The 72,089-nt window shown below is 36.3% G+C and overlaps 4 protein-coding genes and 1 pseudogene across 4 annotated transcripts; 2 read left to right on the top strand and 3 right to left on the bottom strand.

Moving 5' to 3' along the window:
- The first annotated feature begins 3,640 nt into the window (after positions 1-3,640).
- Positions 3,641-5,082, top strand: LOC145794940 (CST complex subunit TEN1-like). The gene is made up of 3 exons (XM_082877337.1): positions 3,641-3,783; positions 4,476-4,626; positions 4,822-5,082. The coding sequence occupies exons 1-3, from the start codon at positions 3,680-3,682 to the stop codon at positions 4,939-4,941; spliced, it is 375 nt and encodes a 124-aa protein (XP_082733463.1). The 5' UTR covers positions 3,641-3,679; the 3' UTR covers positions 4,942-5,082.
- Positions 5,083-28,683: 23,601 nt separating this feature from the next.
- LOC114306568 (putative protein phosphatase 2C 34) lies at positions 28,684-31,053 on the top strand (annotated as a pseudogene).
- Positions 31,054-33,224: 2,171 nt separating this feature from the next.
- LOC114306600 (pumilio homolog 24) lies at positions 33,225-40,789 on the bottom strand. Its single transcript, XM_082877336.1, has 17 exons — positions 40,289-40,789; positions 39,690-39,743; positions 38,844-38,905; positions 38,671-38,752; positions 38,459-38,582; positions 38,291-38,374; positions 37,911-38,025; positions 37,178-37,328; positions 36,926-37,039; positions 36,721-36,792; positions 36,255-36,305; positions 36,104-36,154; positions 35,638-35,745; positions 35,329-35,535; positions 35,087-35,161; positions 34,085-34,332; positions 33,225-33,598 (listed from the first exon to the last, which is right to left on the bottom strand). The coding sequence occupies exons 1-17, from the start codon at positions 40,694-40,696 to the stop codon at positions 33,475-33,477; spliced, it is 2,130 nt and encodes a 709-aa protein (XP_082733462.1). The 5' UTR covers positions 40,697-40,789; the 3' UTR covers positions 33,225-33,474.
- A 22,597-nt stretch (positions 40,790-63,386) lies between these two features.
- Positions 63,387-66,164, bottom strand: LOC145795574 (uncharacterized). The gene is made up of 2 exons (XM_082880396.1): positions 64,834-66,164; positions 63,387-63,963 (listed from the first exon to the last, which is right to left on the bottom strand). The coding sequence occupies exons 1-2, from the start codon at positions 66,162-66,164 to the stop codon at positions 63,387-63,389; spliced, it is 1,908 nt and encodes a 635-aa protein (XP_082736522.1).
- Positions 66,165-66,182: 18 nt separating this feature from the next.
- LOC145795573 (uncharacterized) lies at positions 66,183-66,776 on the bottom strand. The gene has a single exon (XM_082880395.1). The coding sequence runs from the start codon at positions 66,774-66,776 to the stop codon at positions 66,183-66,185; it is 594 nt and encodes a 197-aa protein (XP_082736521.1).
- Positions 66,777-72,089: the final 5,313 nt, after the last annotated feature.

The following is a 72,089-nucleotide window of genomic DNA, read 5'->3' as shown; positions in this document are numbered from 1 at the left end:
TCACATTCAACAGAAATCTGATTTCACATTCAACAGATTTCACAATTATAAACAGATTTCACATTTCTAAACAGATTTCACAAATTTTTAAACAGATTTCACAATTCAAAACCCTAATTTCTCAAACCGTAATCGTTATTTATGATTTCACAATTATAAACCCTAACCCTAATTTATTATTTCTGATTTCACAACATTTTCACATTCATGAACCCTATTCTACCAACATTATACCCACATTCACATTTTCACAAACACAAAAAACACATTAAAGTAGATCAACAGAGAGAGATAGAAGCCATACCAACGAGAAAGAGCACAGAGAGCGATAGTACTGAAGCAGAGGGAGCTCGAGCACAGCGACAGAGAGAGAGCAGTGAGAGTGAGAGAGAGTAGTAAGAGCGAGAGAGAGAGAGAGTAGTAAGAGTGAGAGAGAGCGAGCAGGGAGCGAGAGAGAGAGCAGGCAGCGAGAGTGAATGTAACAAGCGTGATTGCAAAACACAGGGCTGGGGAGGTTTTATATAAGTTTTAAAAGCGTGGTTACAAACCATGCTTTCACTTAAAGAAAAAAAAATCCTATTAAAAAGCGTGGTTCACAAACACGCTTTCAGAACAAAAAATTTTTTGCCAAAAAACGTGGTTCATAACCACGTTTTCAGAAGAAAAAAAAATTTAAGCTAAAAGCGTGGTTCATAACCACGATTTCAGAAGAAATTTTTTTTGCTTAAAAGCGTGATTCACAACCACGCTTTCAGAACAAAAAAAATGTAAGTTAAAAGCGTGGTTCAGAACAGCGATTTCAGAAGAAAAAAAATTAATTAAAAGCGCCTTTTGTAACCGCGCTTTATTAATTAAAAGCGCATTTTGTAACCACGCTTTTAAGACTTCCCAATTCTCATGCGGGACAGGCGCACAGACGTGAAAGCGTGGTTCTGAACCACATTTTAGCCTATTTTGGAAAATCTTTCAAAACTAGGCCTAGTTTGGGGATTGAATTGATAATTTGGCTTATTTAGGGAAATGGCCCCCGAAACAAGCCTTCATCGTAAGCTCTCTCTCTCTCTGATTAGTGAGCTCTAAATTCCAAGCATGTATGTAGTAATTTCTGTGTGTTTGTGAAAAGATTTGTGTTTGAATGTGATTTATAAGTAGTTTAACATGCTTAGATTGGGATAGTTTCTTCAATTATTCAGTTTTTGAAGTAAACCCTAATTACTCTGAATGTTGGTGTGCTTATCTGAGAACTCTAACATACTATGCCTACTAAATTTAAATTCATTTGGGACCAATTCTTGATCTTATAGCGATCCTGGGTTTACCCTTGTTGTATAGTGATCCGGACATGTGTCTGTGGATGTTGGTAGTTGATTATTATCTTGTTTACATCCTTTTTACTTCGTATTTGAGTTATAGGATGTGTTGGGCAGGTTTGTTACAGGTTGGTTGAGTTTAGAAACCAAAACTAGTTGCCCAGATTTTGACCTGTCCGCTCGAGCGGGGGTTTTGGCGCTCGAGCGGGAATTGCACCCATCCAGTATTTTCTGTGCAGTGTTGGACGCTCGAGCGGGGTATTGGCCGCTCGAGCGGGGTTGTGTGAGTGCCGCTCGAGCGGGGAGTTGGAAGCTCGAGCGAAGACCTGGTTCTGTAAAAGTTCTGGGAGTGTGTATCCGCCGCTCGAGCGGGATTGTTGACGCTCTAGCGGGAGTCTGTGAGTGACGCTCGAGCGGGGTGTTTGACGCTCGAGCGGGGCGAGTGGGTTTAAGTTCCGTGTTTTGACCTTTCAAATCACTTTTCACTTTCTCTTCTCTCTCTTACTTTTCCAAAAACACCATTGTTGAGCCTCTCACTCTAGAACTCTACCTTCTCTCTAGGTTTTGATCTAGTAGGAGTGATTTGCTCATCTTTGGCCTTTACAAAAAAGTTGTTGATCGTCGAGGGCTACATTTTAATCTGAAAATTTCGAGATTTGGAGCACGTTGGGTTTTGTCATCTTCTCCTTTGGGGCTCCGAATTTGAGGTAGGGATATCCTACTCCTCTCTATGGATTTTGTCTTTAAATTTTGGTATTTTGAGATGTTGGGGTTGGTTTGGTAATCTTGTGAAGATTTGGGGCTTTTGTGTTATTTTACAAAGGTTGGGGTTTTATTTATAATAAACCTAGATACATGTTTGGTATAGAGAAATGGAAATAAATGTTGAATCATTGATGAAAATGGGACCCAAGGGTTGTAATGGTAATTATGGAAAATGACCTAATTACATTGTTTGATTAATTGAGATAATTAATTGTGAGAAATGAGGAAATGAAATGGAATTGTTGAGATTGGGAATGTATAGGGAAAAAGGGTGTAGTTGAATTATTTATTACTCACCGACTTGAAATGTTGATTGAATATCCATTTGTGCATTTATTTTCTGTTTAGAAATAATTGCTTTGGGCTATCGGTGGAGGATAGTCGTGATTGTTGTAGACAATGCATGATGATTAGGCAAACGAAAACTAATCAATGGAATGTGTCATGGAATTTGACGGTTGATAGAATACATTAACTATATGTATTGAGTGATTGTATATAGAACCAATGTGTTTGCATACGTTATGTGTAGAGGAGGAGATGGGGGATGTACTCCGTGGTTTAGGGGAAGATAGGGGATGTACCTCTAAACCGGATAGTGTTGGGAGAAGATAGGGGATGAACTCCGTAGATACAGCTCATATGTTTATCTAGAGAAGTGAAGATAGAGCACATATGCTTATCTTTGTGAAGTGTGGATACAGCTTATATGCTTATCTGTGAATGTGGGATATAGTTTTTATACATATCTGTTGAGATGATGATAGAGCTAACATGCTTATCGGTTGAAAAAGAGAAAATGAAAGGTAACTTGGACTCATAAGTCGTATGACATAAACATGTGAATTATGTGAATGTATCAGTGTTGGCCATCTATCAATTGCTAATCTTTTAGTCATTGTTCATGGTTGGTTTAGTGTATTTCTACTGGGCTGTGGCTCACCCTATATGGGAATATCATTTTCAGGTACAGGTAGCATGTCACCTCCAAGGACATAGCTTGGGAGGCTAGAGGCGGACATACTTTTGTTGTTTTATTTTTGATGTATTACATGTAAATTCAAGCCAAGGGCTTAATGTGTAAATGAGTTAGCACTCTTTTGTTGTAACCAAGTGTTAACTTGGAAAGCTGTAAGCCCATAGGGCATTTGCTTTTGTTGTTAACATGTAGTACTTTTGTAATGAAACTCTGATGAATGTAAGGTTGTGGGACTTTTATATATCAATGAATGTCTTATTTGACGGGTGTAATGTTATTATTTTGAGGGCGTTACACAAATTACCCCTTTTCAAAACTGCTTTGTCTATTATCAACTTGTGTGGCAAAGTCTGATTTTTTATGAACTTCAAATCCATGTACCAATGTAGCATTTCAGCCCATGAAATGAATTTGGGTATTATGGTTAGTCTTACATTTTCTCTGTGATGGTTTTTTTTTTTTTTTTTTTTGGCAATATTCCCCCAGTTCACTTTCTTGAATAAGATGGAATGCAGGTTCTTTTTCAAAAACTTTCATATTGTTTTTTTGATGCATTTGATTGTGTGGTTTGTTATTTGCAGGAGAGTTACTGGATTCGTCTTCTTTGTGCCTCACTGGTGCTTCAATGGCATCATCTGCAATAAATGCTGGTGCCCTGGTGACTTTACAAGAGCTAAACTCTGCTTCTCCACACGTCGAGCAAGGGGCCTCACTTCGTGTTACTGGAAAGTGAGTAATATATTGCTACACCACTTAATGTCAGCCATTGTTCCATCTTGTGCATGTTTCTTGTCTCTTTATTTAAAATTTCCAAGGCATTCTTTAGTGACAATTAGGGTTGTAAACAAGTCGAGCCGAGCCTTGGAGTGTTTAAGATCCGCTCGCTACAAATTAGCCAAGACAGCTCGGCTCCTTTGCTGCCCTAGTAACAATAATTTAAAATATGATAACCAATCCTTACTGTAGAGCTCCTACCTTAGGTTCCATTTATCGTAGTGAATGGAAAATTTTTCATTTCTTTTTCAAGTAAAAAAGAAAAAAGAATGGGTTTAAGGCTATCTGATGGCATATAAACTAGTTTACTAGAAACTGGCTAGTTAATTTATCAAACACTTGGGGGTTGTTTAGATTTACTACATAAGGTGAATAGGTTTGCAATGATTTACTAAAAACTTGCACTCAGAGATTAAATTGCTATGGGACATCACCCTAACTACCAGAAGAAGCTAATATTAAGGAAATTCAATCTGCTTGTTTAAATGCTATTTATAAGAAGGAAAAAGAAAGTAGAAGAAAATAACGCCTCATTTGAAATGCTATGTAGAATGCAATGAATGGGTTCCATATCTGAGTTGATAGAGATTGCATTGCCCAATTCTATTGCAATTTGAAAATGTTTACTCATCTTATGTTCCCATTAGGCTGCAAGATTATTCTGTAGAGACTGCACTTGCTGTAATCATCGATGGAAATGCCTCCCCCAAAATTGACACCCAACATTTAAATGTCAATCTTCGAGTTGGATCTATCTACCAGTTCATCGGAGAACTCATCATTCAACCCACTAATGAGGTAAGAGATGTCCAAAGTACAATCTACAAGAGTGCTAGCCTACATTAGAGGAAATGTTGGCAGCTAATATGCACAATTTGTCCCTTACATTCCTCAACTGCACCATCGATCTGAAAATTTGATTATGACTTGAGGGTGTGCTTCTGTTTGTGTTTCGCAACATAGTTATGGTTACTCTCAACTGTGCTGTTTCAGGCAATTTTGAAGGCACGAGTGGGTAGGAATGTAGATGGTATTAACCTCAACCTCTATCACCAGTCTCTGAAGCTCTTAAAAGAGTTTATATCGGATCAAATGAGTAATCATTCACCATAGAGTTGTGTGTGTGTGAATGTTTTAGTTGAGGCGAAAATGATAATTCAAAAACAGATTTTACTTCCTATGCAAAAGATTTGCGATATTGTGGTGAACTGACCTTTTTGTGAGATTGGAGTACGTGGCACCCTAATTTTACTGCTACAATCATGATGGTTCTTCAAGATGTGGAAATATGGTGTTCAGCAAGAGTTGATTGAGTTACTAAGTTGTTTGTGAATGAGAATTTGGTACCATCCTCCTTTTTTTCCCCTTTTTATTTTATTTTCTTTTTTTACTATCGGTTGTATTCATGTCTCCTACTTTAATTTTACCAGAATGGATTAAGCTTGTCTGTAGTGAGATTATTCTAATGATGTTCAGTGACAATTAGATGCTGCTGGTGTTGGAAATTTTGGTTTTATAAGGCTTATTTTAGGCCAATTTTGAGTCCAAAATTGAGTGGGCCCCAAACGTCTTTTGGGGTGGGTCCGAAGAGGTGATGCGTTTCTTGCCACATGGCAAGTCACACAGTGAAGACGGTTCGTCAAAACTATTTATGATTGAATGGGAAGTTTTCGTCATTTTCGGGTTCGTGAAATGGAGTAATTAAAGAAGTAAATGTGAGTTTCCTTGAAATGGGATGTCCCACATTGAAACTTTAAGAGAGTTTTTGTGGGTATATAAGTTCTTGGTATACTAACTTGAGTTGGGGCCCAAGGGGCACCCCAAGTTTATAAAAGGGAAGAGTTATGGACAAAATAAACCTTAACACAAACCACCACGTGCGCGCGCCGCCGCCATCAGATTGAGCCGTGCCAGACGTAGGTGTGGGTCAGGTCGGTTCTTATATTAATTTTTTGGAGAAAATTCGTTTGAATTTTTTTCAAAATTCTTATCGAAATTAATTCATTTTTTAATTTAATTTTTTTTGTCCATTTGTTACTTCTTCAGTCCAATTTTTCAAACAGATTAACTGTCCAAATAGTATCTGTTGCACCCAGATAGATCTGTTTTTCCCAAACATATTTAAATCTGCCTAGGCAGATTTGAACAGATTTAAATTGGGTTTCAACAGACCTGAGTTTGAATTGCACCTATTCATTTGATTCCACAACAGATTTATTTTTGAATAGATTTAAACTGTTTTTGACAGTTATTAAACTGCTAGAAATTGCTACAGTTACACAGATACAAACTGCACAATTCAAACAGATCAATCTATCCAGCAAATCTGTTGAATTTTGGACTGCATCTGTTCATTCAAAATTTGCACCTGTTCAGTTCAAAATTGAACCTATTCGGGTAGATCATTTTGCTATAAATACCAGCATTGTTCCAGCAGTCTAGACATCCAAAAACAGTATTCCTTTTTACTATCCAAACTTTGCTCTGTTACATATATTCTTCATATCTTTTTAGGAAAAATTTAGAGAGTATAGAACACAAGTTCTAGTTTGTCGTACAAATTGTTTGGAGTACTACTATAATTTGTGAAGATCATTGTATCTTGGGAGATAGATGCCATTAGTCCGTAAGCACCGTAGCGGGGCGAATCTGTCTTAAGGACAGAGTATCACACACTCGACTTGATCTTTTTATTATTCTTCGGTTAAGTTTAATAATTACAGTACGTTATTTATTTTATTTTTCTGATTTAGTTTCAATTTTATTTATTGTACACAGAAGATTGTTCCAACAATCTTAAGACAGATTCAAATTATTCTGTTTATACAGAATTTTTCGTTTGTTTCATTTTCTCCTTCTTTACAAAAATTATTTTCTGTGGTTTTACAAAATAATATTCTGGTTGGAAAAACAAATAGTGGTAGTATACTGTTTGACAGATAGTAGTAATATACTATCACTATAAGAAAAGGGGTCAAACAACACAGAAGCAATAGCGACGGCGCGCCTCCCGTCGCAAAAAATGGTTTTTTGCGACGGCAACTTATACCGTCGCAAATAAAGGATTTAGCGACGGCGTTTGTCCCATCGGTAATAAAACCACGCGGGTAGTTAGTAAATGCCGAATTATTAGCGACGGCATTTTTTACCGTCGCAAAAAAAAATTAGTTTTGAGACGGCATATGTTTGCTGTCGCAAACAGTGGCCATTTGCGACGGCAAACTTCCGTCGCAAAAAGGGGTTTATTAAAACGGCGCCGTTTTATGATGTAATTAGTAACCATCGGCGACGGTGTAAAACGAACCGTCGCAAAAAGTTAAAAAAAAAAAAACTACCCCCGCCCTTCCCTTTCATCTTCCCGCTCGATGATTTCTGCCAAATCCCTAATCTTCGAAACATTTTTTTTCCCCCAAATTCCTCAAACGAGCTACAAAGGCGAACGGATCTCTCTACCGGTGGTGCGGTGGTGCGGCGGCGCGGCGGCGACGACAACGACTCTGGTTGGTTCGGCGACGACGACAATGGCTCTCTCTGCGTATGCTCTCTCTCTCTCTCTTTCTCTCTCTCTCTCTCTCTCTGTATATATATACATATATAGATGAATGTATATTCGACAACGGCTCTCTCTCTCTCTCTCTCTCATAATGTGTGGATTTCTTCAGTTTACATGTTGCAGGCCTCATAAGAATTCATTACTCAGTGTTGTGTTAATTTCTTCTGGTATGAAAATTTGAAAAAGACTTGATACGGCTAACAATCATAGGTTGAGACCTAAATGAGGTTATACATTATTTTCTTTGGGCTAAGAGTAATGGTAACTTAAGTACTAATGAGATGAAGTTATGTATATTCGGCAATCTATACATTGTGTAAATCAGTAATATTGCAAAAAATTATAAATTAGTGATTAGAAGATTTTATTTATAAATTTTGTTGGTGATAAGTAGATTTTATAGTGATGTTTGTCTATTTATCTGGTTTAACTGAAAAATAATTTACTTTGCGCTAAAGTTATATAGACTGTTATGGAAAATTAGTGAGAAAATAAAAACAAAACATGAAAAATCTATTAACAGCTAATAAAGAATTCAAAGTTTTTCTCTTTAAATTTGAAGTTTTCAAATCTGGGGAAAGAATTTGAAACTTGGAATCTTATGACAGGTTGGGTGAGCCTCTGTTGGATTCAAATATTCTTCTTTTTCTCCCAACTTGTAATATGCCAGTTTCTATTCATATTATTTTGATTCATGCTAACAGAATATATATCTATATATTTTCAACTTTTTGTTGAAGATCAGTATTGGGTTTACTTGATTGTGGTCATTAGGTAAGGATCTAGTGTTTGATACTTGTCATGTGGAGTTGGATTTGTGATGTAGCTCCTGAACCTTGAAATACTTTGTTTAGTATATGGTTGTTCAAGTTCAAGTTCAAGTTCAAGTTCAACTTTTTGATTTTCTAGATAAAAAATAGCATCTTGATGAAATGGTTAGAAGCACAATCTTGTTCCTTGCAGTTTTGTGCTTGTATTTTAGGATTGAATAGAAGTGCATTAAAACTAATATTTGCATATAGTTTGTAAATTGTAGCTACTACATGGTATGCAGTTATGCCCTACTGATGTTCTCCCATCAAATCGGTAAATAACTAACTGGGATAAGACCACCTACCTATTTGAGAGAAATTAGACGGATAGGTATCATGGTACATGAATACGTAGGTATTATATTTAGAGTTACTTTGATGAGATATTTTTGTGCATGTGTACAGATGATGGATAAGAGTTGGATTGATTTGCCGAATAGGATGTCGAGCGAATACATTAATGGGATTGATGAATTCCTTGTGTTTGCCTACACCAATACGGTTGAAGGTTCGATGATCAGTTGTCCGTGTAGGAAGTGTGAGAATCGATACTATTTTGTACGAGAGGGTGTACGGGAGCATCTAATTTTGAATGGTTTTTTAAAAAAATACAAACATTGGATTAATCATAGGGAATTTTACGTATCTCTGCATAGTAATCGAGATAATAAAACATTAACTAATTTAGACATTGGGGATGATATGATTGGAATGATACAAGGGGCTATGGGAAATCCACATGACGGTACAAGTGTTGAGGGTGATGAACCACAGGGGCCTGATCCCTATGCCGGTACAAGTGTTGAGGGTGATGAACCACAGGGGCCTGATCCCCATGCATCTGAACCCCAGCTCGGTCTAAATGCAGAGACTGCAAAGTATTTCAAACTTCTTCAAGATGCACAAAGTGAATTGTATCCGGGTTGTCAGAAGTTCACATCTTTGTCATTCATTGTTCGACTTCTACATTTGAAAGTGCTTAATCAGTGGACAGACAAGTCTGTTGACATGTTGCTTGAGTTATTGAATGAGGCGTTCCCGTTGGGTGTGAAACTCCCGGACTCATATTATAAAGCTCAAAAGGTCACAACAGATTTGGGCTTCACGTATGAGACGTGGGATGCATGTCCGAACAATTGCATGTTGTTTCGAAACGAGGACGCCAATCTTGATAAATGTGTCATATGCAACAGTTCTAGATGGAAATCAAATGGTGATGGTGGTTCAAATGGTCCTAACAAAGGTGGCAAACAAATAGCTGCAAAATAGATGAGGTATTTTCCTTTAAAGCCAAGGTTGCAGAGGTTGTTTATGTTATCCAAGACGGCCAAGTTCATGAGATGGCATGCAGAGGAACGAACCGATGATGGTGTCTTCATGCATCCTGCTGACTCCCTTGCATGGAAAGATTTTGACCATCGGAATATTGACTTTAGTAATGATTGCCGAAGTGTAAGGCTTGGCTTAGCATCTGATGGTTTTAACCCATTCAGGACGATGAACATAGTTCATAGCACTTGGCCTGTTGTGCTCATTCCATACAACTTGCCGCCATGGATGTGCATAAAGCAACCATTTCTAATTTTATCCGTGCTTATTGACGGCCCGAAAGGACCTGGTGACAAGATTGATGTGTATATGCAACCGTTGATTGAGGAGTTGAAAGAACTATGGAATGAGGGTGTGTCAACATTTGATGCATCAACAAATCAAATGTTTCAAATGCATGCAGCTTTACTGTGGACAATTAGTGATTTTCCTGCATATGCAAACTTGTCAGGATGGAGCACTAAAGGCGAATATGCATGTCCTTGTTGCAATAAGCAAACTACATCGTGTTGGTTGAAGCATAGTAGGAAACAATCATACTTGGGTCATCGCAGATTTTTACATACTGGCCATAAATTTCAGAAGGATAAAGTATCATTTGATGGTAGTCGGGAAGTTAGACTCAAACCAAAATTGTTGTCTGGAACTGAGATGTTGCTACAATTAGAATCTGAGGGTATTTTAACCCAATACAAGAGGGATGACCTTAAGGAGAGGCATAGGAGACAGGTAGAGAAGGAGAAAGCTGGACATCGCACCCATAGTTGGAAGAAAAAGAGTATCTTTTATGAATTTCCATATTGGGAGCACAATCTAATAAGACACAACCTCGATGTGATGCATATAGAGAAGAATGTTTGTGACAATGTGTTGTGGACAATATTAGGGGTTGCAGGAAAATCGAAGGATGGTGTTAATGCTCGACGTGATTTACAAGATATGAATATTAGAAAACCCCTACATTTACAGTTAAGAGGGTCGAATAAAGCCTATTTACCACCAGCACAATTCACGATGACCAAGGATGAGAAAGATTTGTTCTTGAAAGTGTTGAAGGAAGTAAGAGTTCCTGACGGGTATTCATCCAATATATCACGTCGTGTGCGCTTACATGATAGAAGCATTGGGGGTCTTAAGAGCCATGATAGTCATATTCTGATGCAACAACTTATTCCATTGGCTATTCGAAGATCGTTACCGAAGAATGTAATTGAACCCTTGATTGAATTGAGCAATTTCTTTAGACAATTGTGTTCGAAAGTGAATCGTGCGACGGATTTCCAATATATTCAAGATCGTATCGCTATAACACTTTCTCATCTAGAGAAAATATTTCCTCTGAGTTTTTTTGATATAATGGAGCACTTGCCTATACATCTAGCTAATGAAGCCTTATTGGGTGGATCGATTCAGTTTCGATGGATGTATCCAATTGAGAGGTATCTTCTTACTTTGAAGCAATACGTGCGTAATAGAGCTCATCCTGAAGAATCAATTGCTAAAGGATATCTTATGGAAGAATGCATGAATTTTTGTGCACAATATCTCAATGATGTGGAAACCAAATCTAGTCGACCTGTGAGGAACTATAGTGGTGCTGATAATTTGGGTCATGCTATTGGTGAAAACACAAGCTTTTATCTTGATAATACTTCTTGGGTACAAGCTCATCGGTACATCTTATTCAATACAAGCGCGGTTCAACCATTCATAAAGTAGGTTAAGTCACTCACTAAATATTTTATTATGTTTTATTGAATTTTCAACTAAATTTTTTGTATTGCTAAAATTTCAATCTACACAGCAAACACCTTGAAGTACTTAAGCTCAAAATACCTCGTGTCGACGATCATCAACTTCGGCGTGAACATTTTGAAACTTTTCACATTTGGTTCAAGGAACATATATGTATTTAACTCTATAGATTCTAGTTACTTAAGTCGATCTACATTTCAAATTTCACATTTTCGTGTTAAATAGGTCCAAACTTTGCGAAGGACTACTGATGTCATATTTTCTGAAGAGATTATTCTATTGGCAAATGGTCCTCATAACCTGGCAAGGAGGTTCAACGGGTATATACTGAATGGGTTTCGGTATCGAGTAAAGGCCATGGATGATCGTCGAGCCACACAAAATTGTGGTGTAGCTTTGAAGGCAGATACCATAAGTTATGCTAGTCGAAAAGACAAGAATCCTCGTGTGGGGTCTGTGTACTATTATGGACAATTGACAGATATTGTTGAGATTCGATATTCCAATGAGAAGAAACATGTGTTGTTTAAGTGTGATTGGATTGACAACATTCACGGAAAGAAAGAAGATGTCTTCAATTTCACGTTGGTGAACTTCAATCATTTGTTGTACCGAGATGATCGAATTACCAATGAACCTTTCATCTTGGCGTCCCAAGCAGAGCAAGTTTGGTATGTTGCAGACCCGTTACAACCAGACTGGCAAGTCGTGGTGAAGATGTCTCAACGAGGTTTATTTGACATGAGTTCGACTGATCCACAAATCGAGCCATACATGAGCCAACAATTGGAAGAAAATATAATGCTTCGTGATGAAGAAGTTGGTTGGGTGAGGGAAGCCGCAGAAGGGGAAACAGTTGATGTTCAAATAGGCTGATATTTAATCAACATTAGTAATTCAATTAAGGCCAAGGTTGTAGTTAATCATCAATTTCTTAATTTATTTTGTCTTTGTAATTGTATTAGTTCAATTAATGTCATATTATAGTTGATGACAAACCATTGTCTATGTTTCTAATGTCAATTAATGTTATATTGCTTGCAGATTATTATGGGAAGGAAGAGGAAGCCTGATCATCCTCGGCGCATGATGTCTGATGTGCTACATAACAGGACATCAGTAGCACCACCATCAGAGGAGGCATCACATCGGCCACCATTGGAGGGGCCATTAGTGCCACCACCATCTGACGGGCCATTAGTACCACCATATCGACCACCATCAGTGGCATCACAGTAGCTACCTTGTACTCAGCCTCCGCGCCTACCATCGGTGCGTCCACCATCAGTGGCACCACAGCAGCTATCATCATCAGCTTATGAGCCATCTGCAGGTATATTAATTTGCTTTGATTTGTATGAAAATTATTTACACATACATTTATTTATGCTCATTATATATAACTTGTTTATTCTCATTGTATTTTGCAGACCCCTCGACTTCTTCACAGCCCACCTCAGGGGAGTTAGAGCCGGATTTCACTTTAGGTAAACTACTTCCTTAAGAAACTTGAATTCGAGGTGTTAACGCCCCAAAATCACCAAACGGCGTCGGTTTAGCATGAAACTTGGCACACACGACCTCCTAGGCATGAGAGACTTGTGGGAGAAGACGGGGCTTGAATCGGGTTCCCGGTTTGGGAGTTAGAGCCGGATTTTACTTTAGGCAAACTAGTTCTTTAAGAAAATTGAATTCGAGGCGTTAATGCTCCAAAATCACCAAACGACGTCGGTTTAGCACGAAACTTGGCACACGCGACCGCCTAGGCACGAGAGACTTGTGGGAGAAGACGGGGCTCGAATCGGGTTCCCGGTTTGGGAGTTAGAGCCGGATTTCACTTTAGGTAAACTACTTCCTTAAGAAACTTGAATTCGAGGTGTTAACGCCCCAAAATCACCAAACGGCGTTGGTTTAGCACGAAACTTGGCACACACGACCTCCTAGGCACGAGAGACTTGTGGGAGAAGACGGGGCTCGAATTGGGTTCCCGGTTTGGGAGTTAGAGCCGGATTTCACTTTAGGCAAACTAGTTCCTTAAGAAACTTGAATTCGAGGCGTTAATGCTCCAAAATCACCAAACGACGTCGATTTAGCACGAAACTTGTCACACGCGACCGCCTAGGCATGAGAGACTTGTGGGAGAAGACGGGGCTCGAATCGGGTTCCCGGTTTGGGAGTTAGAGTCGGATTTCACTTTAGGTAAACTACTTCCTTAAGAAACTTGAATTCGAGGTGTTAACGCCCCAAAATCACCAAACGGCGTCGGTTTAGCACGAAACTTGGCACACACGACCTCCTAGGCACGAGAGACTTGTGGGAGAAGACGGGGCTCGAATCGGGTTCCCGGTTTGGGAGTTAGAACCGGATTTCACTTTAGGTAAACTACTTCTTTAAGAAACTTGAATTCGAGGTGTTAACGCCCCAAAATCACCAAACGGCGTCGGTTTAGAACGAAACTTGGCACACACGACCGCCTAGGCACGAGAGACTTGTGGGAGAAGACGAAGCTCGAATCGGGTTCCCGGTTTGGGAGTTAGAGCCGAATTTCACTTTAGGGAAACTACTTCCTTAAGAAACTTGAATTCGAGGTGTTAACGCCCCAAAATCACCAAACGGCGTCGGTTTAGCACGAAACTTGGCACACACGACCTCCTAGGCACGAGAGACTTGTGGGAGAAGACGGGGCTCGAATCGGGTTCCCGGTTTGGGAGTTAGAGCCAGATTTCACTTTAGGCAAACTAGTTCCTTAAGAAACTTGAATTCGAGGCGTTAATGCTCCAAAATCACCAAACGACGTCGGTTTAGCATGAAACTTGGCACACATGACCGTCTAGGCACGAGAGACTTGTGGGAGAAGACGGGGCTCGAATCGGGTTCCCGATTTGGGAGTTAAAGTCAGATTTCGGTCTAGTCAAAATTATTTACTAAACTATCTTTCTAATTATATAGTAGTCAATTCTTTTTTATATTTTTCTGTAATTAAAATATTAACACCATTATATGGTTATTAATTATTTTTATCTTGTTTTTTTCAGATATTTCCTGAGTAGCAGTTTGATTCTTGTGGAATGCGGGCGTATAAAGATTATGACCAACTTTTGTTTTTGTAACCCACGAAAGAATCAAGACGAAAACTTTTGGTTTTGATTTTGATTTATGTTATTTAAATTTGTGAACAACATTATGTATGTAGTGGCATAATTTTTATTGTTATGAATTTTTATTTATGTATTGTTATGAATGGAACAACATTATGAATTTTCATTATTTGTCAACTTTTGTTTATGTATGTATTTATATTATTATGTAATTTTTGGATTTTTTTATAGTTATTTTTTATTTAATACAGGTTATTTTAATTTTTTTAATAATTTCCCAACAGGTTTTTTTTTTTTTTTTTGAGACGGCATAACAACCCGTCGCAAAAAAAAATTCTACGAGGCTTTTGCGACGGCAGCCATACTGTCGCGAAAGCCATGGAATGTAATTGAAAATAAAACCTTTAGCGACGGCTCAGGTTGCCGTCGGCAATAGTTATCAGCTACGACACTTTTAGCGACGGCATTATTGCCGTCTCAAAAAACCCATTTTAGCGATGGAAATACTGTACCGTCGCAAAAACTCAGATTTTCTTCCATTATTGGCGACAGAACATTGCCATCGCAAAAAAGGCAGTCTCCCGTCGCAAAAAACAATGGCGACGGCACTTACCGTCGCTAAAGCCCTTTTGCAACCCCCTTTGTCGCGACCCCCACGTGCCGTCGCAAAAAGCCAAATTACCGTCGCAAAAAGTATTAGAGACGCCGTATGGACCATTTGCGACGGCGTTTTGCCGTCGCAAAAGACACTTTTTTTTGTAGTGTATCTATTTTGTTAGACAACTAGTAGTAATATACTAAAGTCATTAACAATTCAGAATATTCATTTATGAAGTTGGTCAGAAATTAATTTTGGTTTTCTAAAATTATTTCTGAGTGTTCATTAATTAAAATTCTGTTTTTGTATTTTAATTTTTGAAGTGTTACAGAAATTTAATTTTCTGTGTAGAATTAATTTGGTTAAATAAATTTTATTTTATTTTCAAATTAATTGGAAATAAAAGTTACATCTCTTTTTTTTTATATAGAATTTAATTTTCTGTGTGGAATTAATTTGTTTTAAATAAAATTTTATTTTATTTTCAAATTAATTGAAAATAAAAGTTACAATTCTTATTTCTTTTATTTTTACAGAATTTAATTTTGTAAGTTTGGTTTAATTTTCTGTATAGTATAAAAATTCTAATTATAATTTTGTTTTATAATTTAAAATTCATGGCTATAGAAACTGGTCAAACTAATGTTCGAACCAATATTAGCATGGTGGCTGCAATTGCACCAACCCCTCCTCGTGTTGTGACTATACCAGTGAATCGTGGTAAAAAGTCTGAGAAGTTCTTAAGAATTGATTTTTGCAAAGGCAAAGGAAGATCAAGCAAGAAGGCTACTAAAGCCAATATAACCGAAATGGAAAAAAATTTCAATGGTGTAGATGTTATAAATTTTTCTGTAGCTGTTTCCGAGGCAAATTTTGTAAAAAATCCTAAAGAATGGTGGATGGACACTGGTTCTACTCGCCATATGTGTGTAAACAAAAATATGTTTACATCTTATTATACAGTGGAAAACAGTGAACAACTTTTTATGGGCAACTCCTCGACTTTCTAAAGTTGAAGGATAAGGAAATATTATTCTGAATATGACATCTGGAAATGAACTCACTCTCAACAATGTGCTGCATGTATCGGACATTGGCAAGAACCTTGTTTCCGGATCTTTGTTGAGTAAAAATAAGTTTAGGCTAGTTTTGAAAGTGACAAATTTGTACGTATCAAAAACGGGATGTATATAGGAAAATGTTACATGTCTGATGGCCTTTTCAAAATGAATGTAATGATTGTTGTACCTTCAGTTATTAATAAAAATACATCTTCTTCTTACTTGCTTGAGTCTTCAAATTTATGACATGGTATAGTTGGACATGTTAATTATGGATCTTTGCATAGATTAATTAATATGAAATGTTTACCTAAATTTGACATTAATTCAAGTCATAAATGTGAAATTTGCTTTGAGACAAAATTATCCAAAACTCTTTTTCATTCAATTGAAAGAAGTACGGAACCACTTGAATTAATTCATAGTGACATTTGTGATTTTAAATCAATTCAAACTAGAAGTGGAAAAAAGTATTTTATCACTTTTATAGATGACTATACTAGATATAATTATGTTTATTTAATTCGAACCAAAGATGAAACTTTGGAAACTTTCATTCAATAAAAGAATGAAGTTGAAAATCAACTTGGTAAGAAAATTAAGAAACTTAGAAGTGATAGAGGTGGTGAATATGAATCACCTTTTGGTGAATATTGTAAATAACATGGAATAATTCATCAAACCACCGCTCTTTACTCACCTTAGCAAAATGAAATTGCTTAAAGGAAAAATATGATTTTAAAAGAAATAATGAATGTCATGTTAATAAATTCTGGATTACCTCAAAACTTGTGGGGGGAAGCAATACTTTCTGCTAATTATATTTTAAATAAAGTACTCCGAAAGACAGTAAATCAAACACCTTATGAATTGTGGCATAGAAGAGAACCATCCTACAAATACTTAAAAGTGTGGAGGTGTTTGGCTAAAGTGGTTATTCCTAGTCCTAAAAATACTAAGATAGGTCCTAAAACCATTGATTGCATTTTCATTGGTTATGCCAAGAATAGTAGTGCATATCAATTTTTGATTCATAAATCAGAACATTTCGAAATGCATGTAAATTCTATTATTGAATTTCGAAATGCATCTTTCTTTGAACATGAGTTTCTGAATAAAACTGGACAAGAGACTTGGACTAACAAAAGATCTTTTGATGCTATTACTAGTAATGATCAAGAACAAGATCAAGAGCAAGAGATAGATCAAAATGAGGAAGAGGAACTTAGGCGTAGTAAACGTGCTAGAACATCAAAATCTTTTGGTCTAGATTTTCTAACATATTTGTTAGAAAATGAGCCTTTAACTTCTGAAGAAGTTATGTCCAATCCTGAAACTCCTTTATGGAAAGAAGTTGTCAATAGTGAAGTTGAATTCATTTTGCAAAATCACACTTGGAAATTAGTGGATTTGCCACCAGGTTGTAAACCTCTTGGATATAAGTGGATTTTCAAAAGGAAAATGAAAGCAGATGAATCAATTGACAAATACAAGACAAGACTTGTGGTCAAAGGTTTTAGACAAAAAGAAGGTCTTAATTACTTTGACACATACTCACCGGTTAGTAGAATAATATCCATTAAAATGCTAATGGATGTTGAATCGTTGTACAATCTAGAAATTCTTCAAATGGATATAAAAATTGCTTTCTTAAATGGTGAATTAGATGAAGAAATTTACATAGAACAAGCAGAAGGTTTTTTTGTTCCAGGAAAAAGAAAAGAAAAGAAAAGAAAGTGTGTAAATTGATTAAATCATTATATGGTTTAAAACAAGCACCAAAACATTGGTATGAAAATTTTGACAAAGCAATGATGTCAAATGGATTTAAAATTAATGAGTGTGACAAATGTGTTTATATTAAAAACACAGACAAAGGTTATATCATTGTATGTCTTTATGTGGATGATATGCTCATCATAGGTAGTAATAATGATATAATTAAAACTACCAAGAAAATGTTGAATAAACATTTTGACATGAAAGACATGGGTATTGCTGATGTAATTCTTAGTATGAAAATTACCAAAACATCATAAGGACATGCTTTGTCACAATCTCATTACATTGAGAAAATACTTGACAAATTCAGCAAAGATGATAATCATCTTGCTAGAACACCTATGGATGTTAACTTGTTTCTTTCTAAGAATGTACAAAAAAGTATTTCTCAATTAGAGTATGCCCAAATTATTTGAAGCTTAATGTACTTGATGAACTGCACTCGCTCAGATATAGCTTATGCAGTAAGTAAATTAAGTAGATATATGAGTAATCTGGGAATAGAACACTAGAAAGCAGTTATAAGAATTCTAAGATATCTCCGATTTGCTCGTAACATTGGGTTAAATTATACTAGATATCCAGCAGTACTTAAAGGATACTGTGATGCAAACTGGATATCGAATACTAAAGACTCAAAGTCCATTAGTGGGTATGTCTTTACTCTTGGAAGTGCGGTTGTATGTTGGAAATCTTCCAAACAGACTTGCATAGCTAGGTCTACTATGAAATCAGAATTCATAGCTTTAGATAAAGCTGGGAAGAAACATAATGGCTTCATCACTTCCTTGAAGATATTCTAATATGGCCAAAATCAATGCCTGCTATATGCATACATTGCGATAGTCAATCAACAATAGGTAGAGCACAGAGTCGTATGTATAACGTTAAGTCATGACACATTCGTCGTCGGCATAATACCGTAAGACAACTACTCTCTAATGGAATTATTTTCGTTGAATATGTGAAGTCTAAAGACAACATAGCGGATCCACTAACCAAAGGGTTAGCAAGAGAGTTAGTTGAGAATTCATCGAGGGGAATGGGGCTTAAGCCTATTAAATAAGAGTTACCACAACGGCAACCCAACCTAGTTGACTGGAGATCCCAATATTTAGGTTCAAAGAGACAACCGAGTTATGTATGACTTAAAAAGATCACTGGGGAGTCAAACTTCTATCCATTTCTAGGATGAAACAGTGATGCCTACAGCGGTTTAGGTTAAGTAAAATTTTAATGATTCTTATATCTAGATAAACCTAGTGGAATATGAGAGGATACTTTTCATAAGAATCACCTATGTGAATGTGAACTAAGTCGATTCTATGAGATTTGTGAAGAACTACAAGTCTTTAGAGCATTTATGAAAGACCAAGTTGTTCAGGACCAAAATGAACACAATAGCGAAAACTAAACTGTGTCTGGGGATATACTGTGTGAGTTCTATTGTCTTAGTTTACACAAACGGCTAAACAGTTCAAGACATCATGTTCAATAGTAGGGCTGGGCAACAAACCCACCCGCCCGCACAAACCGCTCGACCCTACCCTACCCGCAGTGCTTTGGGCGGTTTCAATGTAGGTAGGCGGGCGGGTACGGGTCAAGAAATTGGCAAAAGATCGGGTTCGGGTTGAACCCGACCCGCCCGCAACCCGCATTTTTTTTTTTAAAGAAAAAATAACTAGTTATTATTATTATTTTTTGCATTTTGGATGGATGGAGATAACTAATTATTATTTTTATTTTTATATTTTGGATGAAAGTAAAATTTATTATATGGGCACTTATATACATTATCATGATCTAATGATATTTAAATTAGTGTTACTATTTTGACTTTTATTTATATATATATAAAAAAAATCATTATATTCCATTAATCTAGTAGACACAGTTAAATATGATATTTTGAATTGTCATTCTATTATCACATTATTGCATATTAAAAACTAAACAGTGAAGATTAATCCACTATTAAAATTAGTGTTACTAGTTTGACTTTTAAGGGTTTGTTTTTGCATATTTAAATTAGTGTTACTAGTTTGACTTTTAAGGGTTTGTTTTTGCAAGCTAAGGAGGAAGATTAATTACTATCCTCACGCATGGTTCCATATCATCTTATCTAACATGTTTGTATATCTTGTAATTTAATTTATAACTCTTCTAAAAAAAAAAAAAGTGTTTAGAAAGTAACAAAAAATGTCAAATTTGCTTAAGTAAAAAAAAAAAAACTAAACCGCAAACCGAACCGCACCCGCCCGCACAAACCGCGAACCGCATCGCGGGCGGTTGCGGGTCCATTTTTCCCCAACCGCATAAGTGCGGGTCGGGTCGGGTTTGACCCGCACCCGGCCAAAACTGACCCACGAGCAGCCCTATTCAATAGTTAGCTAGTAAATCCGATAGTGTCTCGCAAGGGAAGGTTCAAAACCAAAAGCTATCTATCCTTTGAAAAATATTTCCAATTTCTGTACTCTTTGTAATTAGATCATGTTGTTGCATTTTCTTTCCGTCAAATTCCATTCATGTGGGGAATTATTGGAAATTTTGGTTTTATAAGGCTTATTTTAGGTCAACTTTAAGCCCAAAATTGAGTGGGCCCCAAACTTCTTTTAGGGTAGGTCCGAAGAGATGACGTGTTCCTTGTGCATGGCAAGTCACACGGTGAAGACGATTCGTCAAAACCATTTATGAGTGAATGAGAAGTTGACGTCATTTTCAGGTTCGTGAAACGGATAATTAAAGAAGTAAATGTGGGTTTCCTTGAAATGGGTTGTCCCACATTAAAACTTTAAGAGAGCTTTTATGGGTATATAAGTTCTTGGTGTACTAACTTAGGTTGGGCCCCAAGGGACACCTCAAGTTTGTAGAAGGGAGAAGTTATGAATAAAGTAAACCTTAGCCAAAACCACCACATACGGGCGCGCCGCCGCCACCATCCGTCCTATCGAGAGCGGAGCCGCGCCGAACGCAGGTGTGGGTTGGGTCAGTTTTTATATTAATTTTTTAGAGAAAATTCATTTGAATTTTTTCCAAAATTCTTATCGAAATTAATTTATTTTTGAATTTAATTTTTTCTGTCCATTTGTTACTTCTCCAATCCAATTTTTCAAACAGATTAATTGTCCAAACAGTATCTATTGCACCCGAATAGATCTATTTTTCCCAAACAGATTTAAATCTACCCAGGCATATTTGAACAGATTTAAATTAGGTTTTAACAGATCTGAGTTTGAATTGCACCTATTAATTTGATTCCACAACAAATTTATTTTTGAACAGATTTAAATTATTTTTGACAGTTATTAAACTGCTAGAAACTACTACAATTACACAAATACAAACTGCACAGTTCAAACAGATCAATCTGTCCAACAGATCTGTTGAATTTTGGACTGCATCTGTTCATTCAAAATTTGCACCTATTCGGTTCAAAATTCAACCTATGCGGGTAAATCATTTTGCCTATAAATACCAGCATTGTTCCAGCAGTCTGAACATCCAAAAATAATCTGAAAAAATTCATTTTGGTTGTCCAATCTTTGCTCTATTACATATATTCTTCATATATTTTTAGGAAAAAATTAGAGAGTATAGAACACAGGTTCTAGTTCGCCGTACAAATTGTTTGGAGTGCTACTACAATTTGTGAAGATCATTGTATCCTAGGAGATAAACGCCATTAGTCCGTAAGCACTGTAACGGAAATAATCTGTCTTAAGAACAGAGTGTCACACACTCGACTTGATCTTTTTATTATTCTTCGGTTAAGTAAAATAATTACGGTACGTTATTTATTTTATTTGCCAGATTTAGTTTCAATTTTATTTATTGTACATAGAAAATTGTTCCAAAAACTGGTGCAGACATGTTTTTGTTATGATTCAATAGATTGTTTTTGGTCACTGGAAATTATTCCAATTCAATAGTAGATGGCTTTAGTTGGAGGCTTCAACCTGTTTGTTATGGTTTTCCTTTTCTATTTTCTATTTTCATTTTGCAGAAAACACACCAAGCAACTATAATTTTTGTGATACTTCCTGTTTGCATTTGTTTGGGATTTAGAGGGTTGGTTTCATTAATGAGTTATTTTGGTGCATATAAGGCTACAAATGAAGCGAGTTGTTCATGAACAAGCTCAGCTTGGCTCGGTTCGTTTAGTCAATGAGCCGAACTCGAGCTCGAATATTAGGCTCGTTTAGTAAACGAGCCAAATTCGAGCTTACATAAACTCGGCTCATTTATCTTTGTTAGGTTTTATTTCTTGGCAATCCCGTTTGACAAAACTCCTTTGAGTTGTAATTTTATTCGCACTTTTATTTCAGTAAGGCTATGAGCGTTTAGATGTGAATCCAACCCGAATTGTGCTTTTCAGAGAAGTTTGTGATGCTAAATATTTTCAAGATTGCCACTTCGCTAATTATTACGGCGGTCAGCTCGCGGCCCGAAGCAAAATGCAAAAATGCATTCAAAGTTGCCTGTCCGATCATGTTATATTTTTCCAGTTTTTCCAGTTTTGGCCTTCCCGCTCGAGCCGGGAAAGGGACGCTCGAGCGGGGATTGGAAGCTCTCAGCATCTCTGCAATCGCCTGAAAAAGTACTGGATGGTGTGATTCGACGCTCGAGCGTCAAAACCGCCGCTCGAGCGTGGAGCCTATATGAAATCACAGAATTTGAAGTCTCCGCTCGAGCGGGAAAACTCACGCTCGAGCGGATCGCGCGATCCCAGATTTCCAGATTTGTTAAGGAGTTGGTTTTCTTCTGAAACTAGGATTGCTTTGGTTTTCTATAAATAGTTGGTTTTCTCCCAACACTAAAGGAACTGCTCCAGATCTTCTTTTTGGTTTCTAGGGTTTATATCTGGGGATACTTTGGGAGTTTTCTTTGATGTTTTTTATTGAGTATTCAACTCATGAACTAAAGAGAGTACATCAAAGGTTTGTTTGTTATACACAAAAGAGAGAGTTATTCTTCAGTTGTGGATTCTGAAGAATTCGAGCCTGAAGCTTTGGTGGAATCCGGAGTGGCTCATCAGAAAGACAATTCCGTGGTGAAGATGGGGTTGGAAGAGGCACATAAAGGTTGGTTCAATTAGGCGTTGTGGATTCGCTAGGTAATTGAGAGTATACCTGTGTAATTCCTTTAAATCTTCTTAGTGGATTGTTCTTGTGGCTGTTGCCCGTGGTTTTTTATCACAGTTGGAGGTGTCCAATTGTGGTTTTTTTCCACGTTAAAATTGTTGTGTCTCTTTGTCTTGATTGTTTGATTGTTTGATTGGGATTGTTATATTCTGCTTTAAATTGATACATAATCACAAATCAACATCTAGGGGATTTCTAGATTTTTCAATCTTTATTTAAATTATATAATAAATAATAGTATAAATACATTATTTATATATTAAATAATTTAAATAATATTTTTTATCTAAATAATATAAATAATTTTTTTAAAAAAATTTATCGAGCCGAGCCGAGTTCGAGTCCAATTTCTTATCAAGCCGAGATCGAGCTCAATAAATGAGCTTGATAAGTAAATAAGTCAAGTTCGAGCTTAGCAAAACTTGGCTCGACTCGATTCATGTGCAACCCTAGGGGCATACAATTTGCCTTTGAAGCTCATATGCAATGCAAGTAAGAAATGTCTAAAGATTTGGACAAAGAAAGTTAACAGGAAAAATCAAGAGATGTTAGTAAGTTTTAAAAAGTTTTACATTTTGTTGAAAGTGTGTATGCCCTAAAGACAAAGATTAACAATACAAATTAAATAATGTATAATCATTTTAAATTCATTAATTAATATTCATAAGTTACAAAATGATTGTAACCCTTAAAAACGCTTTCTTAATTCACCTACAATAATATATCATGTTACATATTAATTTTTAATTTATCATAAATTCAATCATGTAACACCAGTTAATTGTAAATTGTATATTGTGATTGCTAACAGTTTTTAGTAACAAAACCCATTGAATAATGTGGGCGGGCACCTAGAACTTAAATGCTTCTTAATTTAAGGTCTTAAGTTAATATTTTCCCAATCTATCTATAAAAAAATAATAATAATAATTTCCCATATTAAATATGCTATGCTAATGACGTAGTATGGTTATTACAAGCCACTCAAATTTATATCTTAAAATAAAGTGCTTAATGGTGTCATGTTCATCTAATTTGTTTGACTACTTATCATCCCAAAGATCTTCTAATCAAAGGCCGGCTAACCAATTGCCTTCTTTTGGCAACACCCATTGGCCATAAACTAAAAACAAAGTACCCACTCTTTTGTATCTAATTATAATTTGTCAATTTTTTTAAATATATATATATATTTATGAAAACTATAAATTGACAATGTTTGATGCAACATTGTGAGCCACGTGTCCTTAAACCACCAAAAAAAGCATAGTGCTATCAAACATATTTTATGCAAAAATTATTTAACTTATGGTAATCATTTCATTCTCAAACAAAAACCTTATCACTTAGAACTTATAGTTTTAAAAAATAGAAAGTCTATTATCCTTGATTTTAAATTAGAAACTAGCTCATGAAGTTTAAATCTATTGTCCATATTCAAAGTTGTTATAATAAGTCATACGGGAAACAAATCTTGATCCTTAATCGTTAATTCTGAATTGATATTTGGGTCTTAATTTTTGAGTTCCCAGAATTGTTCTTTAAAAAATTTACATTTACATCATCTAAGGTTTTGTGGGTTGAGAGTGCAAAACAAATCAAATTGCTTGTGTTCGACTCATTAAAAGATGGTTTGAGATTAACTCGTTAGGTAAATAAATCAAGTTTAAAAACATTTTAAAATTTGTAAATTTTTCTAATCAAACTTGAACAATCTATTAACTTAGCTCAACTTAATTATATGTCAGTTCATAATCAGATCGATTAAAACTCATTTGAGATTTATTCAAAAGGTAAACAAATTAAAATGTAAACACATTTCTAAAATGATTAAATTTTCAAATTAAATTTAAATAATTTATTATTCTACTTTTTCATAGCCCTATTGATGACTTAGCCAAATGGTGAAGACATTGAACAGGTGGCTTCCTAACCCTTTCACCCACCACTTCCAAAGTTAATTATTTTGATGAATTTAGAATTTCTCATGTTCTCTCCTACGTTAAAAAATTTAACTTTTTTGTTTGAAATTTTATGTGGACAATTTTATAAATATTTACAATTGACTATTTTGATTGCCATATTTTATTGCCGCTCATTTTCACCCACGAAAATAATTTACAATATCTAATGTCCTAGATTAGATTACTATATGCCACATACCAACTTTGTCCATATATCATTCCAGAGCTTTCATTAGTTCATAATTAACTTCCAATAGTGCTAAATCATTAGTACTTTGTTATTGTTGTGGTTAATGGGCATACCCTCTTTGTCCATATTGCCCCTCCATCCACTATTGTTTGGCAACGATTAGGTCCGTTTGTTTTCATAAATAGGTTGGGTGAGATTATTAGTAAGGGAACTATTAGTGATGAGACTAAGAAAAATTGTAATTATTTGATAACTAATGAACTAGCAATAGTTCATATTTGTTTTGAGAGATAAGAGTGAGATTAACTATGTAAAATTTTACAAATACTCTTGTTGCATTACTATCAAATTTGAGCTTATACCAACTAATAACTGCATTACATATTTTAATATTAAAAAAAGAATTAATATTAAAAATTATATTTCATAAATATATATATATATATTTTTTTTTTGGTACTATTTTATTTTTTTAATATAATTTTTTTTGGCATAAATACTATTATCAAATGATGGAATAATTAAAAAAAAATGATAGAAAAAAGACCATACTAATCAAGTAGAGTAAATAAATTAAGTAAAATAATAAAGGGCAAAATAGTAAATCCCCCTCTAATTCCAAAGGATTGTTTTTCTAATGAGTGCTACTATTAGCACCTCATAAATTATTTTGGACCTCCCAATTTTTAGTTTTTTTTATTATAATAATAACCTCAAATAAAATTACTACAAAGGACATCATTAATGTTCGGACACTCTATCTTACAATTAAACCTACACACCCACTGCATCATAAATTAGGGTTTATAAGAGCACTCACCTCCATCACGACCCATCTATCTTTTCCAAATCCCACCTTCAAAACCTATTAACCATCAAAACCTTAAAAGCCCTTTGGCGGCAATATTCTGACGATAATGGTAGCAACCATTTGATTACCTACACTTTTCCGGCTATGACAATAAGTGAAAATTTTCCTGGCAACCACAACTCCATAAGATAAGATAAGTAAAACAATAAAAGTTTATAGGAAGTTCATAACTTTGATATTATTTTTAGCTCAAAAGTGATTGGCCTTGTAAAGGTAAATTTCTTAAATAAAATGACAAAAATAAAAAAATATGTTCATTATTTTTTTCAAGACTGAACTCCCAAACATATGACCGAAATTCGGGAACACAGGCCCGAACATTGTTTATTTGTTCGGGAATTGGTAATCGAACATTGATTTTGAACTTTTTGTGATCTGGGATGAGTCCAGAATGAAGAAAACTCGAAGAACTAAACCGTTTTAAGAACTGAGAATCGGAGATTTTAATCTCCGAGAAGTGATTGTATGATAAGGTTGGTGACAACCATAGATAAGTTTTGTATTGGAACATCTCCTGAAAGATTATTGTGGCTCAAATTAAGAGCTTGGATTTGAGAACAATGAAAAATATCAAATGGGAAGTTGGTTAAATCCGCAGAGACAGTATTCTTCTTTTTCTTCTTCGTGGGTTTTGAAAATGATGAGACTCTTTTTCTTCTTAGTGGATTTTGTTAGGGTTTTTTAGAACGGAGGTTTTTTTGGGGATATGAGGGGTGTGCATTCAATAGGTGGAATGTTTAAGGATAATTTTGGTATTATTTGAGAAGAGAAAATAAAATTTAAGGGTTTCAAACTTTATAAGTGCAGGTTCAAAGAAATAGAGGGTCCAAAATAATTTATAGGGTGCTAATAGCACCACTCTTTTCTAATACCTTCTCCCATTAGGGACTACTAATTCCATCCATGAATGCCTATCATAGTCCCAAGGTATTGTGAGTCATCTTTTCCATTTTGTAAACAAACACAATATTAGTGGACCCCACATTCATCTTAATCCAATCTCATCCCCTATAACCAAAAACAAACGGGCCCTAAGGGTTAGGAAATGAGCTTTATAGTTAGAATTTTGTGAAGTCTATCATAAATCTTATTTTAGTGGCTTTGAATTGTTTATGGCTTTAAATCGTTTATCTTGTAAATTTTTGTACGTAACTATTCTTAAGAAAAAAATTAAATTGATTTAATAATTATAGTCATATCATTTCATAAACAAAATAAAGTGAAATTATGTAATTATAATTATCAAATCAATATAATTTTTTTAATTTTTTTTTTATGAGTGATCTCTTTCATAGGCCCACGAGATGAATGATTCATATCCCATTAAAAAGGCTCACAATACCCTGACAAATTCAAACAACACATTGCTAGTCTACACTGTAAACTGGTGAGAATCTAATCCCTGAAGGCCATGTTTGTTTAGGAGATACAGGGAGGGAGGAGGGGAGGCAGCACGATATCATATGAGGTGAGACTAACATATTTTTTAACTCCCTATATTAATTGTTTAGTTACTCCGAATATCATCTTTCTGAATCATGAAAGATATGCAAATAAATCTAATCTTGTCCTAATCTACCACAACCAAACATAATAAAAGAAATCCTATATCTCTAATATTACTTATCCTCTCCAAAATCACATCCAATAGAGACAAGACAACCAAACAAACAAGGCCCATGGGCATTAAGGTAATTTGATATTCATATTTACGCACACACATACGTACGTACTCTGCTCGGGGAGTCTATAAGGAAGAGAGAGACAAAGAACAGAGTATGTAAAAGCTACCTGAAAAAACCTTTTGAGTCTCTCTGTCTAAATCAGTTTGCCTCGCCGGGAATTCGCCGGAGTTCCGCAATTCCAACTGAAAAAACAAAGGTGTGTGTTTTGTTCCTTAAATCTCTACTACACACACCGCACGATCGTTGATTTTCAGTTTTGTTATTTGATTCTCTCTCTCTCTCTCTGTTCCATGTTTTCTTAGCAACCAAACAAAAGATTTTCAATACCCTTTACTTCTTCCGCTTTGGTCTGAAAATTAGAGAGAAAGAAGAGCATTTCTTTTGGAAATTCATGTGGTAATAGATATATATTTACTGTTCTATTCTGTTCTGTTTGCTTGGTCTTTAAGAAAATGAAAGAGAAGGTACCAAACTAGATATACACTGGCTTTTTGTTTATTTTGTTTCGAGAAAACTTTTTTTTCTGTATATTTAAATCACATTTATTTGGCTTAATTTAACTGATCTTGTAATATTTTGAACCCTATTCCATATGAAAACATAAGATTAGGAATTTCATTTTCATTCCACTTTTCTCTGTTTCTCAGTAATCTTTAATTTCTTTTTCTTTTTTGATTCTGTGAGTGCAAATAGGAAAAGCACTCAAAACCTTGGAACCTTTCCACTTCTATTGTTTGAGTCTCAATTTGGTTTCGTTTTCAAAACCTACTTTCTAAAAATTCAAAAACATCAATTATTTTCATATTTTTATTTTTATTTTATTTTTTTTGTGCAAAATTAGTTTGTGAAAATTTAAAAACATCTTTTTGGTGCTTTTTTTCACCAAATTAGTTTTTCGTGTTTTTCATAAAACAGTTTCCAAAAACGAAACCAACATCCAATTAGAATTCTTTGTATGCAAAATATAGAATTCCAGATTTTATTTTTGTATATTGAAGTATTGAACTTAAGTGCAGATGGTACAATTCTCAGTTCTATTCAATGGTTTGGCTAAAAATATATTGGTTAAGAATGGAAAGAAAAGTAGGAGTGATGTTGGGAGAGAAGCTGCAGACGCATTGGCTAAAGAAGCAAGGAAAAATGACTTGATGTTGAGTTCTTCGGGCACCGTTAATGGCGAACGGTCTGATAATTTTGTGTCGGTTTTCTCTAAGGGAGTGAAGAAAGGGGTGAATCAGGATTGCCTTATTGTGTGGGAGGTAATAAACCATATGTTAACATTAGTAATAATAACTATTTGCATTACATTACTTTGTTTGGGTACAAAACATTTTCTCAAAAAGATTTCTAAAAAACTGTTTATGCAATTGTTAGCTTTTTGTAAGACGAAATACGAAAGTCAACGAAAAAAACTTAACTGGGCTGAAGACTTTTTCAAATTAAGTTTTACCAACACGAACACCGACACCCGCACCAGTATCATCGTTGCTTCCACTACTATTACCACTCACTCCACTGCCACCCCCACCACCGATACAATCACTAATACATTAATTTTAAGGTTTCAACTGAACATGAGAAAATTCTACGAAAAATATTTTTAGAGCCAAAGTAAAGGTAACTAAAATCCGAAGACAGTAGCAGTGGTCCCTACTAGCACCACCACCACTAATATAATCACTAGCATATTAGTTTCAATGTTGCAATAAAACATAGGAAAACATTTTCTATGAAATTAATTGTTTTCTACCAAAACAAATGGAGCGTGAGAACCACAATCTGGACATGTCAAAATAATGTAACCCTTGCATTTTTGTTGGTACCATCAGTTCCAATTGATGAACATGAATTGAATGATAGGAATTTGGATGCCAAGAAGACATGATCTTTTGCGGGATCTTTGATGGCCACGGCCCCTGGGGTCACCTGGTCGCAAAAAGTGTTAGGAAGTTAATGCCATCGTCTTTGCTTTGCAATTGGCAAGAAACCCTTGCTCTAAATTCACTCGACCTGAATTCAAGCACCGAACCAGACAAAAGCCTTCATCAATTCGATATATGGAAGCAATCTTATTTAAAGACTTGTTCTGCCATTGACCAAGATCTACAGCAGCATCCTGGGATTGATTCTTTTCATAGTGGTACAACGGCTTTGACAATTGTTCGATAGGTAATGACCAATCGTATAAATTTTTTGCGACGAGTGATGTATATGCTTGGATTGGTACATTGTTTTGTTCTTCTGGTTTTGAATATGAAATTATTCTTTGAGTTATAATTGTTTTTGGTTCTTCCGGTTTTAAACATAAAAAGGGGATTTCTAAATCATTCTGTTAAGATGATTAGTTAATAAGTTATACTGTTGTCCTCTGAAATTGTTGTCGGTTTTGCATACTAAATTTGAGGGATTTTTTAAGGTTGTGTATATATCTTTCAAGTTCAAAATAGAGACATTTTGATGTTTTTCCGATTTGATGTTTCTCAGGGTGATCTCATTGTTATAGCAAATATTGGTGATTCTCGGGCTGTGTTAGCCACCATTTCCGATGATGTCTGCTTGGTACCGCTTCAGCTTACAGTTGACCTTAAACCCAATTTGCCTCGTTAGCTCTCTCTCTCTCTCTCTCTCTCTCTCTCTCTCTCTCTCTCGCTGAGTGTGCGCATGTTTACTTACAAGTGCTTGTGTTTAAGGATTTTAACTCGTGTATTCACAAATGCAGAAGAGACTGAAAGAATAAGACAGTCCAAAGGGAGAGTGTTTGCTATGCTTGATGAGCCAGGCGTGTACAGAGTCTGGTTACCAAATGGGGAGGCATCAGGAGGGCCGGGACTAGCAATATCAAGAGCCTTTGGTGATTATTACATAAAGGGTTTTGGCCTTATTTCCGAGCCTGAAATTACACAAAGAAATATCACCTGCAGAGACCGGTTTGTCATTCTGGCAACTGATGGGGTACGTACGCACTTATCATTGGTGATTCAAAACTTTTACATGAGCACTCGATATGTAACTTTCTCATTCTTAGAGGAATGATTGATGTTTGTGGTGGTGTTTCGGGCCTATCACTGAACTATATGGTACATAATTTTTGCTTACATAGGTCTGGGATGTTCTCTCTAACCGAGAAGTAGTAGAGGTTGTGTCTTCAACACCAGAAAGGGAAGAATCAGGTAATAGATTAGTCCAACATGCGATTTGTGCTTGGAAACGTAAGAAACCGGGTATGGCAGTGGATGATATCTCTGCTATCTGCCTCTTCTTCCACAATTCAACATCCTCTCAAACGGTTGACACCATCAAGCTTCCATAGCAGTCCGACATAAGAGGGAAGCAGTTTAGCTGGTCACTGAGGTTGGCAATTAAGTTGTTGTCTTAATAGCATTTGATTGTATATTCTTTCTAGACTCTCGTTGTAGAGTTGAATGATAGATATATTGGTGACCAAATCCTCCTATCATACTTTGTTTTTAGTACAAATGATGTACCAAATATTTGTAAGATACAAATGAAAATGACCAACATATTTATATCACTTGTTGAATTACTTACCTTATAGAGAAAAGAATCAAGGGTTGATAAGAAATAATTACATTTTTTTTTTATTCTTTTTTTTTTTCCTTCCTCTTTTTATAATATGACATAAGTGTGAAACGAAATCTCACATAATTTAAATACGAATGTAATGAGTAGTATATGAGCCTCCTATAACAATTACTCTACGAAAGAAATATATATATATATATATATATTCTGATAACATAATGTGATTCTCACTTTTATTACAAGTATAAAGCGTGAAAAATAATGTGTCTGTAATCTTATTCTTATAAAAGTCAAAATCCAAACCCAAAACTCAAAATCTCCTAAAAAAAATTGTGCTAAGAAGACACAAGAGTTTCATAATCTGATCATGTAAAATTACTATATGCACTCAGAAAAGCTTTCTCCACCTATGTCTAAGAAAAGCTAGTAGCCTCCTAAAAAAAGAGAGGAAGGGAATAATAATGTGTGATATCCCACATCGAAAACTAGAAGAATGAGAAGGTTGGAGTGGGCTTATAAGTAGACAATTAGAGAGAGTTACGTAGTCAACCCGTCCTGTTGGGGGTGTTAGATGACTGGTCAATGATCGTATAGAGAAGGCTGGTCGTGCCAACACCTACATTTGACGAACACATCAATTACAGAAGGCGAGTGGGTCCACTCTACTTTTAGGTGGGCTTGCCCGTCAATTTTTGGAAGCCCCTTATCTTCTTGATTGGGGGCCCACTATCCTAATAATCAATTACTAACGATTTACTATTGCTGCTCATTGAGGGAGGGATTTAAAAGAAAAAAGTGTGAAATGATGTAAAATATTGATGTATTTTATTTATTTATTTAAAAATTTCTCAATCAAACGTGTCTACGAAATTTTTAGTGAAGTTAAAGAGTGAATAAAATTAATATAAATGGCATGAAAGGATGATATTATTTTTTACTTATATAATTAATATATGTTTTTATAAAAAGGTGTAATTTAGTATAATTATGTGTTTAATGTATTATTTTTTGTTTATATAATTAATATATTTTTTATAAAGAATAATGATATATCCCACTAATTTTAGAATTTTAATTGAACTCTAATGAGGTGGTATGAATAAAATAAACAAAACTAAGGTCAAAATATCATATCACAATGAGATTCACTCTTATTAAAACTCATTAGAACTAATCATTTTTCTTTTATAAAAAAGTGTAATTTAGCATAATTATGTCATAAGGTTTAAGGGAATTTTTTGATTCGAGTAATTTATAAGGTTTTTGGAAAGATACATTTTAGATCATAATTTGAAAAGGAAAATGCAATAAGGTAATGATTTGAAAAAAGAAAGGGAAAATGTATGATTTGAAAAAGAAACAGAATGAGCAATGATTTGAAAAGGAAATACGGATAAAATATAATTATATTTTATTTATAGTTACTATGCACTTTTTTCTACCCATAATCATAATCTAAATACCAGTTCCCAAAATCATAATCTAAATGCCAGTTAACTAAGGATAAATCAGATCGGGTCATTTCGGATTTGTATTATAATTAACAATACTGTTGCATCTATAAACATAATAGAAAAATATTTGTTCATAAATAATAATACTATTTTTTTCTTTTCTTTTTTGGTGTGTTTTCCGCTAAAACAAATGGAAGTTTTTGACTTCTACCTCTCCCTGCCAATTATTTACAACTGGTGCTTTAGCAACGGTTGATGGCATTCAGAAAAGCAATTAGCTAAATGACAACAGAAAACATCATGGTATTCTCATAAAGAAAGCATAGGTTAACTTAGGAAAGAATTGTTTGAAGGTTATCACAGCATCAGCAAAAGAAACCCTACTTTTCAATCCAACAAATGACCAACCAATCTTCAAATCCATCTCTTTACCTGTTCTAAGGCTACCCTATCCAGAAGACAGATTCACAACAAAACATTCCTCCCCAATCTTTGAATTTAGATCTCAAAGGGGAGTGACTAAATTCAAGTATGAATTTCATTGTAATAAACATGCAATCGCAGCTTAAAAAGTGAAATTCGTTAAATAATTGACTGTAATTTACTCGAAATATGCTTACAAAACTTCCACTTCCTTTCCCAACCAAAATGCAAAACTCTCAGATACACTTTTGGTCATTCAAGAACACTAAGGGAAAATGACTTTTTTAAGTAAAAATGATACAAAGGTGACTCGGCCATAGACCCAAACAAAGCTCACCATGCTTGTTCAATTGAGGTGCAGTTTTCCTCTTACTGCATTTACTGACTTCAATCTTCCTTCGCTGACAGCTTTTTCTCGGGTAATTTAAGCATACCACTGTCTATTAGAGGCTGCAGTTCTTCACGTACTACAGAATCTGAAGATTCCAAGAATGCACAAACTACCCTAGAACTGTGTACACAACAAGAGCACCGTCAGAAATTGCCCATTCATATTTATGCTATGATTGTTTCAGAGGAAAACATTTCCTGGCCAAAAACATTTTTCAATGTTTTCCTATGTTTGGTTGCGACTTGGAAACTACTATACCAGTGGTTAGAGGTGGTGGTGGTGGGGTCGTGGAGATGGAGGTTGAGGTGGAGGTGGTGTTGGCGGCAGTGGCCGTGGTAGTGATGGGAGTGTTAGAGGTGGCGACAGTGATGGTGATGGGGGTGGTGGTGGTGGTGGTAAGGTGGCAGTAGTGACATTGTAAAACTTTAGTCCGAAAAACATTTTTCAACTTTCAAAAGTAAAAAACATTTTCTGCCCAAATGTCCTTGTTTTCTGTTGAATTTCGTTTCCTATCCTACCAAATGTCAGAAAATATAGAGAAAAATGGTTTTTGCCAAAACAATTAAATTCACCATGTACAGAAAGCAGCAAACAACAGTATCTAACCTGTGACCTTGGGCCCACATTTCAGATTTCCCTTTTAACGCTTTCTTCCATAGGATGGAAGCGAAGGCAGGGCAATCTAAAACTAGTCTTCTAATTGTCCTGCTAGAATGGAAATTTTCAAGGAGATGCTCTTCTTCTGAGTCCTCTAATTTAGACTCTGCAACAAGTGATGCTATAGCTCGATGCAAGGCATCCAAATTTGTATCCAATGTTGAGAGGAGAATGCCACCGGCACCCCCAGTTGCAACCTACATGAATTAACAACGTAAAAGTTAAGCAAGGATCTGCCAATAAAGAATAATTCTAGAGACCAAGAAATAAAGTAATAAGGAAAAAAAATGTATGATACAAATTTATTTGAAGTGTTGGCCCCGCCATATAAAAGTTGAATCTAAACCATAAACTATTTTTCTTGATACTTTTGTGTCTGAATTCTTGGTCTCTAGCATTGCTAACCAAAAAATGAATCAAATCCTAACATAAAGAATACTGATGAGCTGACATGGATTTTACACTACAATTATTACTTCTTGGGGATTACATCACAACCAGAGAGATCACCTTGGACTTAGTCAACAAATCAACCATAACTTTAGGCAATCAAGAACAAGGAAGGCAGTGAGTGAGGAAGAAGTAAGAAACGTTGTGTATGAAAAGTGAAAGACCAAGGTAACCCTTTTTTTGGTTTTCCACATAAAAACCTCGATATCTGAATTATGTAACAAGGTAACTCTTTTTTGTTGGTCTATCAAAGCCTTGACCACTTTTTGAACTCTATTTTGGACTCGTTACATAATTTAGATATCAAGGTTTTATTGGTGGAAACATTGCATACTTCATATGTACTTGGTTGCACAGCCTTTTGCACCTTTTATTGAATTTCTACTTTAAAAAATGAATAAAAACACAATTCCTGTTGCAGCTAATACACTGAACAAATCCATGGAAGATGATTAAACTTCACATCAAGATAAAATTATTGGTAGTAAAAGAGATTACTACCTCATAAATGATCTCTTTCCCAAAATTGGAACTAAGTAATTCTCCTGCACTCTCAATGCACGCATCAATGAGACTCTACAAGACATGCAAGCAACAAAGTTAACATCTCAAACCAGTTTTAAGTATAAGTCATAGTTAATGTGAATAACATATAACCAATATGTTATGGCTGAAGACTGCAACTAAGTGAAAGTGAGAAATTCTTCTTAAAGATGTGCAAAAGAAACAGTGAAATTACCAACCTCAGCAAGACCACTATTGACCAACAACTCTTGTCTTCGAACCAGATGATCCTTTTTCCCACCATCAATTAAGTCAGTGCTCTCACCAGAGGTACTTTTGTTAGACTCAGCTATAACATCCTCTGTGCCACTGTTCTCTTCACCATCTTTACCAACCTCTAAAGTTTTCTTCTTCTTATCTGAGTCAGAATTTAAGTCTGATTCACCCTGATAAAGAGGGAAAACTTCAATCAAGTTTCAATGCAGCTGCATAACTTGTCTGAGATAGTTCAAATGTTCAACAAAAAGCTAAAGAGATTTGGATTTTGCCTTGGTGCAGAGAGAAGGAATAGTAAGATTCAAAGAAACCAGATCATCAGGACTGAAATAGCGAGGATAATTGGGATGAAGTAGCTGCAATAATGGACGCCTTCCATTCTGAAATCAACAAAGAAACCAACTTAGAAGAATATCTATTTGATAAAAGAAATTGAAAAATACAAAGATAGTTTACCCAGAGCATAGCTTTGGTAAAGGAATTATTCCAAAGAGGGGACATCAGAGATACCCTCTAGAAGCTTTTTAATAACCATATTAATGTAATTATAGCTAACCAATCTTCCAAAGAAAAAAAGATCAGTCACTTAGAAGTAAGAGAATCAGAATGATAGGCATACTGCTTTGGTAAGCATGCCATGTATGAAAAATATTTGTTAGACCACCCTTCCTATTCAATGTTACATTGCAATTCCTTTCAAATGTTAATGAGATAGAAAGGCACAAGAACAGTATAAACCTTTTCCAGAACAAGCTCCTTCAACATTGTTTGAAGCTCACGAATGACAACCTGTAAACAGGAGTAATCTTAAAGAGAAAAACCCAAATAAAAAACGATACACCATCAGTTAAGAAGATAAAACAATGATAACAATGCTGAAGAAACCAACCTTCGTTACAAGTTTAGTGTCATCAACAATTGAAAGGATGCAGGCAAGCACCTGTAAAGAACTTAATGTAAATGGTAGGCCAAGAATTTTACATAAATTTTTTAAAAAAAAAAAAATTATAAAATTCGGCTAGAATAGGAAAAGAGCAACAGAAGAATAAAAAGTGCATCATTGAATCAGGACAGAAGTGGAACAGATGAACCCCACTAATTGTTAGATGGTGCAAATCAACAAATAAGATAATAACTGGCTGAAACTATTCTCAATTGTAATTACAGTTAAGATAGACTGTGATCCACAATTGAAATGTAAATTAAAATTGTCACTTCTTCACCAATTAAAGAAAACAATATAATGTGTAGATGGAGAGGAGAAACAATGGATTTGAAGGATTCATTACAGGAAGAAAAAAAAAAGGACAAAAAAGAAAGAGTAAAGTCTAACAAATTTAAAAAGAGATCCTCACCATACTCCCAAACTGATCGTGAGCTATCTTGCCCACGTGACCTTTCATTCCTTTGATGATTTTCTTCCTCTCCTAAAACAAGAGAAATATCAAAGGGCAATTCAGGAGTCCACAAACATCACAATCAAACCCAAAAAGGACAAGGTCACATTGACGGAAAAAAAAATTCAAGAATAAGATACAACCAAGATCAATCTCAACAAACCTTTGCACTCCCATGCTTGATACAAAGCATCGCAATCCTAGATCCCTCCCTGGTATGGATCATTCGAACAAGTAGTGGACCCGACAACTGTTGGATGACATCTGCAGCTGAGGCCTTTAAACAAACTTGGTTTAGAAACAAGAGGACCAATCGGGAGAGAAAGCCTCCCACATACCAAGTAGGCAAGAATGCTTTGTCAAAGGGATATATTATTATACATCATTAGGGTGAATGTAAAAAGGTATGCAATACCTTGTCAGCAATGCTGAAGTATTCCATCAATGCCTTGTGTATGATAGAGTGGTCCACTATTCCTTTCTCCAAAATTGGTTGGAACAAAGAACTCATGTATCGTAAGACAGAAGCCTTTTGCAGACCCAGTTTAGAAATTACATCTACTAACCTGAAGACACCATTAATAACCATGAAAATATAAGAAAACCAACACATTCTAAAACTCTTGCATATATCACATTGACTATAATTTACATAGTTCATGTAAAGATAGTGTAGAAAGAAGACCAAAGGAATGTTACCACTCCAAATTCCAACATCTGCATCACATCATTGATAAGTTGCCAATTCTCATAAAATATTGAGGCAATGACACCACATTCCCAGCCAAAAACTCAAAATTGTAGATTGGACAATCTTTACATCAACTACAGACAAATTATCTTCTTGTCTTATTCCACATTATGAAAAGCAAGTGTCATGTAGGAAAAGTTTTTTGGCCCTTAAGTAGTTACACTTATGTCCACACATAAATGTTGTTTGAAAGAAACATCCAGCTTTGAGGATAAAGAATAATGCAGAAAATTTTCAAGAAAACAATCTCCTGAAGTTTTGTGCAAATATCAAGAGAATACATGAAACCAATATGCAGGAAAGAAAACCCACATACGCTGAATAATAGTAAAACTTCTATTTTTCTTTCTTTCATAAATCTTCAGAGGAAAAGAATTTTATACAGCTGATAATTTACCTGCTTTCTTTCATTGACACCAAATCCTTAAACAATTGAAGCTCGGTAGAATACAATTCCATCAGAAGAGCTTGTTTTTGAGTTGCATTTCCCGACTGATATGCATGCTCAACAACTGCAACAAACGAAATAGTATTAATCCTGGAAATTTAATACATGAGCTAGAAGATCAGTTATACTGGATTCAACACTGTGCTGGTGCCATGTGCTGTGTTATAATTCTAGCCCTCTCAAATGCCCTCACCCAAATGGCCTAGGCATATCAAAAAGTAACATCAAATAGCAGGTTAAGCAAAATTGTTTCTTAAATAAATAGGAAAAAATTATTATTAAAAAGAAAAAAGAACTCATAATTAGGGACAAAAGTAGTTTTAGCATACCAACAGAGCCAACCATATGTCGAAGAAGAGAAGCAACATGCCCATGCAGGAAGGAAATAAACTCTGCTAACTGATTCTTTGAAGCTGCAAACAATAGAAAAACATATATGAACCACCTCTCAAGTAATGCACTTCAGTGGTTCTATTAGTAATTAAAACGAACCATACCATTATCTAACATCTTCTTTACCAGATGGACTGCATAAGTATTGCATGCAAGAGTGAGAAAATGTGGCCGAAGCTCCGCAAATACAACATCCCTTTCAGCTTGTGAACAGTACTTAACGCAAGTCTAAGGTTGAAAAAATAGAGTTACCACAGGTTAATACAATCAATAAAAGCTTCATATACCAATGTAATCAGAAAGAATAAGTAGAAACCTGCAGAACGCGAGAAGAAACATGAGAGCTTGCAATTTCAGGAATCTTCCCTTTCATCTTCTGTATAGCTTCACTCACCAACCTTCAGACAAATTTAAAAAATATTGTATTATAGCATTTGATTTTAAAAACATGATGAAGGGAAAATGTATCATTCATATCAAAATACACACTTCGATCTATCTTCTTTGGCAATGTTACGCCTCCTCATCTTTTCCCACAGTGATGCAAGCTCCTATTGAAAACCAGAAATTGACTTAGACAACAGGCATCACACAAACTCACTGAGCATGTGTAAACAGCTCAATCAAGTATTGTGGCTTCCAAACATGCTGTAAAACAAAACAAAATCTTCAAATGCTTTGAAAGATGATGGCATGCATATGAACTTGGATCTCCAGAAGCATCAAGCGTTGAGTTCACCTCATGTTCCTCATATGAAAAGTAACACCTAAAGTCAAATAACAAATAAGATATGTATGATGCACCATTTCCATATGCACAGCCATAGAACAAACATTGCCAAAGAGGGAGAGAGAAAAAAAAAACCAAGCAGGGGGAGCCATTCTATATAGCAGTGGCCACAAACAATTGCTACATAAGAATTTAGGAATCATTTGCTTAAACTACAAACAAAATCAAAGGTAGTAAAGACTACATGTTTTAGCAGTTGCATAGAGCACAATCACTGCGATTGTGATTACAGTAACCTCTTCTGTTTCATCGAGACATGTGCATGACGAGATGAACGAGGCCGATATATTCATGTATATCAATGAAAATTCCATCCAAGAGGTGAGAGAGGACACAACTATTCATTATTTGAAAACAAATTTTATGTAATCAGCAAAACAGCCAAAATATTGCGCTGCAAATACAACAGCCATGGTTTCTTTCAACAAACATTTACAAAATTTACTAGTACTCAGTACACACTAACACGCATCATTTTACCCCATAAGTTACAAAAATTTTAAATTGAATAGAGATACAATGCTAACTAAGTACATGCTACATACTTGTTCAAGAGTGTAATGTGGCTTCCTCTTCTTCTTCCTAGCCTCTGCTAGTTCCTGCAATAAATCAAAATGCCAAACACAAAGAAAATTCACATACCATTCATCATTGTCTATCAAAACCACTTCTCAAAGTTAACATAAGCAACCAAATATTGAGAAGATAAATTAACTCTATATGTACAGCAAACAATTTAGCAACTACGAAATGTTGGGTCAGAAATAAAGATATAAGATAAGGGCATCTCCAATCCTTCATCAAATGTTCATAAAAATTTGAATTTGATGAAAATTTAAAAAGATGAAGCATTATTGGAGATGACTATTTTTCATCAAATTTGATGAAAATGAAATTTTGGAATAAAAGGGGAATTTTTAAAAACATCTTGATAAAAATTTGATGAAAGGATTGGAGTAGTAGTTCATATCAAATCAAACTTTTACTCAAATTTGGAATCGAATTTGTTGACAAAATTGGTGAAGGGTTGAATCAAATAACCGTACTAAACACTAATCATGAACAAAAATTACACAGCTCTTCCAAATTCACATACAAAAAAGACCCATCTTCACAAATAATCAAAAAAAGAAAAAGATTTAACCTTTGCTTCTAAACGAAGTTCGCGCTTCGTTTTCAAAACATTTTTCTCTCCACCGGCCTCTGATTTCGCGAACTGCGGCTTCAATTTGAAAGGCTGTTGTTTGCATGATTTGAAAGGTTTCTTCGGGTGAGTCGAAGACAATTTCACCTTCTTCGGATTCGATTTCTCTCCCTCATGTTCGGATGATTTGAAAGGTTCCTTCGGACCTTTGTTTGGATGATTCAAGTGTAATTTAGATTTCCCTCCCTCATGTTTGGATGATTTGAAAGGTTTCTTCGGACCTTTGTTTAGATGATTGGAGGAAAATTTCACTCTCTTCGGATTCGATTTCTCACCATCCTCGGGTTCTTTAGCTGAAAACTTCTTTCTCTTCTTCGATTCGGTGCTTCCTTGTCGTTTCGCCGCCATTGATGAGTCTGTGGAGCTCAAACCAAAGCCCCTCTCTCTCCGCTTCTCGACTGTGCGGTGTTGTTCTCTTCTCTTCTTCTCTAGGGGTTTGCGAGGGTTTTGTGTTGTTTGGCCCAATATAGAGGCTGGAAAGTTTGAACGGGCTTGCTACAGGCCCACTGGGCCTTTTTTTTTTTTTTTGGACAAATTATCTGTAAGTCATATTTAAAAGAAGAGAAATCTGTGTAGTCCAACAATCTTTTGGATATTCTCAAAAGTTTACTATGTATTTTTCTTATTTATTTTTCTCTGTGCATTTGTTCTTCTCTACTTCTTTCTCTTCCTGATTTTCATCAACCATGCATTGCTTGTTCTTCTTCTTTATCTAATATATAGTCACCGACGACCTAACCACTATTAATTGGAATTCACCGGTAACCACCGGCCACCAACTCCTAACTTCACTCTCACCGACGGTAAATGAGATGAGTTTTCAACAAAAAAAGATGAGTAAAGCTACTCAAATTTGATATAGATCTACTCATATTTACATAAGATCTTAGTAGGATCTGCATAAGATCCGACAAGATCTAAACAAAAACTAGTTATTAGAGTACAATTTTCGATCTCTAAATTTTTTTACATTTTCTCTACTACATACTTTTATTTTCTTATTTTAATGGAGAAAATTTTCAAATTCTGAACAAGTTGTTTTTAAGTTTTAGTTACAGGCGGTGAAAATTGTAAAATTTTATAGTTTTAATTTTTTTGGTGCTGAAATGAATCATGCTTTAAAACTGTAAAATTTTACAGTTTCATAACATTCTTTAGAACTGTAAAATTTTACAATTTCATAACATGTTTTTCAATTTGATTAATAAGAATAAATGATTAATAGAATAATATTTTGAAACTATAACATTTTACAATTTCAAAACTTATTTTTCAGTTTGATCAATATTGGAGATTATTTGCTTAAACGTTACAAAAATTGAAAAATAATATATATATTTTCCATTGTTGCTGTTTATTGTTGTTATTTATTTTTTTCTTTCAGTTTATCAAATATTTACCACATTCCGCTACATTTTTCTCTATAATTTCTCCATTTATTCTTTTTTCTTTTGGGCAATATTCTGGACATTCCATTGAGTCTCCAACAATATTCTTAATGTCCAACAAATATTCTGGACATTATGGCTACTTCTAGTGACGTTCGGAACACTTTGGCGATACTCCGGCGACTTCTTGATGATATTGAACATTCCGGCGAGTCTCTCGTAACTGTCTGATAGAAGTCCGATAGTGTTGGGATAATTTATAATAATAAAAAAAAAGAGTTTTAGTAACAATTAAAATATGTAAGACTAATTAGTACAAGTATTTTGTTTTGGGATTAGATAGGTTTTAAACTTTGTGTATGAGACTTACTGGTAAGTGCTCATTCTTTTCTTTTCTTTTTTGTTTGAGCAATTTAAATCATAAAAACTATATATATATTTTGGGAAATTACAAAAAAAAAAAAAAAAAAAAAAAACTTAGGGTTTGGGTTTTGTAACAAAGTAAATTTTGATTTTTTAATTTTGTCAATTTATATTCTAATCTTTTATTTGTTTTCAATTTAAATCATTTGTCTATTTTTGTTAGTGAAACTAACTAAAAAATATATATTTTGGTTATTAAACTCAGTAGAATAGGATATTTTAATTTTTTTATATACATTTACCTTGAATATAATGACTAAAATATCATTTTTGTAAAAAAAAAATAATTTTACTTAATAAAAATAGTTTCATAAGTGAACATGACTTGAGAATTGATCTCTCGAGAAAGTAGCCCAAGTAGGACTTCAAAATTCTAATTAAACCCTTTTGGTTGTGGGGACTTGAGTGATCTCCAACCCCGATTGGATTTTTATCTTGTTTCGTAAAGCTTTTAGCATCTTTACTGTAGAAGCACCTCTTTCCAACATTAAGCAAATGATTTAAATTGAAAAAACAAATAAAAAAGTTATGGCTTAAATTGATAAAATTAAAAAAAAAATTATGGGTAATTTCTTCTATATTTTTTTAATTACATATCAACATGATGTTTTTATTCACTGAAATTCTCTTTATTTTTATTATAAATCGGCCCTATTATACTAAAATACATATTATCTATATTTTTTATAATTTAATTTTGTATATATATATTTTTTCAAAGTTGTTTTAGGCTGAAAAAATAAAATGAAAATGTTAAATCTTGAAGCACTGTAATCAGTGTCAACTCTAAAAAAAATTTGTTCAAAATAATTTAGAAGTTATTTCTCCCCAAGTTGAATTATTTCAATACAATTTCAATTGAATGAAATTATTCATACACATGTTTAATTATAACTCGATTTAATTTCTCTCATTTTCAAATAAAAAATAAAAAGAAATTACTAGATTGACTCCATAATAGTGTTTAAAAAAACTAGGGTGACCTTAAATAATAAACAAAAAGACTAAATTAGTTACTATAAGATTGAAATAACACAGACGAGCTTGTGATTCTACAGCCATTGCTTAAGATTATGTTTGAACCTTAAATTTATGGAAGATTATGGAAAGAATTCATAAATTTAAAATCCAAACAGAAAATTAGGAATTTCAAAAGAAAGCATGTCAATGTCATGTTTCACCCAAAATACTTATTGGGGAAAAATTTGAATGCTATTCTTGCATGATAAATTTCAATCATGCTTGTTTATTACATTATATACATATATATATATATATATATATATATATTTTATACACTTAATTCCAAAATCAAAGGGAAATTATTCAATAATTTCAAAACACCACATGACCATACTCTAAGTCAATCATCAATTACTAAGCCCCATGTTGTTCCCCCATTTCTAACGTAAATTGTAGGCCTCTATCCCTCTCTACTAATCAAAACCTTATGAAGTACTACATGTCCATACTTCGGAAATACTGAATAATCACTCAGAATGAAATTGGTTTAAAAAGCTGTGGAAGTGGAGTCATAGTAAACAAAATCCAATCATACATGTCTTAATTGCGGATTTTTTTTTTTTTTTGTTATTTTTATTTTGTGGGACTCCATGTAAGTGATACGGATTTCACATTTTTTTTTTCTTAAAGATATTTTTTAATCATGTGTTGGTTGAAAGGCCAACATTGGAAGCCAAACACTAGTCCTTCTCATGAATCATGAGAAATGATTTTCCCAGACAATTCTGAATAAAAAGTTCCAAGCATATCTCTCTCGAAGAATGATTCATATGTAATGTCTACTTGTGGGGAAAAAGATTCATCTTCAACATGATGACAGTTTTCTATATATGTATATATACTGAAGTTGTAAAGGTTGTATATTAGATATTTTATTTTTCTTTCATAAATTCATTATCAAATCTTCAATCTGAGTCATAATTTAATTTTTTTTTGAGAAATTGCAATTAAATGGAATTTTTTCTTAAAAAAAAAAAATTCAAATTAGTGGTGAACTTTATCAATTTTAATAATTAAAATTAAAATTTATTTTATGAATTTATAAATATTTCGAGAAGGCCTCACTGATTTGCATTTTTTTTTTTTTTTTCGTGTTGTGTGAATTTGTTGTGACATGTTAAGAAGATGGGTTTGGTTATGGTGTGCAACTTACACCTTACACCTTATACCTTACACTTACACCTTACACTTACACCTTTTGTAAAAAATTAAACCTTACACTTACACCTTTTTTGAGGTTGCACACCATGTGCAACCCACTTACACCTTACACCTTACACTTACACCTTATACTTATACTTACACCTTACACTTACACTTTTTGTGTAAGTGGCACATGGTGTGCACTTGCACACTTAAGAAAACTCCTAAGAGATATGATAGTCAGAGCTGATTTTGATCAATCTTAATTGATGGATGAAAGATAAGGTTGATTACATCCATTTCTTTTTGGAGACTTACGAATGAATTCTAATAAATGGATTTATTGTCTAATAAGTTTTATGAGAAAAATTTGTCATAAAAAACGTTACTAATTGTAAATTTTAGCGATAATTTATAAAAATCATGACAAAAAAATCACTAATTGTCAATTTTTAGTAACATATATAAAAAAATTGTCACAAAAAAATTATTTTTAGCGACAATTTTATCAAGACTTATTTTCAATAAGACTTGATGAGGATTAAGTCTAACTATTAAGACTTATTAGTAATTTATCCTTTATTTTTTTATAATTTTATTGAAAAAGTATCACCGCACCACGTACACATGTCAATATGCGGTGCTATGAAATAAATTGATTAACGTTGGTGACAAAGTTGTTTCCATGTTGATATATTTATAGAAGGAAATTTATTCTCTCCCTTTGAGTATCCGACTTGATATGTTATTCGATTTGGTGGGTTCACGTTTAAATCTATATCAATAATTTGAAATGTTTATTTTGTAAAATTTACTGTGCATATCATTTAATAAAAAAATTAAATTGATCATGCATTGTAACTACATAATTTTAACAATAGATTATTATTTTTTTAAAGACAATATATGAGCTAATAATGCGCCTATTGACATTGTTTATCTTAATTTTTTACATGAATATTATACTTAACAAATGTTATAAAATAAATAAATATTTTAAATTATTAAAATAGGATCAAAAAATAAATCCACCATGACCGAATAGCACCTCTACCCTTTCAAATTAGATACCCAACTTCTCTAATTATTACATCATTTGATCGGGACTCATCTTTTCAATTTTTTTGTTATATTAAGCTATTAATAATTAGATTTTTCATTTCAAATTCTTTTATTTTTTTATTTTTTTTTATTTTTTTGTCTTTAGCAAATATCTTTCATATTGTATTCTTTTTTTTTTCTTTTTAGACATTCTTAATCTCTTTTTTTTGTTTTTTTTTTTTTTTTGGGTTATGTAGCGCACCAGACTAAGTCCCTACAGTTCGAACAAACTTTTCGAAAGTCCCAACTGTAACGCCCTCAAAAAAATAACATTAAACCCATCAATATAGATATGCTTTGATATATATAATAGTTCCACATTCTTCTATTCATCATAGTTTCATTACAAAAAGTATTACATGTTAACAACAAAAGCAAATGCCCTAAGGGCTTACAGCTTTCTAAGTTAACACTTGGTTACAAAAAGAGAGCACAAGCTCAATTACATCTTAAGCCCTTGGCTTAAATTTACATGTAATACATCAAAAGAAAAATAGACACAAAAGTCTGTTAGCCTCAGGCCTCCCAAGCTATGTCCTTGGAGGTGGCATGCTACCTGTACTTGAAAATGATGTTCCCATATAGGGTGAGCCACAGCCCAGTAGAAATACACTAAACCAAATATGAACAATGACTAAAAGATTAGCAGTTGATAGATGGCCTACACAGATATCTCCACTTACAACACTTTACAGTTTCATTTTCCATTTCTTTATAACTCTCAATTCATATCTATGGCTCAGAACCTGGCCATCAACTTATATGAGACAGTAACTCATATTAAATATTTACCCATTTCATAACAGATACGCATATTAGCTATATCAACACATCAACAGATAAGCATACGAGCTATATCACACTTCCAATGACAAGCATATGAGCTGTGTCAATACATCACTAGATAAGCATATGAGCTCTATCTATGGAGTCCATCCCCTATCTTCTCCCAAACAACATCCGGTTTAGAGGTCTATCCCCTATCATCCCCTAAACCGTGGAGTACATCCCCTATCTCCTCCAACACAACACAATGCATATAAACAGTTATTATACACATCATCAATCAATACATAAATTTAATGTATTCTTTCAACAGTCATACTCAATGACACATTCCAGTGATTAGTTTCAGTTTGCCTAATCATCATGCATTGTCTACAACAATCAAGACTATCCTCCACCGATAGCCCAAAGCAGTTATTTCTAAACAGAAAATAAATGCACAAAATGGATATTAAATCAACATTCCAATTAGGTGAGTGATAATTAATCCAACAACACCCTTTATTCCCATACATCTCCAATTCCATTCTTCCCATTTCAATTTCTCATTTCTCAAATTAATTTCACAAATTAATTAAACAATGTAATTAGGGCATTTTCCATAATTAACATTGCAACCCTTAGGTTCCATTTTCATCAATGTTCCAACATTTATTCCATTTCTCTACGCCAAACATGCATCTAGGTTTATTATAAACTAAACCCCAACTTTTGTAAAATTACACAAAAGCCCCAAACTTTCACAAAATTACCAAACCAACCCCAACATCTCAAAATACTAAAATTTAAAGACAAAATCCATAGAGAGGAGTAGGATATCCCTACCTCAAAGTTTGAGCTCCCATGGAGATGAAGACCAAAACCAAAATGCTTCAAATTCTGAAATTGTCAGATTAAAATGTAGCCCTCGACGATCAACACAACTTTCGTAAAGACCAAAAGTGAGCAAACAACTCCTACTAGATCAAATCTAAGAGAGAAGGGCCGGTTTTAGAGTGAGAAGCTCTGAAAATGACTTTTTGGAAAAGTAAGAGAGAGAAAAGATCTTGAAAAAGTGATACAAAAGTCGAATCTCACTTTTAAATAAGAGTCGCCCCGCTCGAGCGGCACTCACAGACTCCCGCTCGAGCGGCCAATCCCCCGCTCGAGCGCCGGATGCACACTCCCAGCACTTTTGAAGACAGGTCTCCCGCTCGAGCGGCACTTACACAATCCCGCTCGAGCGGCACTCACACAATCCCGCTCGAGCGTCCAACACTGCACAGGAAATACTGGATGGGTGAAATTCCCACTCGAGCGCCAAAACCCCCGCTCAAGCGGACTAGTAACAAAAGGGTCCCCGCTCGAGCGTTAAACTCCCTGCTCGAGCGGACAGGTCAAAATCTAGGCAACTAGTTTTGGTTTCTAAACTCAACCAACCTGTAACAAACCTGCCCAACACATCCTATAACTCAAATACAAAGTAAGAAAGGATGTACACAAGGTAATAATCAACTACTATCATCCACGGACACATGTCCGGATCACTGTACAACAAGGGTAAACCCGGGATCGCTATAACCTTCCCCCCTTAAAGAATTTCGTCCCCGAAATTTGGCACAAGTTTAAAAAAAATAGGTTTTCCTCCATTTTAAACAGTGTTACATTTTTAACATTCAATAGCTGGACCCATTACCGGTCATTCCATCTCTTATCAAGAGGCATTTCACAACATAATTTACAAGTGCATTATCAGCACGCATCACCCTTCCATTTCCAACCATTTCTAACATACATGGTTCACAATTCATATCATAATCAATATACATGATACAACTCCATTTCTACAATATAGCCAACATATGCAATATTATAATCAACTCCCATATCAGGGTAAGTTCTACAACATATTTCCATTAAACAAAAACATTATCAATGTTTTACAACATAAGGTATATATAAAGCTCTTAAGTCCAACAATACTACAAAGTCTAAATACAAGATTACACATCAATAAACATGTTCGGATATTTCTCGCGGACCTCCAACTCACGTTCCCAAGTGGCCTCCTCCACTCCGTGATGTTTCCACAAAACCTTCACTAAAGGGATGGTCTTGCCACGCAGGACTTGATCCCGTCCATCCAAGAGCCGAACTGGTTTCTCCTCATACGAGGCATCTTCATCTACCTCTAAGTCGGTCCAATCTAAAAATGCGATGGGTCCGGCTCATACTTCCGAAGCATACTCACATGAAACACGTCATGAACTCCGGACAACTGCGGCGGTAAAGCTAAACGATAAGCAACCTCGCCAATCCTCTCAAGGATCTCAAAAGGACCAATGAACCGAGGGGATAACTTCCCACTCTTCCCGAACGTCATCAAACCCCGCCTAGGTGATATCTTCAGAAAGACATGATCACCTATCTCAAACACCAAAGGTCTCCTCCTACGGTCAGCATAAGATTTCTGACGACTCTGGGCTGTAACAAGCCTCCTACGGATAAGCTCAACTTTCTCCGTCGTCTCTCTAACCAACTCTGGACCCAACAAAGGTGCGTCGCCCACCTCGGCCCAACGAACCGGAGACCTACAAGGTCAGCCATACAAGGCCTCAAACGGTGCCATACCGATACTAGACTGAAAGCTGTTGTTGTAGGCAAACTCCACCAATGGTAAGTGCCTCTCCTATGTCCCACTAAAGTCAAGGACACAACCTCGAAGCATATCCTCAAGGATCTGAATAGTACGCTCGAACTGCCCGTCAGTCTGAGGGTGATAAGCCGTACTGAAGGTCAATCTAGTACCCAAGGCACTCTGCAAACTCTGCCACAACCTAGCAGTAAAACGAGGATCTCTATCTGAGACGATCGTCACTGGGACCCCGTGCAACCTCACTATGTCCAGAATATACAAGTCGGCAAGATGATCTACCGAATCTCTCACGCACATAGGAATGAAGTGTGCCGACTTAGTCAACCGGTCTACAACCACCCAGACAGCATCACTACCCCGCTGAGTCTTCGGAAGACCTACAACGAAGTCCATAGTGACATGCTCCCACTTCCACTCGGCAATAGGCAAGGGTTGCAACAAACCCGCTGGCCTCTGATGCTCGGCCTTCACTTGCTGACAAGTAAGGCACTTAGACACGAAAGTTGCCACATCTCTCTTCATACCCCGCCACCAAAACTGGCGACCCAAATCCCGATACATCTTAGTACCACCCGGATGCACCGCAAGGCGCGAATGATGAAACTCTCGGAGTACTTCCTCTCGGCAAGACTTCAGCACAAACAAACGGTCTCGGTATCTCACACTCAGGTCGGGATACACCGTCAGGCCCTTCTCAACTTTCCCACTAGAGATCTTCTCTCGGAGGGATTCTACCTCAAGGTCACCTCTCTGTGCCTCTAACACTCGAGTCACAAGTGTAGGCTGCACAATAACAGAAAACAAGGTCGCAGCCTCAACGGATTCGCCCAGTAGCAAATCAAACTCGCCAAGTGCCCCAACATCTTCCACTCCTGGATGGCTATACAAGCTACATCACCTATGGATTTCCTGCTAAGAGCGTCGGCCACAACATTGGCCTTCCCCGGATGATAATGCAACTCAAAATCGTAATCCTCAATAAACTCCATCCACCTCCTCTGCCTCAAGTTCAAGTCTTTCTGTGAAAAGAGATATTTCAGACTCTTATGATCCAAGAACACCTCGAATCTCTCACCATGAAGGTAGTGCCTCCAGATTTTCAAGGCAAAGATCACAACTGCTAACTCTAGGTCATGCGTAGGGTAATTCTTCTCATGAATTTTCAACTGACGTGAGCCATAAGCTACCACTTTCCCCTCCTGCATCAACACACAACCCAAACCCTCTCGTAAGGCATCACAATAAACTGCATAACCCAACCCTCTCTCCGGAATAATCAAGACCGGGGCGGTGGTCAATCTCACTTTCAGCTCTTGGAACGACTTTTCACAAGTCTCACTCCATACAAATTTGACTCCCTTACGAGTCAGTCTAGTCAACGGCGAAGCCAATCTGGAGAAATCCTTCATAAACTGGCGGTAATACCCAGCTAATCCTAGAAAACTGCGGATCTTAAACACACTCTTAGGCTGTGCCCAATCTTGCACTGCCTCAGTCTTGGATGTATCAACAGATACCCTTTCCCTAGAAACCACATGGCCTAAGAACTTGACTTCTCCTAGCCAGAACTCGCACTTCCCAAACTTGGCATACAGCCTATGGGCTCTAAGTAACTCAAGCACCACTCTCAAGTGTGCCTCGTGCTCCTCCTCTGAAGGTGAATATATAAGAATGTCGTCCACGAAAACGACCATAAAGCGATCCAAGAATTCCCGGAAGATCCGGTTCATCAAGTCCATAAAGACTGCCGGTGCATTGGTAAGCCCAAATGGCATCACCAGAAACTCATAATGGCCATACTGCGTACGGAATGCCGTCTTAGGAATATCCTCCTCTCTGACCCTCAACTGGTGGTAACCCGATCTCAAGTCTATTTTAGAGAAACAACGGGAACCCTTCAACTGGTCAAACAAATCATCTATACGGGGCGTAAAGTACTTATTTTTAACCGTAGCCCGATTCAACTTTCGGTAGTCGATACACAATCTCAAGGCACCATCTTTCTTTTTAGCGAACAGGGCCGGTGCTCAACACGGTGAAACACTAGGGTGAACAAAGCCCTTGTCTAGAAATTCCTGGAGCTGAACTTTCAACTCAATCAACTCTGCTGGAGCAAAATGATAAGGTGCCATAGAAATCGGCGCCGTGCCGGGCACCAAATCAATAGAGAACTCAATCTCCTGGTGAGGTGGCAAACTAACAAGGTCATCGGGAAAGACATCCGAATACTCACAAACCACCCTCGGCAACACAAGCTGGGTCTCATCACACTCACCACTCTCAAAGCTAGCAAGTAGACCACTAAGCTAACTCCGCCCTCGCGAATCATACCCCGGTGGCAAAACACTACCAACCCGGTCTTCCAAGAAATGGAACCACTCCCCGCTCAAGGTACATGAAGTGACCCTCTGGCTGTAGCAATCGATAACAGCCTGGTATGACGATAGCCAGTCCATACCTAAGATAATATCAAAGCCCTTCATGGGCATAACTACGAAAGGGAACGGAAGCCTATAGTCGGCGACTTCTATATCACAACCTCTACAACCCTGTCTCAGAATCAACTCACCTCCATGAGGTGATACTACACAAATAGGAGATGCTAACTGCGCTAACTCCAACTCCAACACAGATGCAAATGCAGCAGATACAAAAGAATGAGATGCACCCGTATCAATCAACACATTAGCAACCGAGTTGCAAAACAAAAAGGTACCTCTCACTACTGATGGAGCCGGCACTAGATCCTGCGCGGTAACAGCATATATGCGCCCTGTAGGCCCCTGATCCACCTGCTCACCCCTCGGAGCATACGACTGCTGCACTGACTGGGACGATGAAGCCCCCGGATTGGCCCTCGAGGCCTGCACAGACTGAGCTGGCTGAAAACCCTGCGTCTGTCTAGAACCAGACGCTCCTGAAGTGGCACTCAACTGTGGGCAGAACCTCTTTAGGTGCCCAGGCTGTCCACACTGATAGCAAGATAAGGGCTGCCCCCTGTCCAAACTTTGACTCTGCGGTCTAGCTGAAGAAGAAGCAGCTCTCTAACCTCCGCCCTTCTGCGGGCAAACCGAAGACTTATGACCCAACTGGCCACAAGTGTAGCAAGTCAAACCTCCCTGGCTACCCCTCCCCGAGCCTGCACTCGGCACCGGAAAGGTCGATCTAGCAACTCCACCCTGAGACTGCTGAGGGTTATAACCCTTCTGTCTCCTGCCATCACCCTGACCATCTTGGCTCCTCTTGGAACCGCTATGCTTCTCCTCCTTCTCCTCCTGCATCATAAGCTCCATATGAGCTGCAGCATCCACCAAATGCCTGTACTCTCGGATGTAAGATCCACCAACCCTTAACTTGAGGCCACGCCTCAACTTCCGCTCAAACTCATAACAACGGCGTTCCTCGGACGCCACTAGCTCAGGTGCAAACCTGGACAAGCTAGTAAAAGTGGCCTCAAACTCTGCCACAGACATACCCTGCTGCTTAAGCCGGCAAAACTGGTCCCTCAGCTTCTCCCTAGCAACTGTAGATAAAAATCTCTCCTGGAAAGCATTTACAAACGCCTCCCATGTACCACCAACTCGAGTCTTCTCGTACTTCCACCATTGACCCGCATCTCCCTTCAGTTGGAAGGATGCCAAGGTCATTTTCAGTGCTCCGTCCTCGATGCCAAGCATCCCGAACGTCTTACTCATTTGCTCTAACCACTCATCAGCCTTCAGTGGCTCCTTTGGATCCCCAATAAACTCGTCCGGATTAGACCGGAAGAATTCTCTCTTCAACAAAGAAGGCCCTACCTCAGCTGCCTGATTCCCAGCTCTGAGAATACCCAAAGCTCCTGCTATCTCTCGGGCCAAGGCACTTATAGCCTGCTGACCCGCTGGCTCAGCCACATTGGCCTGGCCAACTCCCTCCTGCACTGCCGGAATATCATCCTGTAAGGGTACTTCCTGCCTCGCAGGCCTACCATGCCTAGCACCTCTTCCTTGTCCTGACATCCTAATAAAGGTAACACAGAACGTTAGCACATTCATAAATGTGCCGAAACTAAACATTCGCGTCCTAAAGCATGGACAACAATAATTCACTCCACGTAAGCACATAAACACATAAGCACTTACGAATTTCATTTCCGGATAATGATAATCCCGAGGCGTTACTAGAGTGCCGGTTAGAAACAGCATTGATCAAATGCTTTTCCAACAAGACTCCCAGAAACCCAAGGATCCAATCAACATCCTGGAAATTAAATCCCATACCCACATAAACACATAAACATGTTATCAATTAAACGCATAGCATATGACACTACACCTAAGTCTCTATCAAGCGAGACAAACCCATCGTGATACTAATCACTTCCCACGTACCCAAAGTATTCGAACCCGGTACGCTCTGATACCAAGTTGTAACGCCCTCAAAAAAATAACATTAAACCCATCAATATAGACATGCTTTGATATATATAACAGTTCCACATTCTTCTATTCATCAGAGTTTCATTACAAAAAGTATTACATGTTAACAACAAAAGCAAATGCCCTAAGGGCTTACAGCTTTCCAAGTTAACACTTGGTTACAAAAAGAGAGCACAAGCTCAATTACATCTTAAGCCCTTGGCTTAAATTTACATGTAATACATCAAAAAAAAAATAGACACAAAAGTCTGTCAGCCTCAGGCCTCCCAAGCTATGTCCTTGGAGGTGACATGCTACCTGTACTTGAAAATGATGTTCCCATATAGGGTGAGCCACAGCCCAGTAGAAATACACTAAACCAAATATGAACAATGACTAAAAGATTAGCAGTTGATAGATGGCCAACACAGATATCTCCACTTACAACACTTTACAGTTTCATTTTCCATTTCTTTATAACTCTCAATTCATATCTATGGCTCAAAACCTGGCCATCAACTTATATGAGACAGTAACTCATATTAAATATTTACCCATTTCATAACAGATACGCATATTAGCTATATCAACACATCAACAGATAAGCATACGAGTTATATCACACTTCCAATGACAAGCATATGAGCTGTGTCAATACATCACTAGATAAGCGTATGAGCTCTATCTATGGAGTCCATCTCCTATCTTCTCCTAAACAACATCCGATTTAGAGGTCCATCCCCTATCATCCCCTAAACCGTGGAGTACATCTCCTATCTCCTCCAACACAACACAATGCATATAAACAGTTATTATACACATCATCAATAAATACATAAATTTAATGTATTCTTTCAACAGTCATACTCAATGACACATTCCAGTGATTAGTTTCAGTTTGCCTAATCATCATGCATTGTCTACAACAATCAAGACTATCCTCCACCGATAGCCCAAAGCAGTTATTTCTAAACAGAAAATAAATGCACAAAATGGATATTAAATCAATATTTCAATTAGGTGAGTGATATTTAATCCAACAACACCCTTTATTCCCATACATCTCCAATTCCATTCTTCCCATTTCAATTTCTCATTTCTCAAATTAATTTCACAAATTAATTAAACAATGTAATTAGGGCATTTTCCATAATTAACATTACAACCCTTAGGTTCCATTTTCATCAATGTTCCAACATTTATTCCAGTCCGAACAAGCCTTTGGAAACTGAGTTTACGCCCTACTGTCCGCGGCCCCAAGGTTAGAAGATTTGAACCTGAGACCTAAGAGAGAGCAATCCTATTCCAATCGTCACCCACTAAGCCACTCATTTTGTGGTTGATATTCTTAATCTCAATATATATAAGAGATGGAATATTTGTCAAATCTTTTTTCTAATACTCAGTAAAAACAATTATCAGAAACTAAACTAATAATCCGAAGGAAAATGTCTCGTAGCTCAAATTTTGTGGCTCAAAAGTGGCTCAAATGGCCAAAACGACGTCGTTTTGGCCATTTTTATGTTGTTTTGTACTCAAAACGACGTCATTTTGGCCATTTGAGCCACTTTTGAGCCACAAAATTTGAGCTACGTAGCATTGTCGTAATCCGAACAACCAATTATCGTCCCAAATTTGAGCCAAACCCGCATCCTTTTAGGGCCAAAATGCTTATATTTTTTTCCTTATATTTCTAAATCTCTATCCAAATCCTTGAACCAAATTCAATGTTAGTATTTCTTATTTGATTTTTAAGAGATAACTTAACAAACATCAAATAACAAATGATGTGAAACGTTGTTTAATTTGATATTTATTGATTAAAGTAGTAAGATTCGATATTTCTTATTAAATTTTTCAAAAATAACTTAACAAATATTTAGTGATAAATAATATAAAATATTGTTTCACAATCACCCAATAACATCACTTAGGTAATATTTGATAAAACTGAAAACTGAATCTGAAAATTAAGTATTAAAAACTGAATGTTGAATATTTTAAGTTAAAAAATTGTTTGATAAAAATTTAAGTGTTGAACTAAAAATAAATTGTTTAATATATACAGGTTCAAATTTAAAATTTATTATTTTCAAATTGTATATTTCAAATTTCATATTGTGATGGTGATGGTAGTGGTAGTGGAGGTGGTGGCATGGTGGTGATGGCGATAGCGATGGTAGTGGTAGTAAAATAATAATGATGCTTATGGCAATAATGACAATGATGACACTACTACAAAAACAAATAAAGATCACACTGTTTTTGTGTGATGTATATTATTTAATCACATTTTTTAAGTTTTATTAAAGTGTGATCTTTGGGAGTGTGATTAAAAGGGGTCATTTTTAATTACACATTTTAAGTGTGATTAATAAAATTTAGATAACACATTTTAAGTGTAATTAAAAATATTAAGATCACACCTTTTAAGTATGATTAATAGTATTTAGATCACATCTTTTAAGTGTGATTAATAACATTTAGATCAAACCTTTTAGTCGGCAAAAGCTCATTCGTTAAAAAAAAAAATTACACTCACTAGCTTCTCATTTGCTCTTATGGAGATTCAAACCATCAACCCTCTCACACCATAAATCTTATACAAGGCACTCCTTCCACTACACTTCTATAACACCATATGATTATATACGCAACATATATTATTTATATAGTACACAGGCCCGTATTAATATAAAAGTATATATATAAAGATAATTATTTTTTATTGAACATAATTATGTAAAAATAAATTATTTACTAGAAAAAAAAGATACCACTTTTGGCGACTAAATATAATTTTAGTCATCAATTCTATACTTTTGGCTACTAATTATTTTTTAGTCGTTAAAAAATTTAATTCCCACTTTTGGCAACTAAATTCTTTTTAGTTGCCAAAAAGCCTCACTTTTGGCTACTAAACATCTTTTTAGTCACCCAATGCCTCAGTTTTTGCTACTAAATTTCTTTTAGTCGCCAAAAAATCTCACTTTTGGCTACTAAAATTTTTTTAGTTGGTAAAAGCTTTACGTTTGGCGACCAAACATCTTTTTAGTCACCTAATACCTCACTTTTGGCTACTAATTTTTTCTTAGTCACCAAAAAGCCTTACTTTTAGCTACTAAAATTTTTTTAGTCGGTAAAAGCCATATATGGGCAACCAAACAGATTTTTAGTCGCCAAAACCTATACTTTTGGCTACTAAATTTTTTTAGCCGCCAAAAATCTTTACTTTTGACTACTAATGCTTTTTTAGTCGTCAAAACCTATACTTTTAGCGACCCAATGTGCTTTTTTAGTAGCCAAAGATGCTTTTTCTTGTAGTGGAGTGTGATTAAAAAGTAGTAATGTATATATAATCACGTTTTAATTAGAATGTGTGATTAAAAAGTATATAAATAATCACACTTTAATTAGAATGTGTGATTAATATATATATATATATATAATCACACTTATTTAAAAAATGTGATTAAAAAATAGTAGTGTATATATAATCACACTTTAATTAGAATGTGTTATTAAAAAATATATAAATAATCACACTTTAATTAGAATGTGTGATTAAAAAATATATATCTAATCGCACTTATTTAAAAAATGTGATTAAAAAGTAGTAGTGTGTATATAATCACACTTTAATTAGAATGTGTGATTAAAAAAAAATATACAATCACACTTAATTGAAAAGTGACATAAAAAAAGAATATTATCACACTCAATCAAATTAAGTGTGATTAAAATATCAATCTAATTTTTTTTTATCACACTTCCAATAAAAGTGAGATATTTTTTTTTTGTCAAAGTATGATCTTTAACTATTTTTGTAGTAGTGTGATGAAGGTGGTGGCGGCATGATGATAGTAGTAGTGGTGGTAGTGGTGGTAGTGGTGGTAGTGGTGGCATGGTAGCAGTAGTAGTGGTGGCGGCGGAGAATGTGGCATGGTGCTGGTGTGTAACGGTAGTTATGGTAGTAGTGGTTATGACATGATAGTGGTGGTGGCAGTGGTGGTAGTAGCGATGGTGATGGTGGTAGTAGTAGTGATAGTGGTAATGGTGGCAGTGGCATAATAGTAGTGTTGTGATGGTAGTGGTGGTAATGAGTTTATAATAGTGTATATCGATACTTATGTATAATAGTTATAAATTCAGTCAGAATTAAGTAAATTTTATACAATTTTTTTTTTTAAGTTTAGATTTTATTTTAAAAAATACTTAAATTTTTAAATAATATCAATTATAATTAATAAATTAATTTAATTAGTTATCACTTAATACATTTAATTTTATGTGTTGAATGAAGATTATCAAAGGGCAACATATGAGAGAGACACTGAAAGAAGATGGCACGCATGTTCAGTCTTGATCAATTTGGATATCCTCATTTATTTCAGACAATAAGATGCAACTAAACCCAAGGGTGTTTGGCAACTTGGTAAAGGTTTGGGAGTTAAGACCCTAGGTCCCAATTTCAAAACCCCTTGACCCTAGGTCCCGCCTATCCAAGACCCGTACCGGTCTCTCCTCATACGAGACATCCTCGTCAACCACTAAATCGGTCCAATCCAACACATGTGATGGATCCGGCTCATACTTCCGAAGCATACTCACATGAAACACGTCATGTACTCTGGACAACTGCGGTGGCAAGGCTAAACGATAGGCAGCCTCGCCAATCCTCTCAAGGATCTCAAAAGGACCAATGAACCGAGGGGATAACTTCCCGCTCTTCCCAAACCTCATCAATCCCTGTCTAGGTGATATCTTCAGAAAGACATGATCACCCACCTCAAACACCAAACGACTCTGGGCTGTAACGAGCCTCTTACGGATAAGCTCAACTTTCTCCGTCGTTTCCCTCACCAACTCCGGACCCAACAGAGGTAGATCACCCACCTCGGCCCAACAAACTGGAGATCTACACGGTCGGCCATAAAAGGCCTCATATGTTGCCATACCGATACTAGACTGGAAACTGTTGTTGTAGGCAAACTCCACTAATGGCAAGTACCTCTCCCACGACCCGCTAAAGTCAAGAACACAACCCCGAAGCATATCCTCAAGGATCTGAATAGTACGCTCGGACTGCCCGTCAGTCTGAGGATGATAAGCCGTGCTAAAGGTCAACTTAGTGCCTAAGGCACTCTACAAGCTCTGCCACAACCTAGTAGTAAAACGAGGATCTCTATCAGAGACGATCGTCACTGGTACCCCGTGCAACCTCACTATGTCCCGAATATACAAGTCGGCAAGATGATCTACTGAATCTCTAACGCGCATAGGAATGAAGTGTGCTGACTTAGTCAACCGATCTACAACCACCCAAATAGCATCACTACCCCGCTGAGTCCTCGGAAGACCTACAACAAAGTCCATAGTGACATGCTCCCACTTCCACTCGGCAATAGGCAAGGGTTGCAACAAACCCGCTGGCCTCTGATGTTCGGCCTTCACTGGCTGACAAGTAAGGCACTTAGACACGAAAGCTGCCACATCTCTCTTCATACCTCGCCACCAAAACTGGCGACCCATATCGCGATACATCTTAGTGCCTCCCGGATGCACCGCAAGGCGCAAATGATGAAACTCTCGGAGTACTTCCTCTCGGTAAGACTCCGGCACAAACAGACGGTCTCGGTATCGCATACTCAGGTCGGGATACACCGTCAAACCCTTCTCAACCTTCCCACTGGAGATCTTCTCTCGGAGGGATTCTACCTCAAGGCCACCCCCCTGAGCCTCTAACACTCGAGTCATAAGTGTAGGCTGCGCAATAACAGAAAACAAGGCCACAGCCTCAACGGATTCGCCTAGAAGCAAATCAAACTCCCCAAGTGCACCCAACATCTCCCACTCCCGGATGGCTATACTAGCTATGTCACCAACAAATTTCTTGCTAAGGGCGTCGGCCACCACATTGGCCTTCCTCGGATGATAATGCAACTCGAAGTCATAATCCCCAATGAACTTCATCCACCTCCTCTGCCTCAAGTTCAAGTCTTTCTGTGTGAACAAATATTTCAGACTCTTATGACCCGAGAATACCTCGAACCTTTCACCGTAAAGATAATGCCTCCAAATCTTCAAGGCAAATATCACAGCTGCTAACTCTAAATCATGCGTTGGGTAATTCTTCTCGTGAATTTTCAACTGACGTGAGCCATAGGCAAGCACTTTCCCCTCTTGCATCAACACACAACCCAGACCCTCTCGTGAAGCGTCACATGTGACGCCCCAAAATTTTTTCTTTTGAAACGTCATAAGATTTAAATAACTATAACTTGCTAGATAAAGTTTTAACTACTAATTAGGAACTTTTAAGTTCTTACATAGTCAAAGTCCAACAACAAAATAAAACTACAAATTCACACCCAACGTCACAACATAGTTAAATCCTAATACAAGGGATAACAGGATTTTATTTCGATAAAATCTTGACTCTAAGTCAGCCAAGGTTCGATATTGGCAGCAGCTCCAATTTCAGCCTCAGTCCCTTCTTCAACATAATCTGGCATGAAACGCCAGGGCAACAAAATATATGCCATGAGTTTTGCAGCACAGTAAGAAAACGTAACCAACCTACCATTCTTTTTAAGAGAAAAATAATAATATTCTAAACATGGGATAACAATATAATTATACACAGAATTTACAACCATTAGAATAATTTCAGTAATTTTTATAAATTAGGTGACACTCGAAATCTCACCAAAGAGATTTAACTTACCAACCACTAAGCATGGCAACGGTTAATTTGAAACCCTCCCTTGGTCAAATATTTAAGTGTTACCAACCGTAACTACCAGGGATGCCCACGTCCGGAGTTATATACCCAAGTAGTGGCATCCGTGGTCTGCCCCAAGGAAACGGTCTGCCAGGGGTAAGTAACCTCCCTTTGTGCCACCTGCACATCCACCCTTATTCCAAAACCGAATACCGAAAAGGGTTCAAATAAGTCCTGTGCCATCTTAGAGTTTCGCAACATAATTTACGTGAGAATTCTCAAAACCAGGGCTCACCCTGAATACCCGGTATTAACCCTTCATCAGTAACTCATTATATACCGTTAATCCTTTTGGTTAATTTATATACTAAACACAAATTATTCAAATCTCAATCACCAATAACGTTATACCAACTAAAGAAAAACTCCCAACATAAAATATTATGCATGTCACCTAATAATAGTTCAATGTACAAAATTTAGTAAACAATTACTTAAAACCATGGTATGAACATAATAACTTAAATACAAGAAATAAACCATAAATGCACACCTGCACAAATTTTTGATTTACTAAATTAGACTAGTATAATATGAAAGTGGTGATTTTATCCTGTCCAGAATTTTTTTTCAGAATATATGTCTTGCAAGTAAAATTTTAAATACATTACTTATACCACTCTAAAATTCATATCAATCTACAGAATAATCCATAAACATGTTATGGTCATTTTTCAGGAAGCATTTTCCAAAAATAAATTATAAATAATTCTTGAAAATTCCAAGGGTGTTTCTGACACAGATTTGTCACATTTCCTTATATTAATTCCATGCTTAAATTTATAGGTCAAACCCATAATCTAAAAATTTATCATGAAACTAGACTTCTCAAATTTCATCTTTTAGTTAGAAATTACCAGATTTGGCTTAGTATAGAATTTTAAATAAATTTTCAAATACAAGGTAAAATCTGTCACACAGTTTCAGATTTAGTTAAAATTTTTTATAAATTCGTAGAAAACTCAAAAATTATTTCCAAACATTTCTGGATAAACTGGACATCATTATCAACAACTTTTAAGAAGGAATCATCTCGAAATTTTGAGTATAAAATTATCTAAAAATTCGGGTAAACATGCTGGCAGATTCAAACAGATTATTCTCAACACAGTTTCAGATTAAAAATCTGTATAAATTCGTAGAGAGCTCAAAAATTGTTTCCAAAAATTTCTGGACAAACTAGATATCATTATAAATAACTTTGTAGAAGAAATCATCTCGAAATTTTGAGTGTAAAATTATCTAAAAATTCGGGTAACAGGTTGGTAGATTCAAACAGATTATTCTCAACACAGCTTCAGTTTTAATTAAAAATTTGTATAAATTCGTAGAGAGCTCAAAAATTGTTGCAAAAATTCCTGGATGAACTAGACATAATTATCAACAACTTTGTAGAAGAATTAATATCGAAATTTTGAGTATAAAATTGTCTAAAAATTCGGGCAAACATGCTGGAAGATTCAACACAGTTTTAGACAATGTATCAAATGTACATAATCTGAAAAATTTCAATTATATAAAAAATGAGAGGGTTGAGAGGGTTTTCTTACTTAGTGGTAGGGTTGAAATGGAATAATGAAATGGTAGGAAAATATGCAACCTCAATCTCCTCCTCTTCTTCCACCAGAATTCCCTCTATTTGGATGTAATGGTTTATGCTTAGTCTAGAAATATGAACTTTACTAGATGCAATTTAAAGACTCCGTCCGAGGTTAGCTCTCTCTCTCTCACTCTCTCACACATTTTTTTTTTCAAAAAATCCCATTCCCTTTCTCCAATTTCTAAGAGCAAGCTTTCCCTAAATTTTATAAGCTTTTCCCTAAATTTTACAAGCTTTCCCTAAATTTTATGGCTATCCTAAATTTTAAAAGATGGTGGGTTTGGTAGGAGCTGTGGGTTGTTTGCCCACGGTTTGTTTGTTTGTATTTTATTTTATTTTATTTTATTTGTGTGTATATGTAGGGGTTCTCAAAATTGATACCCTAAGATTTTTATCTAAGGTATTTAGTAAGAATAATTATTATATTGAATCCTAATTAAACTAATTTATAAACAACAAATATTGAACACCCACAAAATTATCATTCTTAATAGGGTCTTTGTTAGTGATAGGATTTGGTTAATTTAAAACTAATTAATTAATTTATTTATTTATTTTCTTTCAAGAATAATTTAAATATGGGTTTTCACAATCTACCCTCTTAAAAAGAATTTCGTCCTCGAAATTAATTCGTATCTTTAGACTCGAAAAGTTGAGGATAATTGACACGTATCATATCTTCTCGCTCCCACGTTGACTCTTCCGTCCCACAATGTCTCCAGAGAACTCGAACCAATGGTATAGTTTTACCTCGTAATTTCTTCTCGCGACGATCTAAAATCTTGACAGGCTTTTCTTCAATTGTCACATCTTCATCAAGATTAATCTCCTCTCAATTGATGATGTGAGAAGGGTGTGGCTCGTATTTCCGTAGCATAGAGACGTGAAAAACATTATGTACTCCAGCCAGTTGAGGCGGTAGAGCCAAACGGTACGCCACTTCTCCTATTTTGTCCAAAATTTCGAAAGGTCCAATGAAGCGAGGCGACAACTTTCCCTTCTTTCCGAAATGAACAACTCCTCGACGAGGCTGTATTTTCAGAAACACATGATCTCCAACTTTAAATGCTAAAGGTCTTCTCCTTTTATCTGCATAGCTTTTCTGCCTACTCTGAGCGGTCTCAAGCCTTTGCCTAATTAGTTTCACCTTCTCGGTAGTTTCTTGAACTAACTCTGGCCCTAAAAGAGGTGCTTCTCCGACTTCTGTCCAACATATTGGTGATCGGCAAGGCCGTCCGTACAAAGCTTCATACGGTGCCATACCAATACTTGCTTGAAAACTGTTATTGTAAGAGAATTCGACTAGTGGTAAATATTTCTCCCAACTACCTTTAAAGTCCATCACACAAGCTCGAAGCATGTCTTCTAAAGTCTGAATTGTTCTTTCTGATTGACTGTCAGTTTGGGGTGAAAAGCTGTACTAAAACACAACTCTGTACCCAAGGCCCTTTGCAGACTTTGCCAGAACTGTTACGTAAAACGAGAATCACGATCTGACACTATTGAGACTGGTACTCCATGCAATCTAATGATTTCTCGAATAAATAATCGGCTTAAAGATTCGAGTGTGCCTGCTGGTCCTATTGGTAGGAAATGTGCCGTCTTAGTTAATCGATCAACCACCACCCAAATGGCATCATGGCCTTGCAGCGACCGGGGTAATCCTGTTACAAAATCCATTGTTATGTGTTCCCATTTCCACTTAGGTATTGGTAAAGGTTGGAGTTTCCCTGCCGGCTTTTGATGTTCTGCCTTCACTTACTGACACGTCAAGCACTTAGATACGAATTGAGCAACGCCCTTCTTCATTCCACTCCACCAATACTGTCGCTTAAGATCCTGGTACATCTTGTTTCCTCCCGGATGAATCGTAAAAATCGAATGGTGAAATTCTTTAAGTACTTCCTCTCTTAATTGTTCGATGTTTGGCACAAAAATTCTACCTAAATACCTTAAACTACCATCTTGATGGAGTGTCCAATCCAGTGAAGATTCCTCGGTCACTAATCGGGCCTTGATGAAGTCGGTCTCCTGATCAAATCTTTGGGCTTCCAACACTTTGGTAAGAAGTTGGGGTGTTGTAACTATTGTAAACAACCTACCCTTCCCATTCTGAGTCTCTGGTTGTAACTTAAACTCATTCATAGTGCTTACCATTTCCCATTCTTTAATTGATATGCTGGCTACAATCTCTCTTGTCTTTCGACTTAGTGCATCTGCTACAACATTAGCCTTTCCGGGATGATAAGATATGGTGAATTGGTAATCTTCAAGGTACTCCATCCAGCGTCTCTGCCTCATGTTCAAATCTCTTTGGGTGAACAAGTACTTCAAGCTTTTGTGATCGGTAAATATCTCAAATTTTTCGCCATAAAGGTAATGTCGCCAAGTCTTAAGTGCATAGACCACAGCCGCCAACTCCAGATCGTGAGTAGGATAATTTTTCTCATGATCCTTCAATTGTCTTGATCCGTAAGCCACTACCTTCCCGTTTTGCATTAACACACTACCTAACCCTTCTTTAGAGGCATCACAGTAAACAGTGTACCCAACGTCACGTTCGGGTATGACTAATATAGGAGCGCTTGTTAGTCTCTTCTTGAGTTCTTGAAATGACTGTTCACACGCTTCGTTCCATTCAAACTTTACTCCTTTTTGCGTTAGGCGTGTCATCGGCTTGGCTAATTTGGAGAAATCCTGAATGAATCTCCTATAATAACCTGCTAATCCCAAGAAACTACGAATCTCAAACGTATTCATAGGTTGTTTCCACCCCATTACTGCTTCTACTTTAGCAGGATCCACTGATATCCCTGATTCAGACACAACATGACCTAAGAACTTTACTTCCTTTAGCCAAAATTCACATTTGCTAGCTTTAGCATACAATTGGTTTTCTCTTAGAATTTGCAGAACGGTTCTCAGATGTTGCTCGTGGTCTTCCTCCGATCGTGAGTATATCAAAATATCATCAATGAATACTACCACAAATTGGTCTAAATAGGGGGTAAAAATTTTGTTCATTAAACTCATGAATACCCCAGGAGCATTTGTCAAACCAAATGGCATTACCACAAACTCATAGTGGCCATAACGGGTTCGAAATGCAGTTTTGGGTATATCTTCTCCTCTGACACGAAGTTGGTGGTATCCCGACCTAAGGTCAATTTTGGAAAAACATTTTGAACCTCTTAATTGATCAAACAAGTCATCAATTCTGGGTAAGGGATATCGATTTTTAATGGTGGCTCGATTTAGTTGTCGATAATCGATGCACAATCTTAAGGTTCCATCATTCTTCTTTGCGAATAATGCTGGCGCTCCCCAAGGGGACGTGCTTGGTCTGATGAACTTCTTACTCAACAGTTCTTGCAACTGCTCCTTCAATTCTCGAAGTTCAGCTGGCGCCATACGATGTGGTGCTATTGAAATCGGTGAAGTCCCGAGTTGAAGCTCAATCGTGAAATCTACATCTCGTTTTGGGGGTAATCCTGGTAATTCATCAGGGAAAACGTCAGCGTACTCACACACCACATGGGGTAATCCTGGATCCTCTTGATTTTTGTCTTCCAAAATTAGGCTTGCCAACCATCCGTTTAGTTGATCATGCCATCGCGACTTGTGACACGTTGGAGTTAGAGAATCTTGTCTATCTCCTTTAAATTGAACTTTCGTGCCGTTAATGGGGGATACTGTCACTGTCTTACAGTAACAATCAATAATGGCTCGATGAACTAACAACCAATCCATTCCTAGGATGACGTCAAAATCAGACATATCCATAACTCTTAGATCACAGATCAGAAATGAACCGGAGATTTCTAGCTCACAAGATTTACATACTAGATTTACTCGGGTTTGACCTCCTAAGGGCGAAGCGACACTCATAACTATCCCTAGCGTCTCTGGCGCTAGACCCAAACTTGTCACACATGCAGTGGATATAAAAGAATGTGAAGCTTCAGAATCAAACAATACTTTAACCCAAGAATTCATAAGGATTAACATACCTTGAATCACTGATGGGTTATCAACATCTTCTTCTTCTTGGAGAGCATACATTCTCCCTACTGCTTGTTGGTTTGTCTCTCCTGGTTTCTTCCCATTTCCAGCTCCTTGTGGTTGTGTTCTTGGTCGGCCTGCATTCCTAAAGGCTTGTGGCTGCCCCTTGTTGGTCTGAGTATTTTGAGTAGGCTTAGAACCTTGCCCGGGTTGGCATCTGTTGTATTGTTGTGCCCCTCGCTGATCCATAAAATACTCCCCACCTTGAGGACACTCACTTCGACGATGCCCCGGTTGACCACATCTGAAACATCTTCCTTTCCACTCATTTACAAAGTTTCCTCCTTGCTGGTTTCCTCGATTCTGCCTTTGTTGCTGTTGCATTCCTCTGGCATAGGGTGCTGGCACAGGATGGTTTCTGGTGTTGCGGACTGGGCCTCCTCCGCGTGGTTGGTTGTTGTTCCTTGATCGCTGATTTCGAATGCGTTCGGAATCTGCTAACTCTCGTTCCACAATTAAAGCTCGATCCACCATCTGGGCATAGGTGGAGTGTTACACTGCGATCAATCTTCCTCTAATGTCTGTGTCCAAGCCCCATTCGAATCGCCTAACCTTATCCTCTTCATTTGCTACTATGGCTAAAGTGTACCGTGAAATAGCTTCAAAACGGTTCGCATATTGAGCGATTGACATTTTTCCTTGTTTCAGTTGGAGGAACTCTTGAATCATTTCTTGTTTTAGCGAGTTAGGAAAATACTTTTCCATGAACAGGTCTTCGAATTGTCTCCAAGTTAATGTCTCTACTTGTCGAGTACTTTTGATCATTTCCCACCAATGATCTGCTTTCCCTTCCATTTGAAAGGCCACCATGGTCACTCTATCTTGTTCATTTCGGATGTCGGAAGTATCTAGCAACTTCTTAATTTGTCTTAACCAAGCTTCAGCTTCATGGGGGTTTGGTCCACCAAGGAATTTGTGGGGACGTAGCTTTTCAAATTTTGCTATCATCTCCGATTTGTTTTGATCTTGGTTTCGGGGTGGTATATTGCCTACTCTATCAGCAATCGCGCGTATAATTCGAGCGACATCGCCATCAGGCACTCCATCACCATTACCGTTGTTATTATTTCTTGTTCGTCCAGCCATTCTGCATGATGGGATTTTCTTGTGATTTATTCATTTATTTATTATCATTATTATTATTATTATATTTACGTGCAAGGATAGTTAAAAAAAAAATACTTCATTAATTAGATTAGATAAGCTTCAATTAACAAAATACAAATAAAACAAAGGAAAAGATTAAATAACACACTACGGGCAAGAGATAACCCCTACAATCCGAGTTAACTCCTACACTCACAATTCTAAACTAGGCAAATTTTTTTATTTATTTATTTTTTTTTTTACATGTGAGCATACAAAACAATCAGTTAGCCTAGTTTATGGTTCCCTTAAGACCCCTTAAAATAGCCAAGGAAAGTCTCTCCACACCAGGGCTTCCGGCTTCCATGTGGCTTGGAAAAGTCCCATGAATCGCCACAGCACCCTTATGAAGATAGCAGTTTCGTACACACGATGCCCTAGTAGCAGCAGCACTGGCTCCTCCCGATAAGTCCTCCAGTCCCTGAAGTTCACTAACCCATCTCTCCTTACAATTCTGCTTGGGTCGGGCATGATACACTGAAGGCTCCAAAAGTCAAAAAGGTCGCCCACCCTATCAGTGAAACCATCCGGGAAAGGGCCTAATTGATATACCCAGGGAGTCTTTTGTCCTAGAATCTGGACAGGTCCGATATAGGTGCCCACCCAACTCTCATTTTTCCAAGCACAACCTCCGAGGGGATAAAGTCTGACATATACAAAAGAGCCAATTTGCAACCCGTTTTGCACATCCCAACCCTCAAACGTGGCTCCTATATCTCCAGGGTTCCCCTCGGTATTGCCTTTCATAGACTCATCCTCAGTGTCTGACTCAATCACAATAACCTCCGGGGGGTTGTATATTGGTACAACTTCTTCAACTTCTTCAGACTCAGGTTCAGGCTCAAGTTCAGGATCAGGTTTAGGGTCAAGCTCAGGCTCAGATTCATAGTCTTCTATAGGCATTTCCACTTCTTCACTTGGGTCGGATTCTATGGATTCATAGTCTTCTATAGTCATCTCCACTTCTTCACTTGGGTCAGATTCTATGTCATAGTTTTCCACCGAATTTTCCTCGCTAGAGTTAATGTCTGATGACCCTGGCATCCTACAAATAAAAAGGTTCTAACTTAGTTAGGGCACCGAGAATTACAAATTAACTTAAGGTTTTCTTAATTGTAAAAATAATAAACTACTACCCATGGCCCAAAGGTTCAAACCTAGGTTCTGATACCAAGCTATGACGCCCCAACAATTTTTCTTTTGAAACGTCATAAGATTTAAATAACTATAACTTGCTAGATAAAGTTTTAACTACTAATTAGGAACTTTTAAGTTCTTACATAGTCAAAGTCCAACAACAAAATAAAACTACAAATTCACACCCAACGTCACAACATAGTTAAATCCTAATACAAGGGATAACAGGATTTTATTTCGATAAAATCTTGACTCTAAGTCAGCCAAGGTTCGATATTGGCAGCAGCTCCAATTTCAGCCTTAGTCCCTTCTTCAACATAATCTGGCATGAAACGCCAGGGCAACAAAATATATGCCATGAGTTTTGCAACACAGTAAGAAAACGTAACCAACCTACCATTCTTTTTAAGAGAAAAATAATAATATTCTAAACATGGGATAACAATATAATTATACACAGAATTTACAACCATTAGAATAATTTCAGTAATTTTTATAAATTAGGTGACACTCGAAATCTCACCAAAGAGATTTAACTTACCAACCACTAAGCATGGCAACGGTTAATTTGAAACCCTTCCTTGGTCAAATATTTAAGTGTTACCAACCGTAACTACCAGGGATGCCCACGTCCGGAGTTATATACCCAAGTAGTGGCATCCGTGGTCTGTCCCAAGGAAACGGTCTGCTAGGGGTAAGTAACCTCCTTGTGTGCCACCTGCACATCCACCCTTATTCCAAAACCGAATACCGAAAAGGGTTCAAATAAGTCCCGTGCCATCTTAGAGTTTCGCAACATAATTTACGTGAGAATTCTCAAAACCAGGGCTCACCCTGAATACCCGGTATTAACCCTTCATCAGTAACTCATTATATACCGTTAATCCTTTTGGTTAATTTATATACTAAACACAAATTATTCAAATCTCAATCACCAATAACGTTATACCAACTAAAAAAAAACTCCCAACATAAAATATTATGCATGTCACCCAATAATAGTTCAATGTACAAAATTTAGTAAACAATTACTTAAAACCATGGTATGAACATAATAACTTAAATACAAGAAATAAACCATAAATGCACACCTGCACAAATTTTTGATTTACTAAATTAGACTAGTATAATATGAAAGTGGTGATTTTATCCTGTCCAGAATTTTTTTTTCAGAATATATGTCTTGCAAGTAAAATTTTAAATACATTACTTATACCACTCTAAAATTCATATAAATCTACAGAATAATCCATAAACATGTTATGGTCATTTTTCAGAAAGCATTTTCCAAAAATAAATTATAAATAATTCTTGAAAATTCCAAGGGTGTTTCTGACACAGATTTGTCACATTTCCTTATATTAATTCCATGCTTAAATTTATAGGTCAAACCCATAATCTAAAAATTTATCATGAAACTAGACTTCTCAAATTTCATCTTTTATTTAGAAATTACTAGATTTGGCTTAGTATAGAATTTTAAATAAATTTTCAAATACAAGGTAAAATCTGTTACACAGTTTCAGATTTAGTTAAAAATTTGTATAAATTCGTAGAAAGCTCAAACATTGTTTTCAAAAATTTCTGGATAAACTAGACATTATTATCAACAACTTTTTAAAAGGAATCATCTCGAAATTTTGAGTACAAAATTATCTAAAAATTCGGGTAAACATACTGGCAGATTCAAACAGATTATTCTCAACACAGTTTCAGATTAAAAATCTGTATAAATTCGTAGAGAGCTCAAAAATTTTTTCCAAAATTTCTGGACAAACTAGATATCATTATAAATAACTTTGTAGAAAAAATCATCTCAAAATTTTGAGTGTAAAATTATCTAAAAATTCGGGTAACATGTTGGCAGATTCAAACAGATTATTCTCAACACAGCTTCAGTTTTAATTAAAAATTTGTATAAATTCGTAGAGAGCTCAAAAATTGTTGCAAAAATTCCTGGATGAACTAGACATAATTATCAACAACTTTGTAGAAGAATTAATATCGAAATTTTGAGTATAAAATTGTCTAAAAATTCGGGCAAACATGCTGGCAGATTCAACACAGTTTTAGACAATGTATCAAATGTACATAATCTGAAAAATTTCAATTATATAAAAAATGAGAGGGTTGAGAGGGTTTTCTTACTTAGTGGTAGGGTTGAAATGGAATAATGAAATGGTAGGAAAATATGCAACCTCAATCTCCTCCTCTTCTTCCACCAGAATTCCCTCTATTCGAATGTAATGGTTTATGCTTAGTCTAGAAATATGAACTCTCCGTGCAGAAATATGAACTCTACTAGATGCAATTTAAAGACTCCCTCTGAGGTTAACTCTCTCTCTCCCACTCTCTCACACATTTTTTTTTTTCAAAAAATCCCATTCCCTTTCTCCAGTTTCTAAGAGCAAGCTTTCCCTAAATTTTATAAGCTTTTCCCTAAATTTTACAAGCTTTCCCTAAATTTTATGGCTATCCTAAATTCTAAAAGATGGTGGGTTTGGTAGGAGCTGTGGGTTGTTTGCCCACGGTTTGTTTGTTTGTATTTTATTTATTTATTTTTTTTGTGTGTATATGTAGGGGTTCTGAAAATTGATACCCTAAGATTTTTATCTAAGGTATTTAGTAAGAATAATTATTATATTGAATCCTAATTAAACTAATTTGTAAACAACAAATATTGAACACCCACAAAATTATCATTCTTAATAGGGCCTTTGTTAGTGATAGGATTTGGTTAATTTAGAACTAATTAATTAATTAATTTATTTATTTTCTTTCAAGAATAATTTAAATATGGGTTTTCACATCACAATAGACTGCATAACCCAACCCTCTCTCCGGAATAATCAAGACTGGAGCGGTGGTCACTCTAACTTTCAACTCCTGAAACGACTTTCACAAGTCTCACTCCATACAAATTTGACTCCCTTCCGAGTCAATCTAGTCAAAGGCGAAGCTAACCTGGAGAAATCCTTCACAAACCGGCGATAATACCCAGCTAATCCCAGAAAACTGCGGATCTCAAACACACTCTTAGGCTGTGCCCAATCTTGCACTGCCTCAGTCTTGGATGTATCAACAGACACTCCTTCCCTAGAAACTACATGGCCTAAGAACTTGACCTCTTCTAGCCAGAACTCACACTTCCCAAACTTAGCATAAAGCTTATGGGCTCTAAGTAACTCAAGCACCACTCTCAAGTGTTCCTTGTGCTCCTCCTTCGAAGGTGAATAGATAAGGATGTCGTCCACGAAGACAACTACAAAACGATCTAAGAATTCCCAGAATATCCGGTTCATCAAATCCATAAACACTGTCGGTGCATTGGTGAGCCCAAATGGCATCACCAAAAACTCATAGTGGCCATACCGCGTACGGAATGCCGTCTTTGGAATATCCTCCTCTCTGACCCTCAACTGGTGGTAACCCGATCTCAAATCTATTTTAGAGAAACAACGGGAACCCTTCAACTGGTCGAACAGATCATCTATACGAGGCATAGGGTACTTATTCTTAACCGTAGCCCGATTCAATTTCCGGTAATCTATACAAAGTCTCAAAGCACCACCTTTCTTTTTAACAAAGAGGGCTGGTGCTCCCCACGGCGAAACACTAGGACGGATATAGCCCTTATCTAGCAACTCCTGGAGCTGAATCTTCAACTCAACTAACTCGGCTGGGGCAAAACGATAAGGTTCCATAGAAATTGGCGCCGCGCCGAGCACTAGGTCAATAGAGAACTCAATCTCTTGATGCGGTGGCAAACCAACAAGATCCTCGGGAAAGACGTCTGAGTACTCACAAACCACCCTTGGCAATACAATCTGGGTCTCATCACACTCACTACTCAAAAGGCTAGCAAGTAGACCACTAAGCTCACTCAGCCCTCGCGAATCATACCCCGGTGGCAAAACACTACCAACCCGGTCCCCCAGAAAATGAAAACACTCTCCGCCCATGGTACAAAAAGTGACCCTCTGGCGGTAGCAATCAATAACTGCCCAGTATGACGATAACCAGTCCATACCCAAAATAACATCAAAGCCCTTCATGGGCATAACTACAAAAGGAAACGGAAGTCTATGATAGTCAACCTCTATATCACAACCCCTA

This window comes from Camellia sinensis, chromosome 7 (assembly GCF_055761805.1).
Source record: "Camellia sinensis isolate YWXY chromosome 7, ASM5576180v1, whole genome shotgun sequence".
Classification (NCBI taxonomy): Eukaryota; Viridiplantae; Streptophyta; class Magnoliopsida; order Ericales; family Theaceae; genus Camellia; species Camellia sinensis.
The sequence above is the reverse complement of the archived record's forward strand: the minus strand, read 5'-3'. Positions and strand labels throughout refer to the sequence as shown.

Coding starts and splice junctions, on each gene's coding strand:
- LOC145794940 (XM_082877337.1), top strand. CDS start 3,680: ATGGCATCATCTGCAATAAATGCTGGTGCCCTGGTGACTTTACAAGAG. Junction 3,784..4,475: donor TCACTTCGTGTTACTGGAAA/GTGAGTAATATA, acceptor TGTTCCCATTAG/GCTGCAAGATTATTCTGTAG. Junction 4,627..4,821: donor TCATTCAACCCACTAATGAG/GTAAGAGATGTC, acceptor GTGCTGTTTCAG/GCAATTTTGAAGGCACGAGT.
- LOC114306600 (XM_082877336.1), bottom strand. CDS start 40,696: ATGGCGGCGAAACGACAAGGAAGCACCGAATCGAAGAAGAGAAAGAAG. Junction 36,155..36,254: donor ACACTAAACTTGTAACGAAG/GTTGGTTTCTTC, acceptor TCCTGTTTACAG/GTTGTCATTCGTGAGCTTCA. Junction 35,746..36,103: donor AGGAGCTTGTTCTGGAAAAG/GTTTATACTGTT, acceptor TGTTGATTTCAG/AATGGAAGGCGTCCATTATT.
- LOC145795574 (XM_082880396.1), bottom strand. CDS start 66,164: ATGGTGGATCGAGCTTTAATTGTGGAACGAGAGTTAGCAGATTCCGAA. Junction 63,964..64,833: donor TTACCCAGAATTGATGACTT/GTTTGATCAATT, acceptor CGATCACAAAAG/CTTGAAGTACTTGTTCACCC.
- LOC145795573 (XM_082880395.1), bottom strand. CDS start 66,776: ATGGCTGGACGAACAAGAAATAATAACAACGGTAATGGTGATGGAGTG.